The sequence below is a fragment of the Arachis stenosperma genome, chromosome 6 (genome assembly GCF_014773155.1).
Source record: "Arachis stenosperma cultivar V10309 chromosome 6, arast.V10309.gnm1.PFL2, whole genome shotgun sequence".
In the NCBI taxonomy this organism is placed as follows: domain Eukaryota; kingdom Viridiplantae; phylum Streptophyta; class Magnoliopsida; order Fabales; family Fabaceae; genus Arachis; species Arachis stenosperma.
Genome location: NC_080382.1, coordinates 2,921,324 through 2,986,709, shown reverse-complemented (window position 1 = coordinate 2,986,709; position 65,386 = coordinate 2,921,324). Strand labels below are relative to the sequence as shown.

The following is a 65,386-nucleotide window of genomic DNA, read 5'->3' as shown; positions in this document are numbered from 1 at the left end:
ATTCAAATTCATAAACACTAATTTTAGCAAAGAATGACGAAATTATTCATTATCACTTTATTCAATTGTATTCCATTCCATTCAATTCAAAATTGTTGAAGATTGAACCAAAATAATATCATAACAAGGCCATTGTATAATACTAAATGAATCGAAAATTGAACATTGATTTTATATATTACTTTATTCAATTGCATTCCATTCTATTCAATTCAAAATTGTTGATCAATAAAACTAAATAAAATGAAGAGCGATCCAAACTTTGTCCACTTGATTTGATTCAGAAGAATAATCTAAATCGTTCTTATTAAACTGATTTGAATTTGAATAATTTATTATTTTAATAATATATTATTCGATTCAGAAGAATAATATGCTATTTAAATATAGATTGAAATCTGAAGAGAAAAAGAAGAAATTAGAGGGAAAACACAATGAAAATAAACGAAAACTGAAGAAAAATCAGAAAAGAATGAAAAAATTTTATGTTAAAAAGAAAACTTTACGTTGAAGAAATTTACGTTAAAAATCTATTATGAAAATATGAAAGAAAAGGTGGCGTCACACATTAGAAAAAATAATATGATTGAACTTGGTTAAAAAAAATTACTTAAATACAGAATATTATTGTAAATTTTAATTATTTTTTAATTTTTTAATAAAAAATATTTATCTTCTGATATTTCGTTGTCAATATATACAGCGAAAATCACCAACAGCGAGTAGTAGCCCATGGCACTTAAAATTTTTTAAATTATGTCTGTAATGAAACAATAAAAAGAAGGTGCAAAATATTTTGTATTGTCATGAGATACGATACAGGTATTTTAGTATATGTTATTGGAGTATTGGTATGTTATATATAAAATGGTAGTTTAAAAAAATTTGTCTACACTCAAGTTGGCAATGACGATTGTATCCTTGAGATAAAAAAGAAAAAGACTGTAAAGGACGACTGAAAGATGGAAGAATATAAAAATAACAGAGTTGAACTATTTTTACAGGAATATATGCAAATCGGATTTAGTTAAACATTTCTACTAAATTTAATTAAGTTAATTTACATAACAAAAATTAATTATAACTAATATTATTTTAAATTTTATTGATTAGCTTAGTTGAACTTTGTTTTTAAAAAAATTTAGATGTGTACTCATAACAAAATATTGTAATCTAAAAAATATAATTAAAAAATTTATTTATTTGTGCTCTTAAAACACATATTAATTAAGATTATAAAATTAAAATTTTTATATTAAAAATATAAAAATTTAAATTTTTAATGTATTTATTTTATATTTATTAAATAAAAATATTTAAAATTTTTTACTAATAATAAATTTATCATGTGTCTTTATAACACGTATTAACTAAACCCATAAATAAAATATATTATTTTAGTACGTCTAACTTAGTAACTCCACTTCTTTTTTCATATCATTCTTTATTTTTAATAATTTTATTTTTTTTTCCATAATTTTTTAAATTAAAATTATTTGACATTTTTTTACAATCAATATATTTTTTTTAAATATTATTAATGTGAACTTGTTCTACTTATAGCCTCTTAGATATTATTATTTTAGTATGTCTAACTTAGTAACTCCACTCCTTTTTTCATATCATTCTCTATTTTTAATAATTTTATATTTTTTTATAATTTCTGAAATTAAAATTATTTGATATTATTTTTTTTACAATCAATATATTTTTCAAAAGAAAAATTATTATTACTCTGAACTTGTTCTATTTATAGTCTCTTAGATATTAGAATTAATATTTATTTTTCTCAATAAATACTATTTCTATTTTGAATTCATACTAGTAGAATCACTAAATTTTATAATTATTAATATTCATTCTATTATATTTATTTTTCTAATTTCTTATAAAAATATACAAAAAATAATTTTTTTTGTTCTTAATTACTGTATATTACAACAACATCACAAACAATGTTATACTTAAATATTAATATTTTTACCTCTAAAAAAATAATTTAACTGCCTTTTTTTAATTTTAGTCTATTTTGACAAAAAGAGTATAAACTAAAAACTTTAGTTGATCAATTAAACGACTGTTTTAAAAAAATATTCTCAAACTAATAATATATTTTATTGATCTCAACTTAGTTCGTAAAATAATTTTATTCTTATATCATATTTGTAAATTTTTACTATGATATAATAATTAATAATATATACCTGATGACCATCATAGACAATTTTACTGTTATTAGTAAACTTTTTTTGTTGATATTAAAATAAATAATTAATTTAAAATAATATTTTCAGTTTTTTTTCTTTGTATCGGCCAACAAAATACATTTTCAATCGACAATATTATTAGTTAGCTTACCCTTTTAAAGTCACACATGCACATTATACCAATCTATCAGACAAAAGATCACAGTGGTATGTTTATCTCTACAAAATCTGCTACATCACGCTGCAGTTGTAATTTTTTCATGTAACTTTTTTTTGTGCATATCCATATAATACATATTATTTTACATCTAAATTGATAATTTTTTTAAATATTAAATTTAAATTACACTAAATTATGGCATTTTAAACTTTAAAAAAAAGACAGGAATATACCTAAAATGCTTTCTCATGATATATATATATATATATATCTTTTCTTTTGAGTTGCTTTATGAGCAAATAGCTAAGATTCATTCCCAAGTCCCAACTGCAAACTTATTTCAGAAGAATTATTTCGCAGCCCCCGGATTACTTTCTCCAAAAGTAAGCAGTGGGTCATCCGAGGTTTAATTTTCAAAAGTAAATAGGTATAGCTAGGTGTCTAGATATATTCATTTTGATTTACTTTGTCTTTTGTTTTAATTAGGCTATTGTTATGGTGTTGAAAGATGGTATATAATTTATAAAATAATTAAAAATTAATATTTAATTTAAAAATATAAAAATAAATAATTTTTAATATTTAAAATTTATTATAAAAAACAAGTTAAAAAAATTTAAATACTAAATAATAGATACTATAAAATTAGCTTTTAATTTAACCTAATATTTTCAGCACGTGGCATGCATGAACCAATAATTCTAGGTCATGCATTATTCTTACTAGCAACGTAAATCTTCATTTATTATTACAAGATTAGCTACCCGAGTATTCTATAAACCATTTATATATCAAGTGTTGTTGTGAATGCCTCGGAAAAACTAGTTGACCATTTTAGGAACGATGAGTTAAAATTAATTAAGGTAATTAGTTTTAATTTAGAGAGTGTAAATTAAGTTGCATATAGGTGGATGAGGAGCATGATCATTCAGTTGATGAAGATAAGAAGATGAAAAGGGAGCTAGCTAGCTAGAGAGTGCACATGCATGCAGCTATTTTGGTCGGCACTACTAAATGAAACATGCAACCATATTAATTCTCCGGCCACACTCACGCACGCTCATGATGAATAGACAAAAAGTGATGATCCATCTTAGGATAAGGTCTTCTAAAGCTGAATTACTTGACTCGCATACATACAATGTTTATCACGTGCCTAAATATATGTATAATGCTACTACTTCAGCGTGTGGTCTTTTGTCCAACTCCACCACTCACTATGTGGCCAATTGCATTGGCAAGTAGTGTAACCACGCATATATAGTTACACGGAGCGAGGCACTTAAATAAAGATGTTTAAAACGTTTTTTTTTTAAAAAAATTTAATAACTAAAATTTAACATTTATAATCAATTAAATTGTGCTATTTTTATCAAAATTAGGCCAGACAAATTAATTTGACCAAAAAAATGGTAAATCAAATTTTGAACTGGTCTAAATTAATATTATTTTTTATAAAAAATGACCACAATATTTTTATTATAAAAAATAACTAAAATACTCTTATTTTATATATATATTTTTTATTTTGAAAACTATAAATCCTAACTCTATGAGAGCAAAGAAATAAAGGACTAAAATTTAGGATTCTTAAAATTAATATATATATAAAATAAGATTATTTTAATCATTTTCTATAATAAAGGCATCGTACTCATTTTCTATAAAAAAATAATATTAATTTAGATCAGTTCAAGATTTGATTTACTATTTTTTCTGTTAAATTAATTTGTCTAACTTAATTTTGATAAAAATAACACGGTTTAATTAATTATATGTATTAAATTTTAATTACTAAAAAATATTTAAAAAAATGTTTTAGACATTTTTATTTGAGGGACTCCCATATAATTATATACATGTGATCGAGAGAATTTTGATGCCAGCTATTTCTATTTTAAAAATATTTGAAAAAAAAGTTTAAATTAGTCTAAAATTATTTTATTTTATATTCATTAATTATCTCTAAAATAAATGTATAATATTAAATGTAATAAGTATATAATTTTAAATATTATATAAATAAAATTATAAATATTAAAATAAATAAAATAATTTTAAATTATTATTTCTTTAATATTATTGTTTTTATTTATACTGATTATTAACATTTTAGTATGCATTGTATTTATATTAGCACTATTCTTTTGAAGCAAATAGACTTTTTTTTTTACATTAATAAATTTATTAATTAATTATCGATAAAAATAATAAATTATAGTGAATATATAACACACCTTTTTAGTTTTATGTTTTGTCGTTATTACATCTTTACGTTTTTATTAGAGATATAATTATTAATATTATTTTTTTATTAGCTTAAATTTTTAGAATGAAGAATTCAAAATATAGTATCAGAATTTATCCTGATTTATGAGATCACGTCCACCTCCAAGTTCATTATGTCCTGATTCCAAGAATTACCATCCCAAATCTCTTGCCATCAGAATTTATTTTTTTAACCTCGTTATTCATATTATTCAACAATATTATTATCTATCTATACTTTTGCAATATTAATTATTTTTTTGCCAACAAGATAATGATGATCTTCTACTCACTCCATTATTGAACATAGTACGTAGTCAATGGTATTATTAAGAATTAAATTGACAAATTAAAATTGAGGTTGCAAACATATACATGACGTCATACATCTGCATTCGAAAACACGCAAAGAAGTTTTCAACGTATCAAATTATAGAACCTACTACCTTTTGAAGATGAAGAAAATATTCCTCTTTGGATTCATCTTTCTCTAACTATCAATGGCATGTACGTGAGTTTCACATATATATTTGATTTTGGTAGGAAAAGTTGAATTTCGGTTATAAATAACTTACTTTGTGTTAGAATTATATTACCATAACGTTACGTTTGAATTTGGAAGGCTGAAAATGGTAGTGAATGTAGTCATTTGTTCTCATCTTTCTATAAATTGTGATTTCTTGTTGTAGCTAGTGATGAAGTAGCATTCTCAATTTGACAAAACTCACAACCATAAAATAGATTTTTTTTTTCTCTTAGCTTATTATGTTACGTATTTTATTAAAAAGAACACGCAACAGATAGTTAGAATTTATATCTTTTATTTGTTGGAAAGGTTTACAGCTATAATTCTTTTCTAATGCCTATAATATAATGGCAGCAGGGATGACAATGCCTTAATAAGTTATCGCCACCATAATCAATAGTTTATGCCATCATTTTGTATTACAATATGAAATATTGAAGTTAGCTTATATAGCAACGGAAATGTTTGGTAACCAAAAAACATTGGCCAAAAACAGCCAGAACTTACTTTATTTAACATTCATTAATTGTCGCGACAATTAATGAATGTTAAATAAGGCAAGTTCTAACTGTTTTTTTGTCTACCTAGCATTATATAGCAAATACGACCCACGCCAATAGCCCCTGTATTCATTAACAAATGTTAAAAGATAACTCAATAAGTTTATTTATTTGCATGTGTTTTTAAAAGCATTTATGAAGATACTTTTAAAATTAAAAAATTAAAATAAATTTATATATTAATAAATATTTATATTTATTCTTACTCTTTATTATATTTATATTTTATTAAAGTCATTTTAAATACTGAAAGTAATTTTATTAAAAATAATTTGTATGACCTGTGTTTATTAAAAGTGATTTTTATTTTAATTTATTATTATATATAGTTGCTACAAGTTTTGAAAAACTGTCTTTTAAAAAATTAGGTTTAATAAGTTATTTTTGAAAATTCTAAACTTTACCAACTCAATTGTCTATTCATATTGTCACATTTTACATCAAAATCAGTCACAAAAGTCAGTTATTAGTATAAAATATATGTTAAAATATAAATACATATTGAAAATAAATTAAATCACATATATTTATACACAAATATATTAATAACTAATTTTAGTGGCTAATTTTAGTGTACAAATAGTATTTTTCTAATATATATTATGTCAAAAAGGTGTCAGGGTGTTAGAGAAGATGAAAGTCATCATATTTGAGTTGGGAAGTGAAGGAGCTAGCGACGCAATAAAAGATAGAAAGGAAAGAGTAAGAGGACTTTAAGTTGTGTCGCCGACACAGAAAATGGTGGAAGGAATGATATACTTGCAAAGGTGAAAAAAGATGAGGGAGAGAACAAGGGCCACTAAACTTTTTATTTTACGAAAAGCTACCAGTCCATTGCTTTTAGCAAATAATTTTGGTAAATAGAGTATTTGTACAATATGTACAATGGACTATTTATTTAGTCCAATATAAATTAAAAAATAAACATCTATGATAAAATATTACTAATTTCTCAAACACAATATATTTATATTATCCAGAATAACCATCCGAGTATTAGAAATAATAAACATCTGATATCCCAACATCTTTAAACTCCCACTGTATATATTGTATAAATACTCCATTAGCTTCCTATACTTTCTTTTTAAGAAAATGTCTTTCGTATTGGCCAAAATCACTATGAAGCACAATAAATATGCAAATGACGCATTAATATTTGAGTAGGGAGGAGAATAAGCTGGTGGCACAATAGAGGATGAACAGGAAGGAGGATTTCAAAAGTTGTCACTAACACAGAAAGTGGTGGACGAAGAAATGGTATGCTTGCAATGGTGAAGAAAGATGAGGAAGAGAACAAGCAAGAGGAGGGAGTAGAGTTAATAAGACCAAAGAGGGAAAGATTAGGGACAGAAATAATTACGTTATCATACAACATACAACATTATAGTACAATGCATTAAAAACAATGAAATAATAAAACATGAAGAAATATAATAAAAGTATAAATTAATTATTTTAAAAAGTAATAAAATTAAAAATAATTTAATAAATTAAATATAAAATAAAATTATACATAAAGATAAAGAATCTTTTTGAATATAATATTTATTTGAGGTTTTCTTTAAAATTATCAATTTAGTATTTAAATTATTTTTTAATTTTGTTTTTACATATGTTTTTAAATTATAATTCTTATATTTTTGTTCAATTCTATTCTATTCTATTCAAGAAAAATAACCCAACAAATATCTAATTTTATTTTTTGTTTATTATTTCAACTCTTAAACTTTATAATTATTTTTTTATTCTTTTGTAATTATTTATTGACTATTTTGATGTTTATACTTCTCTTTATATAATATTTTATATACATGTTAATTCACATAAGACTTTTAAATTTTTTTTAGTTATTTTTAAAGTGTTATTCACTTTTAAGTGTAACTAAAATTAATAATTTAACCTAAATTGATAAATTATTTTACTTTATTCATTAGAATAATTATGATGTTATCGTTATTATTTGTCCATTCAACAAACTATAAAAATAGGAAAAATTTTTATTTTTCTGAAATTTTAGAAAATATGGATGCAATGATTTTTTTAAGTTATATAGCTTAGGGTTTAAAGATAATTTTTTAAATAAATATTAATTGAAAATAAAAAAGTATTGTAAAAATATTGTATAAATAATAGAAAATAAGTTAATAACATACGTACTAATTTAGATAATCAAAATAAAAAGTCACCAAAAAAAATTTGTAAGTCACAAAAAAAATCAAAATAAAATAAAATAAGTAATAAAAGAAGATATAAAATTTTACCTTTTATTTTGTGGTACAAAGATAATATATAATAATATAATAAATCATAATGTTTTGATATAAAAAAAACATGAAACTTTTAAAATAAAATAAAAAGATGTGACATTTTATGCATTAAATAATTTAAAAAAATATTTATTATAGAAGAAATTAAAAATATTCTGACCTAAAAAAATTATTTAATAAAATTAAGAGAAAGAAAAAGAGAAATATGAAATTTTTTAATAAATAAAAAAGAATCACCACCATCAACCTAATAAATTTGAGTATATCAAGTGAGAATTAAGAAACAAATCAGGATGATAGTTCAAAAGTTTTCTATCTCTCTTTATATAGTGTTTTACTTTAGGTAATTATTTTTTATGGATACTATTTAAATGACAAACAAAATAGCAAAAGAATTCAGATTAATTATGAAACTAATGTCATTCTTAACATGGTCTCATTATTTCAAAACATACAAAATAAAATAATAAAATATAATTTAATTAATGTGCACAATAAAACAAACTTGAAACTTATATAATAGCAGTCAAATATAAAAAGCAATGACAACCTTATGTTCTAAGGTATTATATTAAATTGCATTATAACTTAAATTTATAATTATTAGTTAAAAATTTACAATAATATACTATTTTTGTTATATTAGTTACAAAAATATTTTTGATATTATTTTTTAGGAATATTAACATTAAAATTTGATAATTTGAACAAAAAAATTTAATATTTTATGTCTTAATTTTTTTTAAAAGAACAATAAAATTACTTAACACGCACATTAAAAAAATTTATTATTTTTATATATCTAGATATTTAAAAGACACAAAAATAAATTCTTTTAATAACACTTTAACAACTCATAATTAAAAGTTAACAGAATATATGGTTATAGATCAAAGTGATAGATAAGATTAAAAATTGTGATATTGACATTTGGTGATAATTAATTACGATTGAGTGAAGAGAATGTGGAAGGAGAAAAAGAAAATGATCAAAAAGGAGAATAAGACAATATAACAATTGGAGCGAGGCAATGACAAATATGTGTATAGAGAATAATAATAAGAAAAAATAATAATGTGTGATACAATGAAGGAATATAATAAAAATATAAATTAATAATATTAAAAAATAATAAAATTAAATATAATTTAATAAATTGAATATAAAATTTAGAATTATGCATAAAAATAAAGAATGCTTTGAATATAATGTTTTATCTTTATTTTAAATTAAATACTATTGAAAAAATAAATGAATAAATTTATATAATATTTATAAATAATTACTGTATAAATACAATATGAAATAATAAAACATACGACATGAAATAATAAAATATAGTTCGTTTAATTAATATGCATAGTAAAATAAACATGAAACTTATATAATAGCAGTCAAATATAGAAAATAATGACAATTTTCTGTTTTAAGGTACTATATTAAATTGTAATTTAAATTTATAATTATTAATTAAAAATTTACAGTAATATATTATTTTTTATTATATTAGTTAAAAATAATATATTTTGATATTATTTTTAGGGTTACTAATATTAAATTTTGATAATTTGAATAAAAAATTTTAATGTTTTATGTCTTTTTTTTAATAGAACAATAAAATTACTTAACATGCACATCAAGAAAAAATGATTGTTTTTATACATCTAGATATTTAAAAGATACAAAAACGAATTTTTTTAATAACACTTTAACAACTCATAAAAATTAACAAAACAAATAATTATAGATCAAAGTGATAGACAACATATAAAATTGTGATAATAGTACTTGGTGATAATTAAAGAGAAGGTGAAAAGATAAAAAGAAAATGTGCCAAATTTATATTCTTAATTATTTTGAGTTTAATAAGCTTTTCCTTTATTAAATTTGTATATGCTTAATTTGTATTTGCTTAAAAATTCTCCATGCACCATCAGTGTTAAACGGAGACGACGGCTCGAAAATAATGGCCATATTCAACCAAAGTTTATGATGGATTACTCCCATAGTCAACTATCTTAAATTTAATATTGTTCCTGAAGATGAAAAAGAGGCACGAAGACTCGTAAGGAAAGCACAAAATTACATCCTAGTCCACAATATTCTCTACAAAAGAGAGGGATATATATGCCTCTATTAAAGTGTGTCCCAACATCTAACACCAAAGAGGTCTTAGAGGACGTACATAATGGCATATGTGGGAACTACTTAGGAGCATGATCACTAGCCAAGAAAGTGATTTGAGCCGGCTTTTTTTCGCCGACCTTACAAAGGGAAGCCACCAAGTTCGTCAAAAATGCCCGCCTTGTCAGAAGCATGCCACTTCCATATTGCACCTCCCGAGGAGCTCATCAGCGTCATCTCATGGCCCAACGAAGTTGAAATTTTGTTTATAAGAATATTGTCACAAGGTTTGGTGTCCTCCACTCCATTACCGTAGATAATGAAACTCAATTCACTGACTAAACCTTTAGGAACTTAGTGGCTATTAGCCTTAAGATCAAGCACCAATTCACATCGGTAGAATACCCTCAAGCCAACATACAAGCTGAAGCAGCAAATAGAGTAATATTGGCTGGGTTAAAGCGCTGACTACAAGACGCAAAGGGAGTTTCGGCAGGCGAGCTTCCTCAAGTTTTGTGGGCATATCGGACAACTCTTCATTCAACAATAAAGGAGTCACCTTTTCGACTTGCTTATGGCATAGAAGCCATGATTCTTGTAGTGATCACTAAAGAATCTCTAAGAGTTAGATTCTATGATGAAGTAATCAATATCCAAACACAAAAGGAAGTACTCAACCTCCTTCCAGAAATCTGAGAACAAGCTCGGATAAAAAAAGAAGTATTGAAGCAAAGGATGGCCTTAAAGTACAACCAGAAGGTAATCAAGAGAAGCTTTGCCATAAACGACCTTATACTAATCCAAAATAATACCGAAATTCAGAAGTCGGGCGAGGAAAAGTTGACAGTAAATTTGAAAGGGCCTTACAAGGTCACCAAGGTCTTAGGAAATAGTTACTATAAGGTATCCAACTTAAAAGGGAACGAGCTCCCGAGGTCATGGCACACATGTAACTTAAAAAGGTATTACAGTTAGAGAAGCACACCTTGCTCTCTGGTGTGCTCTTTTTTCCGACTTCATGATTTTCTCCCAAAAAGAATTTTTCTTGAAAAGGGTTTTAATGAGGCATCATAGCAAGGGTTAGGAAATATAAGAAAATCTTTAGTAGCTGTTCTTGTATGGATACCTGAAGGGAGAGCTCAGTTCCTGGGAGTCGACGCCGAGTTGTTATCTTCGGTGCCGACCTTTGAGCTTTTGTGGAAGTCCGAGCTTTTCTCCAAAGAGATGTCCAATTGCGCAGAGCGTGAGCAAGAAACAAGGGGGAGTGTACCTGCAAAGGCACTCCGAAGATTAAGTCAGTATTGAGAATTGAATGTCCCCTTTGAAGATAAAATATCATACCTTTATAGGTGAGATAAAATAGGTCGGTTACGTTTCTATTGATCATCTGAATTGAAGAGCAATTAATAGGTTTTAACAAGTGATAATGTCTGATTGTAACGTATAACGCCGAGTTATAACGTAAAGTGCCGAGTTATGGTGCATAATGCCGAGTTATTGTATATAATGCCGAATTATGACATCGGATTTGTAACAGCCGTATCATAGCCCCCAAGCTTAGCCTGGCTATATTTGATAAAGCAGGTTGAGCTTTTTTAGTTATAACTTGGCGATTTGAGTTATAGGTATGGAGCCCCCAGATCAACTTACTTTATTAAAATAATGAATAATTTGAATTTTTAGACGTAATTTGAAGTTAACGTGCATTGAAAAGTGTAGTAGTCTTGTCATTGATTGTGCCTTTGATTTTTCCAATGAAATTTTGAACCGTTGATTTAATAGATGCAACGGTTAGGTTTTTTCATGGAACCGAGTAGTTAATTTGAATAGTTGCTGAGACGATGTTGATAAAAGTGAATTGGTTGGGCGAGAATATTGAGTTAGTTCACCGTTGTTTGGTGATTTGATTGAGTTTGATTGCGCATGTGTAAACGATGCGACTTTGAATTGAAGAGTTGTCGCGAATGGATAAGTGTTTGTACTTGTATGATATGTGATCGAGTTTGTTGACTGTTTATAGTCATAGTTCGGAATTGAAGACTGAGTTTGATTGCGCATGTGTAAACGATGCGACTTTGAATTGAAGAATTATCGCGAATGGATAATTGATTGAAGATTGTGTTTGATTGCGCATGTGTAAACGATGCGACTTTGAATTGAAGATTTATCGCGAATGGATAATTGATTGAAGATCGTTGATAGTCATAGTTCAGAAGATAGTTGATATAGATCTGATGATAGTTGATATAGATTTAACAAAGAGTGATAATGATTGATATAGAAATGATCATGATTGATATAGCTCGGATAATTATTGATATAAATCTGAAAATAAAGATAATAGATATAGATTTGAAAATAGAAAAACAGATATAGGTCAGCGAATAGGGATAACAGATATAGGTCGACAAATAGAGATGACAGATATAGGTCGGCAAATAGAGATGACAGATATAGATCGAAAAATAGAGATAACAGATGTTGATAGACAATTAGAGATAACAGATATGCAAATAGAGATGATAGATATGGATCGAAAAATTGATATAACAGATATAGATTGGCAAATAGAGATAACAGATATAAATCGGCAAATAGAGATGACAGATTTAGATCGGCAAATAGATATAACAGATATAGATCGAAAAATCAGATTTAGATCGGCAGATAGAGATATCAGACATAATTTGGCAAATAGAGATATCAGATATAAATTGACAACTAGAGATAACTGATAAAGATCGGCAAATAGAGATAACAGATATAAATCGGAAGGTAGAGATGACATAAATAGATCGGCAAATAGATATAACAGATGTAGATCGGAAAATCAAATATAGATCGGCAAATAGAGAGATCAGATATAAATTGGCAAATAGATATAAGAGATGTAGATCGGAAAATCAGATATAGATCGGCAAATAGAGAGATCAGATATAAATTGGCAAATAGAGATATCATATATAAATTGGCAACTAGAGATAGCTGATAAAGATCGGCAAATACAGATAACATATATAAATTGGAAAGTAGAAATGACATATAGATCAGAAAATCAAATAACAGATATAGATCGGCAAATAGGGATAACGAATATAAATCGAAAAATAGAGATGACATATAGATCAGAAAAATAGAGATAACAGATATAGATCGGCAAATAGATATATCAGATACAAATTGAAAAATAGAGACGACAGATATAGAATTAAAAAATAGAGATAATAGATATAAGTTGAAAAATAGAGATGACAGATATATATTAGAAAAACATATATAGATCGACAAATAGATATGACTGATATAAATGGGCAAATAGGGATAACAGATATAAATCGGAAAATAGAGATGATTGATATAAATCGGAAAATAGAGATGACCGATATAAATCGGATAATAGAGTGACTGTTATAGATCGGCAAATAGAGATTTTTAATATAAATCGGCAATTAGAGATGATTGATATAAATTGGACAATAGATATAACAGATATAAGTTGGCAAATAGGGATAATAGATATAAATTGGAATATAGAAATGATTGATAAATCGAAAAATAGAGATGACTAATATAAATCGGATAATAGAGATGACTGTTATAGATCGGCAAATAGAGATTTTTGATATAAATTGGCAAATAAAGATGATTGATATAAATCAGACAATAGATATAGATCGGCAAAAAGAGATGACTGATATATAAATTGAAAAATAGAGATGACTGATATAAATCGGTAAATAGAGATGACTGATATAAATTAAAAAATAAAGATGACAGATATAGATCAGAAAACAGATATAGATCGGCAAAATAAATATAGAACGGCAAATAGATAAACCAGAGATGAATTGAAAAATAGAGAGATGATAGATAATGATCGGAAAAATAGATATAGATCGTAAAAACAGATAAAGATCGGCAAATAGATATACCATAGATGAATCAAAAAATAAAGATGACAGATATTGATCGAAAAAGCAGATATAAATCGGCAAATAAATATATCAAATGATTTGAAAAATACAGAGATGACAGATAATGATCGAAAAAGCAGATATAGATCGGCAAAACAGATATAGATCGACAAAACAGATATAGATCGGCAAATAGATAAATCAGAGATGAATTGAAAAATAGAGAGATGACAGATAATGATCAGAAAAACAGATATAGACCGAAAAAACATATATAGATCGGCAAATAGATATACCATAGATGAATTGAAAAATAAAGATGACAGATATTGATCGGAAAAGCAGATATAGATCGGCAAATAAATATATCAGATGATTTGAAAAATACAGATATGACAGATAATGATCGAAAAAGCAGATATAGATCAGAAAAACAGATAAAGATCGGCAAATAGATATACCATAGATGAATCGAAAAATAAAGATGACAGATATTGATCGAAAAAGCAGATATAGATCGGCAAATAAATATATCAGATGATTTGAAAAATATAGAGATGACAGATGATGATCGAAAAAGCAGATATAGATCGGAAAAACAGATATAGATCGACAAAACAGATATAGATCAGCAAAATAGATATAGATCGGCAAATAGATAAATCATAGAAGAATTAAAAAATAGAGAGATGACAGATAATGATCGAAAAAATAGATATAGATCGGCAAAACAGATATAGATCGGCAAAACAAATATAGATCGGCAAATAGATAAACCAGAGATGAATTGAAAAATAGAGAGATGATAGATAATGATCGGAAAAATAGATATAGATCGTAAAAACAGATAAAGATCGGCAAATAGATATACCATAGATGAATCAAAAAATAAAGATGACAGATATTGATCGAAAAAGCAGATATAAATCGGCAAATAAATTTATCAAATGATTTGAAAAATACAGAGATGACAGATAATGATCAAAAAAGCAGATATAGATCGGCAAAACAGATATAGATCAACAAGACAGATATAGACCGGCAAATAGATAAACCCGAGATGAATTGAAAAATAGAGAGATGACATATAATGATCGGAAAAACAGATATAGACCGAAAAAACAGATATAGATCGGCAAATAGATATACCATAGATGAATTGAAAAATAAAAGATGACATATATTGATCGGAAAAGCAAATATAGATCGGCAAATAAATATATCAGATGATTTGAAAAATACAGAGATGATAGATAATGATCAAAAAAGCAGATATAGATCGGCAAATAGATAAACCAGAGATGAATTGAAAAATAGAGAGATGACAGATAATGATCGGAAAAACAGATATAGATCGACCTTTTTCGGGCCTTAATGATTTACTATATGACCTTTGTTTACAAAGGTGCAGGTAAGTTTGAAGCCATTGGAAGGAAATGGGGCCTATAGAAAGAATGGTGTTTATTTCGAGGCCCCACGGTGGGCGCCAATTGTTCTTGTATGGATACCTGAAGGGAGAGCTCAGTTCCTGGGAGTCGACGCCGAGTTGTTATCTTCGGTGCCGACCTTTGAGCTTTTGTGGAAGTCCGAGCTTTTCTCCAAAGAGATGTCCAATTGCGCAGAGCGTGAGCAAGAAACAAGGGGGAGTGTACCTGCAAAGGCACTCCGAAGATTAAGTCAGTATTGAGAATTGAATGTCCCCTTTGAAGATAAAATATCATACCTTTATAGGTGAGATAAAATAGGTCGGTTACGTTTCTATTGATCATCTGAATTGAAGAGCAATTAATAGGTTTTAACAAGTGATAATGTCTGATTGTAACGTATAACGCCGAGTTATAACGTAAAGTGCCGAGTTATGGTGCATAATGCCGAGTTATTGTATATAATGCCGAATTATGACATCGGATTTGTAACGGCCGTATCAGTAGCAAACTTACCCTTTTTCATTATCCATAATAAGATATTTCTTCTACCAGATCTTCCATTCTCAAACGCAATATTTTAAACTCGAAAAATCACAAAAATCGTTGACCGACCTATGTGGTCCGCAAGATGAAGCAGCGAGGTACAAATTAATGTAAAAAGTTAGCAGTTCGTAAACCGACCTAAAAAATGAGTCAGACAATAAATGAAATGTAAAAGTAACTTGACAAAAGTTCGATTACACAAAGTCAAAACTTACAAAGAAAAACATAATATTTGTATATGAAAAGTCCAGAAAGAACCAATCTACTTCACCGACATCATTTCAAACTTAGCAAAAAATAACATCAAAAGTTGTAAAAATAAAAATTTTCAACTAAACAGCGGTACAAACTAAGATATATTTCAAATGAGGCAATCACTTATACCAAAAATCACTATTAAAGTATTAAAGAAAGGTTTTTTAATAAGATCATAACTACAACTAAGACAAAATAGAAATTGTTCAAGCCAAAACTATTACAAAGATTAAAGACCAATAGGTCGGGCCATTCAAACTACAAAAGTTGCAAAGAATTGAGTTATTCTCCTGTGACAGCATCCTCGGCTTGAGGGAAAGTGGTCGGGGGGTATTCAAATACTGTCACCACGAGAATTGGATGACTTGGAGAAAGAAGGGGCTTGCCACCATATTAAGGATTGAGAATCTGAGAAGTTTGTCCCAGATGTGCTCCCAAGGTCTTTGGATCAGGTGTAGGGATGTCATCCTCATCATCTGGAGCAGGGACGATTTTGTCGTCCACCACTATATTGTCTGGGATGATGAGGCAGAGGTCTGTCTCGGGAGTAATAACTGAAAATTTTAGCCTTTTAGGTTTTCAACCATCTCATCCATACCCTCAGCCACAGACTTCTCAAGCTCCGCATATCTGTCCTGAGCTTTAGTAACCTCATCAACCAAATCAAGCTTTTCCTGAATACCCAGATATAATTTTCCTCGGCCTTCTTCTTCAAACCCTTTGATATGGCCAAAGCAGCCTCCGCTTGTTTGACTTTGGCCCGAGCTTTGCAAAGTTCGGAGAGTAGTGCGTCCCTCTCTTCTTCTAACTCATTCTTAGACTCCTTCAAGGAGGCCACTTCAGCCTGAGAGGCAGCCAAGAAGCTAATAGTGGCATTAAGAAGAGTCTTCTCTAACTCCCTGGCCAAGGCTGTGCAAATGCCAGCCGTCCGAACTCCACCTCAGACCAGGAGCTGAGGTGACTTCTGATAGCAACATCTTCCATGCTGATATAACTATGAGAAAGAATGTGCTTTTCACTCCAAGTAAGGCCGTCAAAGTCCTACTCATATATACTCCCCGACTCTGAGGTCTTGCGCCTCTTAGGATTCAGTTCAACAATAGAGGGTGGAGGACAAGTTGCTTGTTTGGCCGAGCCAGGAGGAAGAGTAGATTGAGAGGTCGGGTTGGGAATAATCTTCAGAGAAGCTGGCGCGCCCAAGTCTGACTTCAAGGGCGAGGATAGGTCGGCGGTTTCACCAGCTTCTTTTAACTGTATGGTCCGCGCAATAACGTTTTTCCTGGTGGAACGGAGCGTTTTTGTGGTAGCTAACTTATGAGTCATCCTTTCTGCAACACTCAAATGAGGGAACATTAGTCATCGATACAATTTTACAAACAAAATCCATAAAAGGAAAAGAAAATTACCTAGCTCGGACTAAAGCTGGCTCGGATTTTCTAAATACCTCTTTGTGTCCAAATAAGGAGCTTGGTCCCAGAACTTTTGAAACACTCTGACTACACTCTCTTCTACCTTGTCTAAGTCATCTGAGTTATACTTAACTATCACAGGATTATTTTCCCAATACAAAGATAAAATAGGCTTATCCTCATCATTCAGGAAAAAAGGTCGGACACGCTCTACAGCTCAGACCTTAAAGAAATAATTTTTAAAATCGTGGAAGGACTCAAAAAATAGCGAACACTTTCCTACCCTGAATAGTGCAGAAAGAGATTCAACCTTGTTTTTCAGAACTAAAAGGTTTGGTGAGAATGAAGAGGTAAAAGAAGACTTTAACAGAAGGTCGGACATCTAGTTCCCGACAAACAAGTTGGTATATTTTTAAGAAGCCCCAAGAAGTGGGATGCAATTAGGCAGGGGAAACGTTGCAGAACTTAAGGACCTCGGATTCAAACTCAGAAAAAGAAAAAGTAATCCCTAACTTTGTGAAAAAATAATCATATGCATATATGAAATGCCGTTCTGACCTATCAAGTCGGGGGAAGCACACTCTCTCCTCAAGGTCAGCAACGACAATCTCATAGCTTCTCTCATCCTCTAGACTTAAACATAGCTTATGATGTCTACGAAAGACTTTGGCATATTTGTTATCTATCACAGGGACAGGGATAAGAGCAATTAAATCTACCCATTTTAAGTCGGACGAGACCTTAGACGACATATTATGAACTACTGAATGAGACATACATGCTACACCTACAATGCAATAAAACAGAAAACCATCACTACAAATCATAAAAATAAGGCAAGCAATTCGTCAGTTCAATTTCACAAATCGACACTAACATCCCAGACGTAAAACAAAAGTAACACAGACATTCACAAAATTTAAAAGGGGTAAGGTCAACAACGCAAATCCCAAGGTCAAAGGGATAATCACAAGCAACATTTTATAACTACCATTCATTTACACATGCATACAACCTAGCATACAGAAAAACAAGAAAAGATAGATAAAAGCACCAACCTTGAAGAAACACGAAAACAGAAGGGCACGTCAAAACTGTAAAAACAAAAATGGTCCTCTCCCAAGCGCAAACAAAATCCTCTAAAAGTTTCAAGATGGAGAAATCTTGAATGCTGGAACAAAGGGCAAGGAAGTGAAGGAAAGGAAGGAAAGGGAGCAAACGTTTCAGAAACGAAAAAAGAAGAAAGAAAAAAAATAAGGTATTTATAAAACACTAGAAGCAAAAATGTCCTTTCTTATCCCTCATTAATGACATGCGCGAATACCAAAGTAACTGAAAAAAGGGCGTGCGTGACAATTACAAAAAAGCGTAACGTTTTCAAAACACGTTGAGAATCCGACCTATTTCAAAAGGACAGCCTACCAGACATACAGTCACAAATGTTTGAACTCGACCTCATAAAAGTTCGGACTTAAGGAGGGGTACTGATTATACTCTAACCCAAAATGAAGTCAGGCTAAAAAAGGTTAAAGTCCCAACCCACAAAAAGGGCCTCTTCTTCTCCTACTCGACCTCGTAGAGGTCAGGCATGACAACATTATCTTAACTTTACTTATCTGAATGAGTAACTAACTCCTGAGATATCTATCACTTATCTAGAAAGGAGATTTCAACAACTTTTCAAAGTAAAGAGAACAGTTATCTACCAATAAAAGTGGAACCACTCAAAAGATGGTTATCTTTCTATTATAAATACACTAATATTCTCAGGTATATTCAGAACCCAATCTACTAAAACCTACCTAAAAGTTTTGCTAACTTAAATATCGAAGTTTCTTGTAAGTACGACTTCCCATCTGTTCACGAGAAATTCGGATGACGACACCTTGGCATCAGCATAAGTCGAATGCTACCTTAAAAAGAATATGAAATTTACATTCAAATCCAAATTGCCGTTTCTGATAACTTCCAGAACAAGCGTCATGTTAAAATTTTACCAATTAAATGAACAATAACAAGAATCATAAGAAAACGACGTGATGATAGCATTTGAAAATAATTAAATTGAAATTTAGCTTGATAAAAACAAAACTACTAGAAAAACACGTTTCAAATGTTAAAGTATTATTTAGCCTAATTTCAATTCAAACTTCAACCGCTTTAATTTAATAACATAACTATGCTATCTTAATTCTGACGTGAAAATGGACAACAAAAATATTATATTTTCTAACATTGAGGTCAGTGCTATTGTCCTAATTCCTAGTGCGCCTTCAGAATTTCATTTGGCAGGACTTTTTATATATTATTATCTTGGTTAACTATTAATTATTATTTATTAATTAAGACACTGCCACAACCTCTTCTCTTGTAGCTTCGTGTATAGCCATGTATGCTAATGCAAAGAACCAACAATTCCATAGAGCAAATATCATAGACCATATATACTTTGAAGAAGGAAGAAGCTATATATGTCAGATGAAAAATCCACCAATAACGGCACATTGCATTATCTTTGTGTATATTATTTTTTTTTATATCTTTTCGTTTTTAATATTAAAAATAATAAATAAAAATAAAAACATTGTCTTTTTATATAATTAAAAGAAGAATGATGCTCTATAACCAAATTATTTTAGTAACTAAATTCAACTAAATTAATGTAATAGTTTAAAAATTGATAACAAAAAATTTTAATCAAAAGAAAGATGAAAAAGAAAAGAGGCATAACAAGAAGAAAAAAAACTTGTTTAAACTTAATTATAACTTGTTTATCTAGTATTTTTCTAAAAAGATGTATAAAACATATAAAGTAGTATTAAACAAATAATTTTTTTTAGAATCAAATCATACTAAATTGTTCCATAATTTATTGATCTAACAAAAACTATTTATAAACAATTTGTATATGAATTACACACTTCTTTTGTATGTTATTGTTGTTTGGTTGTATTTTTTTTTAATTTCTTCCCCATCACACTTTTTCTTTTTTTTCCTTCTTCTTCATCACATCCATTTGTATATCTTTTTTTCTTCTCCTCTTAAAGTGAAAAAAAATAAAAGAAGAAAAATAATGAAGTGTTGTTGGAGAAAGAATAAGATAGAAAAATGCAAAATTTTTGTCCACAAATTTATGTGTATTGTTTATATTTTTGTATTGTTTCAAAAAATTTTGTGTTTGTTATAAAAAATTACAAACAATACTTAAATTTTAATTGCATATATAAAAATTATTTTGAATTGTATAATTTTTTAGTTAAATAGCAAAAAAAAATACAAATTTTACTTGAAAACACTGAAATTTTAATTGCATAATACATAAATTATTTTAAATTATGTAAATCTTTTAATTAAATATTAAAAAATAAAAAGACATAAATTTTATTGAAAAATATTAATTATTTTAGATTACACATATTTTTTAGTTGACAAAAAAACATAAAAATTTTAGGTGAAAAACACAAAAGTTTTTCCTTTCTTTCTTTCTTTCTTTCTTTCTTTCTTTCTTTCTTTCTTTCTTTCTTTCTTCACATATTATATTTATCATTATTATTACAAATATTCATCACTAATAAAAAATTCAAATAAAATAAAAACCAAAATAAATTGAAAAAAAAGAAGACATAGAAACAAAAAAAAGAAAAATAATGAGACTGAAATAAGCTATTTGTACAAAATACATGATAAAAATTAAAATATAAAATATACATTAAAAATAAAATAAATAACATATATTTTTGTTTTTGTGGAGGTTAACCAGTGTATAGTTCGTCCGTCGGTGAATATCTGCAAGCTTTCCGTCGAGATGAGTTATACGTTAGCAATGAGAGAATAAGAGGTGGATACCTATAAAAGGCACTTCGACACTCAAGTCAGTAAGTAAATAATAGGCTTTGTAAACTGCAATGATCTTAACAATTTTCTTACCTTTTCCTTTATATCTGAAAATGAAGAGTAATGATTTTGTCTCCGAGTAATGATGTTTTAAACGGAGAGTAATAATATATTTGACGTTTTGGTGCTTGTTTCGCACATGCGCCATTTACCATTATGTTTCTTTACCATGACAACATTGGCTAACCATGTTATGAATATGAGCTGTCAGATGAAGTTGGCATCGATGAGCTTTTTGGTCTCTTCCAAGGACGCTTGTTTCTTTTCCAATCTCAGGTTGCGTTTTTTCTATGCTATAGGTCCATTTGACGGGTTTATCACCAGCTTATGAGATATTATTGAGAGATTGATGCTTGGCATATCTGCAGGTGTCCATGCGAATAGATCGACATTTTGATAGAGAAACCGGACAAGCTTCTCCTTTTCGGCACCATACAATATTGAACCTACAAAAGTGAGCTTGTTTGGATTATTAGTTAAGGAAACTTTTTGTAATTCTTCATTTGGGGTAGGTTGGTCTTGAAACTCGGCCGATGGATCTAACTCAGCTAACGGGGGTAGCTGGAGTGAGTTATGGATGGCGTTTACTTGTACACCTATAGCTCAATTAGAGATAGACATTTTGAAGCTGATATTATAACAATGTCAAATTTTGCGGTGGTCACTGTGAATTATTGCAATAAAATTGTCCTGCACATGAAACTTAACACAGAGATAAATTATAGATACAATTGCTCGAACTTATTCAAAAAAGGTTGGCCAAGTATTAAGTTATAAGGACTGAAATAATCAACCACAAGGTATTAAACATCTAAAATTTTGGTTAAAATACTCTCACCAAGTGTGGTTTGTAACCACACTGATCCCAACACCGCTATTCGTTCACCTGAAAATCCTACCAAGACTATAGTGAATGGCTACAGTATGTTATCACTCAACTTCATTTTTTGAAATGTGGAATAAAATAGGACATCGGTACTACTTTCTGGATCTAGCAAGACTTTTTGAACTATTAGGCCTTCCAACTGAATAGAGATGACAATTGGGTCGTCTAAATTAAGTTCAGTTGAATTGAAATCGGACGGTCGGAACGTCATTTCAGGAAAAGTGGGCAAAGTTTGATGATTGTTGATGGTACTTTCTACAGCAAGCATAGCTCAGTAAGTGCGTTTGCGAGCTGAGTTTGATGCTCCACCTCCGGCGAAGCCCATTGATATGCAATTAATCACACTTCGGGGTTGATTGGGCTGAGCTGTGTGTGCTTTGTCCTCATGCCAAGAAGATTGGCCTGCAGAAGTTAAGTCAGATTGATATGTGTTGCACTTTTGAATGTGGCCACCGATATATTTGTCCAGATGTTCTTGCCGAACTAAGCACTCGAGCAAGTCTTTGGCTAAGACACACTCATTAATAGTGTGCCCATGCTTTTTGGTAAAAAACACAGTACTTTGTCTTATCCACATTCTTAGTATCTTGGTAGGTTCCGACCTTTCGAGGAGGTTTGATTAGCTTCAAATTTAGTATTTCCTTTATGATTTTCTCCCTTTTGGTGTTGAACTGGGTATAAGAATCATAACGTGGTGCCAACCAGAAAGTTTCTTGTTGTCCCGAGCTTTATCGTCATCCTTATTGGTTTTATTCTTTTCGAATCTCCAAGCTTGGCGCAGCTCTTGAATTTTTTTTCGAAACTCGGCCAATGTTTTGGGTTTGGCCACTGTGATGGCTTTTCGAAACTTTCCGGGGTGGAGTTCACTTTTTATAGCATGCAAATGTACTTCGGGGTGAAAGTTTGGGATGTTCATCGCTACTTTGGTGAAGCGGGTGACATACTCCCTTAAACTCTCGTGTTGTCCTTGCTTGATAGTGTTTAGATAGTTGAAATCATGTAGATAGATGGAAGATGCAGTGAACTGATCTTCGAATTGCTGAGCGAGCTCCTGAAAGCGTAAAATGGAACCTGCAGGCAAAGATGAAAACCAATCAAGTGCAGTATCGTCTAAAAAAGTAGGAAAACAACGACATAAAATAGGATCAGAAGTACCATTCACTATCATCATATATTGGAACTTCTTGACGTGCTTTTTCAGATCTCCCACGCCATCATAGGGAGTCAGAGTTATTGGTAATGCGAAATTCCTGGGTAGTTTGAAATTCATGATGTCGCCCGTGAATGGCCCAACAGCATTGTCGAATCCGTCATTGTCATCTTTTTGTTGTTGGTCTCCTTCTGGATGTTGAGTTTTCGAGATATGTGTTGGATCAAAATGTTCTTCATCGTCTTGTGGTTGCTTATTGTGGTCATTATTATTTTCAATTCGAGCATTGGTTAACTCGACTATTTAATTTGTCATTCGTTGGTTTTCCTCTACTATACGCTGATTAGCTTGTTGTAACTTCGTTACCATCTGAAGAAGCTTGGATGGTGTGGGAGGAGGCAGGTCAGCCATATGCAGGCATGGGAGTTTTGCAACCTGTAGAAAGAAGAGTTTTTATTTCTAAGCCCACGATAGGCGCCAATTGTTCTTGTGAAGGTTGGCTGGTGTATAGCTCGTCCGCCGATAAATGTCTACAAACTTTCCGTCGAAATGAGTTAATGTCGACAATGAAAGAATAAGGGAATGGGTACCTGCAAAAAACACTCTGACACTTAAGTCAGTAAATAAATAATAGGCTTTGTAAATTGCAATGATCTTAACCGTTTTTTTATTTTTTTTTCTTTATATCTGAAAATAAAAAATAATTATTATATCTCCGAATAATAAAGTTTAAATAAAGAGTAATAATATATCTGACATTTTGATACTTATTTAAATGACCATTATTAACAATTGATCTATAATATTTGTGATCAAGTTATAACATATAATCGATATATAACGATATCAATTTTCAAATACATAATAATTAATTCAATAGTTGATTTTTAGTATACATTCTGTAATTTTTTTTATCAAAATCTATTATACTGCCTGGTTAACGCAGTCATCATCAGTCACTGGATCGCATCTGTGCGGTGGTCGGGGACCAGCGATGACATGACATATTTTGTCTGCCGACGATGAAAAGCAGCTCAGATTTTCTTCCCTCGTAATTTCCCAAAACACGAGGGGCCTTTTGGGCACTCCGACCACATTTCCATCGTCATCAGCAATGCGAGCTCAAACTACGAGGGGCAAAAGAGTCAATACACGAATACACACACGAGGCCCTATATATATTGTTGATTTGTTGTTTTTCCGAAACAAGAATCTTCAAGGCAGTGAGCGATCAGTTGAGTCTTGAACTTGATTGTGCCAAGTCAGAAACACAATATATAATAACTTCTTCCTAATCTTTTAATCTTCAGCTTTGCTCTCTCTCTCTCTCTCTCTTCTCCACTGCATTGAAGTTAGAGAAAACCGAACCTTCCTTGTTTCTTCAGATCCAACCTCCTCCCTCTCTATTTCATTCTTCCAGGTATTCAATTTCTTTCACTTGCTTCCTTCACAATTATATAACAAACTAATATAATAAATAAACATATACACTATAGCTTCTGGATTTGTTCGTGAATTATGCTTGAGCTCTGGTAAATTTTATTTTCTTTCATTTTCTACTGTTCCTTTTCGGGAATTAGAGTAGCTAGGCTTGGTTGTCCGAACAATTGGTGTTTTTCTTTTATCAGCTTGAGTTCGGGGTTCCCAGCCTCATTCTTTTTTCTCTTTCACAACCAATTCGATTGGTTTACTCCGCAAAAGGATATGATATCTCGTCTTTTACGAGCGAGGACAAACTTTCTGTTCTCGTCCATTTTTTTCCGCAGTGGATGACTTTTTCATTCCTTTGACTTTTCCCCTTCGGTGTGTTTTTTACAGTTTCGGTAATTCAATTTTTACTCTTCAATTTCCATGCCTTTGCGTGTGAACTTGATTTCATTTCTAAATAGGAGACCGATAGAGATAGAGATACAGATTGAGATTCTGTTGTATTGAAAAGTTAGGTTGACTTACTTGACTTTCGCCGTAGCAAGTGGAAGAAAAATTAAACTACTAATACTAAATGTTTTTATGTTTCTATGTTTGTATGTTTGTAAAGGTTCAAAGTATATGCGTAAATATAAAATATGCATTTGTTCTCTGTTCTTTGAACACGTTGATAATGGAAACATGTATTTCTGTTAAATAAAATTCAGCTGGGTCCTTTACCAAGAAAAACAAAAGGAGGTCTGGTCTGGTACACAAATTAATTAAATGAAATAGTAATACCGTGTTTGTCCTTTTTCTGAATTGAGATAAACAGAAACACGTTCTCACCCTTTGTCTCTCCCATTTTCTGCATATATATGACATCATAGCGTGTTGTGAAGAACATGTTGGAGAAAGTGGAAGAGTTCAACATGGAGAAGGTGATCCAAGAGTTTGAGACACTTACAAAAGATGCCGGAAGGGTTCAGAGGGAAACCCTCAAGAGGATTCTGGAGGATAATGCTTCAGCTGAGTATTTGCAGAATTTGGGTCTCAACGGAAGAACTGACCCTGAAAGTTTCAAGGCTTGTGTACCACTTGTTACCCACAAAGAATTGGAGCCTTATATACATAGAATCATTGATGGAGACACTTCTTCTATTCTCACTGGAAAACCTATCACTACTCTGTCATTAAGGTTCTTCTAATAATCTCTTCATTTCTTTTTTTAATTCCTTTTTCATCTTAGGAGAAGTTGAATTCTTAAGGTTCTAATCAAGTTAAATACCTTCTTGCAGCTCTGGCACTACTCAGGGGAAGCCAAAATATCTGCCATGGAATGATGAATTGTTTGAAACCACTATGCAGATATATCAGACCTCTTTTGCCTATAGGAATAGGTATGTATCTGTGTATGTATGTTTGTGTTTAAAGCTTGCAACTATTTATGCTAATCCACGCAAAATTTGCAACATCTTATTATATACAATTGCTTAATTATTCTGCAGAGAGTTCCCTATCAAGAATGGGAAGGCTTTGAGCTTCATATACAGCAGCAAACAGTTCAAAACAAAAGGGGGTGTGGCAGCCGGAACTGCCACAACCAATGTGTTCCGCAATTCGCGGTACAAGCGGGAGATGAAGGCACTCCAATCCCAATGTTGCAGCCCAGATGAAGTGATATTCGGCCCTGACTTCTTTCAATCACTCTACTGCCACCTCTTGTGTGGACTAATCTTCCATGAAGAAGTTCAGCTTGTTTCGTCCGTATTTGCACACAGCATTGTCCATGCATTTAGAACATTCGAACAGGTATGGGAAGAGCTTTGCACTGATATCAAACAAGGTGTCCTCAGCAGCCGGATCACGGTTCCGTCGATCCGAGCAGTCATGTCCAAGCTCCTAAAACCGAACCCAGAGCTTGCCAACCTGATCCATGCAAAATGTGTGGGATTGAGCAACTGGTATGGCCTAATACCAGAGCTTTTTCCTAATGCAAAGTATGTGTACGGAATAATGACAGGGTCAATGGAGCCATATTTGAAAAAGATGAGGCATTATGCTGGGGAGCTGCCATTGTTGACCGCTGACTATGGATCCTCTGAAGGGTGGATTGCTGCAAATGTGAACCCAAGACTTGCACCTGAATTTGCTACTTATGCTGTGCTTCCTCAAATTGGTTACTTTGAATTCATTCCACTTACACAGCTTGAAAATAATGATGCTTCTTCTTCTTTCCTCTCTATTGATCTCAACCCAGTGGGCCTCTCTGAGGTCAAGGTTGGTGAGGAGTACGAAATTGTCATCACCAATCCAGCAGGTACTTTATTTAACTACCGCCAGATACTATTTGAGTTCTGTTTCATACGTAGATGAGGTATGTAAATAATTAGTTTGGTGAATAATTACTATAACTAATGTAGTAATATTAATGGCAAAGGTGTCCACCACAAGTCCACTGGGGCCAAGGGCCAAAATGGAAAATACTATATATGCATTCATCATTAAGTGCTTATAATATTATAGACAAGGACGTACAGGTTCTTTATTCTTTTTTCTCTTCCTTGAAAATGTTATTTATTTACTTTATTTAGACACTTTTTAAATTTAAAAATACGAAAGGAAATGAATAAATAATATTTCAACAATTTTTTGTGTTCAAATATCATAGGGTTAGTCTAAGGAGAAGAAATGAAAAAGGGTGCTTTTTACACACTGTTATTTGACCTTTATGGGACCTAACTTGAAAGAAATTTCTTGCTACTGAATTCTAAAGGTACATCACACCTAATCAGATCAAGAAAATATATATATTCTAATGTTCTTGCAAGTAAAGACCCTATTCTTAGGTTATTATTGGCAACTAATCTTGGATTTGTAAATTCAAGAAAATTGCATATTAACAATGTTTTTCACATGTGGGGGAAAATTCCATGGCAGGTTTATACAGGTATAGGCTAGGGGACGTTGTGAAGGTTATGGGATTCCATAACTCAACTCCAGAACTGAAATTCGTTCGTCGGAGCAGTCTTCTTCTTACCATCAACATTGACAAGAACACGGAGGCGGATTTGCAGTTGGCGGTGGAAGCGGCGGGGAAAGTGTTGGCAGAGGAGAAACTAGAAGTAGTTGACTTCACCAGCCATGTTGACTTGTCAAAGGAGCCAGGGCATTATGTTATATTCTGGGAAATCAATGGAGAAGCTAGTGAACAAGTTCTTGGTGAATGCTGCAACTGTTTGGACAAGTCCTTTGTTGATGCAGGGTACACTAGCTCCCGCAAGGTCAACTGCATTGGTCCCCTCGAACTCCGGCTTGTTAGGAGGGGAACATTCCAGAAGATTCTAGAACATTACCTTGGACTTGGAGCTACTGTTAGTCAGTATAAGACTCCAAGATGTGTAGGCCCTACAAACTCCACTGTCTTGCAAATCTTGACTGATAATGTTGTCAAAACCTATCTCAGTACTGCTTTCAATTGAAATTAATAATAATAATAATTGGCAATTTGCAAGCTAACTAGCTAGTATTTAAATTGCCTCTTAGTTTAGACAGAAATATATATAATTTTACAATCTCAATCTATAAAAATTACCTTAGTTTTACAATCTTGTGCAGTTCTCTCTCTCTCTCTCTCTCTTGACTCTTTATCTAAAAGGTTCGAGACAAAACTTGGTTATTTAGTCTAAATTTGGCTCCTCTTTTGCGCGTGCAAATATTTAATTGCGGCTAATTCATAAGATTAATAATGCAGTAATCAATGGCTGGCGATGTATTAAAGCAAGGATATAGTAGCTACGTTAACGTCATAAGGAAGCGTCGCTTTCCCGTGTTGGAAGGGCAAAATCAGAAAAGCTAGAGGATTATATTAGTGGCCAAAACTAAAAAGCGGTTTAGTGGATCTTATAAAATAGAAATAAAATACTAAAATTGACTTTCAAAATTTAAGCGTTGATGAATTTGACCATGAAATAAAGAAAACTAATTTATAATTTTGAATGATTCATTCTATTTGTCGAAACTAACTAAACGTCAATAGGAGATAGATGACAATAGTGATTTAGCTTGTGTCACGTTATTGAATACATGTGTCATCATCTCTAACGTGGATATTCAAATTTAAAACTAAATCAAAACTAATGAAAATGGTGATTTAAGCAAAGACTTTGAATGTGACTCTTCATTTCGAGCTATTTATCTCATGAAATCTTTATCCTAACAAAATCTTCTGTAACTTGATCACCATTAAAATTGTAATGAGAAGAGAATAATGTGGATAATATTAGCATTCTGGTGGTGCTCAATCTAACAGAACATGTGAAGGGCTGTCTCTTAGATTCAGCGCCAAAACGACGACACATACACGAGTAAGTTCGTGAATGGTTCTAGTTTTTTAATTTGGGAAGTTACAAAAATTTAATTTTTTTCTTATGTTAGCATTTGGATAACACTGAAATGCTTGTCGAGGGAAAAAAAAGTAGAACCATTCACGAACATACCCGTGTGTGTATATATATATATATATATATCGTTTTGGCACTAGGAGTGAATCTCCTTCCTTAAATTTAGTTTTTAAAAATATTTTTATTAATTTTTTATATAAAATTTACAAATTTGTATATATTAATTTTATATTAAAGTTGTTCCAATTTACTTCAGAGCAATTTAGAGTTGGGTCAAAGCCTAATTAAACCCGGCTGGGCTCATTTTATGTACACTCCTATACAAAATGGTTAAAATAAAGCATGAAATGGAAAGACATATTCATCATTATTTGTTGGTAATTATGGTATTGGAGAAATAGAAAAATTCATGATGATAATTATAGAAGACCAAATAAGTCACATATAGAGACCATCAAATAAGTAATGGAGAAAGCTTACCTGAAGGAGCAATCGAATAAGTGGAGAGAAGCACACATTCGGTGAGAACCACTTCCGATGGGTTGGACAAAAATTAACACCGATGGAACTCAGCAAGGACTCAACGACAGGACGAGATGTGGCGGTCTCATTCGGAATAATGAGAAGAAGTGGGTGGCGAGGTTCACTCACAACATTGGATGCGGAACAGCTTTTAAGGCAGAATTATGGGGGATCGTCCAAGGCTTGAACTTAGCGTGGGAGTTAGGTTGAAACAAGTGATTTTGGAGAGTGATTCTAGTGTTGTCATTAACCTGGTAAATAGAGAGAAATGTCATGAGAAACATCCCAACTCTCTAATAAAAAAAATTTTTGAGATGAAAAGAAAAAATTGAAGAATCCTTTTTGTACATACATATAGAGAAGATAATAGGAATGCTGATTTCTTAACAAAAATGAGTATACGGTTGGAAGAGGATTTTTTATTTTGGGATAATCCTCCTGTTTTAGTTGCTATTCTTTTGGAGGATGTTAGAGGAGCTACCTTATCCGGCTTTATTTGTAATTAGTTTTCTCTTATTTAGAATTTAGTCTCGGTTCACTACCAAAGAAAAAAAAACACGGTTCTCAAAATCGGTTAAATAAAAATTGGTCACTAGATTTGTTTGGTTCAAGGTAAAAAAACTGTTAAAAAAATTTGGTTAATTAGTTGAATGAATATAAACTTTTTATTAATTATTTAATTTAAAATAATAAATCACAAAATAAGTCAATTTTTTTAAAAATATCTATTTTATATATATTAATACATTATTTTATTATATTCGATTCAACTTTAGTGAAACTTTAGTTCAATTTTAAAATTATTAAATCTTTAGTTCTACCAATTTGATGAACGATTCAACTTTTAGAATTTTGGTTAAAAGAAATATATTCTAAAATATCTAAGTGTAAACTAAAGGTGAATGCGAATCGGATTGAATCGGATATGGCCGAAATTTCGATCTGATTCGCACTAAACTTATCGTATTGGATCCCGTATCAACGATTTTTAAGTTTGGATCCGATCCGCAAATGTGCGGATCGGATCTCAGATATATCCAGAAAATATTTAAATCATTTAAAAAGTTTATTTTTTTTTTAAAATTAATAAAATATTATTTTTCTACTCTTTTAAACATACTTTTCATAAATAATAAAAAAATACAACATATATAATAAATATTAGTTGAAGTAAAACATAAAAAGAATATTTACTTATTTATTTATTTATTTTTGCGGATCCGCAGATATGTAGATACCAACATGAAATCTGCAATCCAATCCGATAATTTTGCGGATCCGATCCAATAACCTTATGAATCGGATCGATATCTGTAATTTTCTGATCAGATTCGAATAAATACCACGAATATGCAGATCGAATTCGATTCATGAACATGATATTTGTAAGGTATAATAAGCTTTTGATTCATATTTCCAATCCTATTTAATAGTATATAAGACTTTGTTATTGTGTTCCCATGTCACATATTTTAAATATGATATTTTTTGACATTTGTTTGGTAGGAATGTCTTTTGTATTTAATTGTTTTAATTAAAAATAAAAATTTTTTTTGAATATATTTAGACATACATAAATACCGTTACATGTTAATATATCTAATCTTATTCTTAACATGTATTCTTGAAATAAATTTAAAAATAGTATATATTATTAATTATTACAAAAAAAATATTAAAAATACTTAAAAAATTAATTTATATTTTAATATTAATAAAATATTAAAATATCATTATAATTTATTTAAAAAATAATTTATATTTTATATATATGTTGTGTACTCGTGTTTCTTATTTTATAAAATTTTAAATTTATGTGTTGGTGTGTTTCGTATGGTGTTCTGGTGTTCATTTCATTGGTGTTTTGATTAGGAAATAAAGATATGAAGAAAAACGTTCAACAACTTTCCATACAGACAACAACAATTATGCTATACCAAATCAAATTAATAAAAAACTGAAATTACAGATCAAGAATCCTTCCTGAAATGCTAAGTGCATTTTGAGTTGATGCCATCATAAATGCATTTCCATATCCATATCCATATCCATACAAATTCATTCATGCACTTCACACATTATTGCATGCTATGATATGCTAGGTAGGGTATGAGAATCTCGTGCATTTAAACTTGCACAGCAATTAATACCGTTTCCAAAAGTAGCTTTGAACACAACACAATATATAAAGGAAGAAAACTTGGATGAATCTGTGCACTTGCAGAGATTTTCTCTGGAAGGAAGACACCATGGATCTTCCTATGATGATTGGAACGTGTTCCAAGGAAGAAGAAGGAGGAGGTCTTCCAATATGGGATTGTGGAAGCTCATTGTATGACTCATATGAGTTGGTGTCTCTTGCTTACACAATTGATAGGCATATGATGCTGCATCCATATCTCACTGAACCAAACTTGATATTCTGTCATTCACCGGAGCCTGGGTTGACCGCTACCAGAGGCGGCGCTTCCCTTTTAGCCACCTTGAATAAAGTCTTGGTCAAGGGCACCTTGAAGAATAAGAAGAATAGGAAGAACAAATTCAATCAACAGAGGAAGAAAATGACAAGCACCAGAAAACAGAACAAGCTGATGAAAAAGTGCATATCTTTTTCTTCTTATGAATCGTGTTAGCTGCACTGAGTTGAGCTTGATGTTATATATTATAAACAAGGTAATTTAATGGTACAAGTTTAAATGATGAGAGAATAGGAAGTTCTATCATGATTCAGATTTATGTATTGTACCATTGGACTTTGTTCCTTTATGCAATAATAATATGCTTATACTCTCTTGAGGACTATACTTAAGAGACACCATTTAATTTCTTTTGCACTCATGATTTTCTATTAGTTCTGAACCATAAACTGTATGGTACCAAAAAAATATATATAGATCTTTACAAGGCATTCAAAGAAGAGCTCAACTATAACTTATAGTCATGTCAATTTGAATTTGGCATGTGATATGTGATATAAGATGTTTGTTTGTTAGAAGTGAAGTTAGATTGGACAAACTAGTCGCAATGATGTCTCGTTTGGAATCTGAATTTTCCATTTGGAAGCCACCATATGAATAGTGGGAATCCAATTGGATTGAGATAGATATATGTACCTCTCCCACTTCTTGGTGGAGCACTCTGACTTTGGGATAGAAAGGAATAGGAAGGATTAGGCTTGTCATAACAAATTTTGGATACCGCCATGGCATTGGGATTATGTGGCCCACTAACATTAAATATGGAGATGGCCCATCATATCAAGCTATGATGTCATCTGCTCCTTTTTTGCCAACTACTCACGTTTTAAATCTGGACCTATTTCTGGCTATAAAAATATCTAGGGCCGAAAACCCTTATGGCATTTTTGACAACCCAAAAGAAATATTAATCAATTCCACTAAAAAACAATGTCTTCGTCATTTTTCTTCTTTTTTTATTATTTTTTTATTTTTTACATTTATATTTACAATCTTCATCTTCACATTTTTTTTTTCTTCCCTTCAACTCTACTTTTAACATAACAACTTCCTTCATCACTACTGAGTACTCTGACCAATCGTGCCATCGACCATCCTATATTCTCCAAAGGACTAGGGTTAAAAAAGTAATTTTAATAGTAAATGAAAAAAATTATTAACATTAGCTAATCTAAATTTGGTTCCTTATATATTTTCTAAAATAATCATAGTAAATGTATATTAAAATCAGTTATTAAAGACGAATATAATATATATTAAAATACAAAATACATATTAATATATATATAATAATTTATTTTAATGTGTAAATAATATTTTTTTTCTAAAATTACAAATTCAAGATAAGGTGGTCCTCTATTCTCTTCCTCTTTATTTCCAGTATTTGTTGTTTTGCTGTTTTAGCTTCTGGTTTCGTTAATTTTCAATAATTTTTTTATGGTGTTATTTCTCCTTTTTTGTAGCTTTTTTTGCGGTTGATATTCTTTTGTTGTAGATCTTTCAAATTAAATATTGGAGAGATTAAAGTATACATTAAGAAAAAAGTTATCATCCATTGAAGAACTTTCAATGGAAAATGAGTTCAATTTTTTTTTTCCCAAACAGGACAATATCTCAGTGTTGCAAAATTTTCTATCTAATTTGGAAATTAAAAAAGCTTGAATTTTCTATTGTTATTTGTTAAAATTCATTTCAATTGAAATTAGTACTCACTCTTAAATCATAGTTCAACACTGGTCACCAAAAAAAAAAATCATAGTTCAACACTTAAACATAAAAAATATCTCTTTTTTTAGATTTAAATTTAATATATTTCTACAAATTGTTTGTCTTTTGACTAATTTTATGAATGAAACTTTTTTTTATGTCAAAAAAAAAAAACACGCAGTATATATCTTGTGCAAAATGGCTGGTGTGTTTTCACTTTCTGACCTAATCAGATATGTTGAAGTGCTGTTGCCTTTGATCTCAAGCATTTGGCAACTCTGAAAGGTTGTTTTTTTTTTTTTTTTCAATATATGTAAGGAATTGGTCACCATCTTAGCCTCATCGATTGCTTTTGACTTTCTCATTTGAAGAACTACAGCAATTAAAATAGAATTAGTTGCTTTCTAAACTTCTTGTGTATCGTTGGAATTCAGAATTGACCAAGGCTCCACGAAGAAATCCAACTGTCTACGACACTTCGTATGATTGGACTAAACATGTTTGATATATTGAAGTTTTTTAATTGGTTACATTAGACATTATGTATATTATATATTAAAAAGTGTACGAAGTCACCAAAAAAAATATTAAAAAGTGTACGCGGATACTAAAAATTAATTATTAAACTATGTATATGTTAATTCACTTTTCCATCACCCATCACTCAAGAGATTCAAATTGGTTCAAATTAGAATTATATTAATATTTTATTCGTAATAATATTATAAAAATATAAATTTTTTAAAATTATATTAATTTTGTCATTATATATTATGATACAAAAAATTTATAACACTATAATATTTATAAAAGATTCAGAAAGAACAAAAGTTTTCGTCTACTAAAAAAATAGTTTTTGTAGATAAAAAAGTTAAATAATAAATTTTTTTAATTATTATTTTCATATGAAAAAATTTAATATTTTCTCAATAATTACTTTTAACATTCGTTATGAAAGAATTTAATGTATATACTTTTATATTTGATTAGGTATTAAGTCTGTTACATAAATAAAAATAATTAATTTTTCGACTTGTTATTTAAAAATAATATTTTTTTTCTATATATATAAAAATATAATTAAATATTAGCATACAAAAATTTATATTGATAGTAAAATTAACTCAAATTTATTATTTTTTAAAAATAATTGAATTTTGATTCTAACTTTTAATCACAATATTAATATTTTCTCTAAATTATATACAATAAAAATTTGAAGAAAAAGAAGTGAAAATATAAATTAGAAAGATAAGCAATAAAAATTTAAAATTAAATAAAAAATATGTATATAATAATATTTTTATTTAAATTATATTATGTTATTAATTTTATTTTTTGTAGAATATAAAGGTAGAGAAAAATAGAGAATGAGAGAAAAGAGAGAGAAAGATAAAAAAGAAAAATGAGAAAGGGAGTTTGTTAAAATAAAAATTTTAATTATAAAAAAAAATATCTGGTAACACATTTTAATTTGTTAAATTACTAATATAAAATAAATTATAAATTATATGTAAAGTGGGAAGGATAGAGAGAAATAGAAAAAAGAGGAGAGGTAGATAAGAAAATATAAGAAGGAGGTTTACTAATTTTGGAGTGAAATATTTTTTCTAAATTTTAATAAGAGAGTGTTACGTGATACATTTTAGTTATTAAATTAGTTAATAATATATAATATAGCTATATTTTAATTTTAATTTTAATTTAATTTGAATGCAATTAAAGAATACTATGTATTTTTTTATTGTCAAATTTGTAATTAGTCATTAATAATGATATAAAAAAGATAAAGTGAGTGAAAAATTGAGAGAGATAGAGAAAGAGAAAGAGAGGAGGTGATAACTCTTTATTTTTTGAGAAAAAGATTTGATTTCAATTGCAATGAGGAAGTGACATGTGGCACATCTTGCTTGTAAAATTAGTAATATATAATAGAATAATAGATAATAGATATAATAAATATGAATTAGGATTAATAGTCAAATTGGTCTCCAAAAAATTGCTCGATCATCATTTTTGTCTCCTAATGATTTTTTAATTAAATTAGTCTTCGAAAGATTTAACATCAATTTCCTTTATCCTTCTATTTTCGGACTAACAGTTTTTATCACTAGATGTCCACGTGGGGCGTTAACTGACAACTCAATAGTAACCAAAACGATGCCATTTTGTACAAATACCCTATTAATGAAATAACTCTCCCATTAATCTACCACTCTTCGCTTTTTCACTATCACGTTTTTTCTTTTCACCCAAAACCAACGGAAATCATCTAAAACAAAGTGAAAAGACGAAGCTGCTCCGATTGGCTGCGGAAGCAATAACCATCAACGCTGTTCGTAATGCGACTAATCCTTCTCGTCGCGGTCTAAAGGACACCATTCTTCTGCGGTGGTAGGTGTCGTCTCGGGTGAAAGGTAAGAATCCTTGCGCTGCAAGTTCCTTCTCCTTTTTGTATGAATGTGTGGTATGATATTCATTGATTTTGAATGTTGATTGATTTTGAGTTAAGATTTTTGTATTGGGGTAGTTGCTGCTTGGGTTTTATAATGGTTTACACGTTTTGTATGTTGAAAAATCTGAATGCTTTGTTTTCATATGGCTGAATGCAATGTGTGTGGATATATGAATTTTCTTGTTTTGTTTAGTTCTTGTAATAGATAAGGTTTGGTGAGATGGTATTCTTTTTAGGTTAAAGTAATGATTGTAGTTTTGTTGTTGAAATATAAATAAATTATATACAAAAATAAAGTAAGGAAAAACAAAATGCATTGTATGATTTACTGTTACTCTTTTTAATTTGTAGAAAAAAATCATCTAGTGATATTTGTTTTCTATCATGGTGAAAAATTTAAAAATGATAAAAGTGGATAAAAAAATTATGAACCAGACAATATAAAAGTATTAACGGAGTTGAAGGGGATACTCTACTATAAGGAATTAGGATATTCAGAGATGAATAGTTATTGCTGAAAAATATTCGAAATGTCGCTTGAAGTTGGATTGAGAAAATTAGAAGTAGATGCATCGATTTATTGAAAATAGTGAAAAATTATAGAAAGAATCACAATTCGATCAACATTTACTTTGTGCATAGAGTGTTAGAGCCACACATGTTGAAGTGTATGAGTAAGGATGATGATGAGTTAGTTATATTAGTCATTAGAGGCCAACAGCATTTGTAAACCCAAGGTCTCAAATACCCCGGATTGAATAAGAGATACTGTTTAAGGTCCGATTCATAGTTACTGTTTAGAAGTTTTATGCATTATAGACATATTGTTAATGAGTATTTTGTACAACTTTATTTATTTTTTGGTATAGTCCAAAATTAGGTAACTTATGTTTGATATTATGAAAACTTGGTTAATAAGATTGGTATTATTATGAAGATTATGTCATGCTTATATAGACATGAAAATATTTCGATTTTAATGTATATGATTAGACTTAATTTATCTTATGAGTAATTAACTGTTTATTTTTATTTACTTGTTTCTAGAGTTATATAAAAATTGGTTAAAATAATGTAAAAAAATGAAGGTTGCTGTTTTGTTAATGGAAAGAAAAAAAATGTCCAATCTCATTTGCTAAATTTTACCAATATTCTTAACAAGATCCAATAAAATAACAAGATCACCAATACTTTTATAAATTTTTTACTTTCTTACAGATGACATACGTGCTCCAATCACTAACATAAAAATTATTACTAGGGTAAATATTAAAATAATCAATATTTTAACTATTTTTACTTTAGCTTTCAAACTATTTATTCTTCAACGTAGTTTCACTTTTCAATTTTTACAGTCACTCTCAACTTCAAATTCTGCTTCTGTCCCACCATTTGCAACTTTAAAAATTTTACATTCTTTATCATCTATCCAACTAAAGTTGTTACAGTGGTTGCCTTTCTGCACATGTCAAGCGAAAAAAGTGAATCTCACATTAATGGTGAAAGGAGTTAAAAAAAACTGTAGTTCATATCAATCTAAACTCACCCGATATCTTGGACAAATGTGAAATAACTTTTCTGAATTTTTTGGTGTTCCAGATTTCTTAATCATAGTTTTCAGCCCATAAATACAGGTTATGTCCATGTTCATTTTTCTTCTCCGCATGGAGAAGCTAGAAACGAAGCTACTCAGCGATTACACTGACAACCCAGCACTTCGTCTTCCATCAGCGCTTTGCATCGTGGCTTCTAAACTTGGGTAATGGCTCTACACCACAGCATCACCACTTAGTAAGATGGATTAATGTCTCCGTAGATTTTGTGGATTAGAGTTTATAAAATGGGGTTAGAGACTATTTTGACATAATATAGTGAACATATCTTATCAGTTTTCATTTGGACACACAGTTTTTAACACACGTGTCAATTAATGCCTCATGTGCACTGCTGTTGATAAAAACTGTTAGCCTAAAAATGGAAGGACAAACGAGATTGTTGTTAAATCTTTTGGGGACTAATTTAATTAAAAAAATCATTCGAAAACAAAAATGACGATCAAACATTCTTTTCGGAGACCAATTTGACCATTAACTCATATAAATTGTGTTATATTTTTATGAATAATGTTAGAACTTTTTTCAGTTAACATCAACTAATTTATTTAAAATTATTTTATTTATCTTAAATTATAAATTATTATAAATTTTTTATTTTAAATTTTGAATTATAAAATTAAATTTTAAAATTAATTAAAAGTTTGTTTTTTTATATTTTTTAATTATATATACATCCCTCATTTACACACACAATATATATTATATATTATATAGATTTAATTATTTTACCGATCTCTATAGTTTTATTGAATTTTTAATTATATTTCTATATTTATTTTTTTTAATTAGGTCTTTATACCATATCAGATTTTGTAATTAAGTTTCTATCATGATAAAAATATTAGAAGTAATAAAATATTCTGTTAAAATTAAACAAAACAAATATATCTAATATGTAACTGAATATTCTATTTTATTTAACAGAATATTCTATTAATTTTAACATTTTTTTATTATAATATAGACTTCATTATAAAATTTAATATAATATAAAAATCTAATTAAAAATTTAATAAATTATAAAATCAACCAAATAATTAAACATATTATATAAAGCAAACATATCATCTCGTTCCTTGTTAACCTACTATAATTTATTGAATATCCAATAACTTTGCTGGGTTTTTAGACACTTAGAAGTTAGAACAATTCAACTAGATTTTCAAGCGACCTGCTTTGCCAAATGCCAATTTAACATGAACACGTGGATCGAGTTACAATAGAAATAAGCAATATGACTCATGTCTGTTGTGATAAGAACAACAACGTGGATGCCCATTCCCATGCAAAACTCACTTTTTTAAAGAAGGAATGACATTAAATGTATGTTGAAATTAAGCTCCCAATATGTGTATAAATAGAGACCTTTGCCTCCGAGAAAAACACAAGCAAGTAATAATAAAATCACTTCTCTCTTTATGTTACAATCAAATACCCTTCTCCTTATATTACTATTACAATTCTTTCTCTTCTTTTATTTTATAAGTATTTTAAATTCTATTTTCTATTACTCTTTACATATAATATTAATAGCAATATTAACCACCTTTATTATATTGAGATAGTCTCAAATGCAAATTTCTCTCTCTTTATTTTTAATACTTTTTCTTATCTTTGTATATATATACACAATACAACATATAATATTATTATATATATATAATAATTATTGAGCTAATTATATTAATAATAAAGTCTTCTATTTATACATCTCTATTTTATATCTTTTATTTATTTTACAACACGTTATCAGCACGAGACTCTGATCAAATCTTTAGGAAGACTCAGGTAATATTTTCATTATGTCGAAGCTCTCTCATCTTGAATTCAATGCTCTTGATATATCTGGAAACAATTATTTATCATGGATACTAGATGCTGAAATCCATCTTGATTCAATGGATCTTGGAGATACCATTAAGATTGAAAATAATGCATCCCAGAAGGATAAAGCTAAAGCCATGATTTTTCTCCGTCGTCATCTTGACGAAGGATTGAAAAATGAATATCTCACATTAAAAGATCCTGCAGATCTTTGGAAAGACCTTGAAGAAAGGTACAATCATCAGAAAACGGTGATACTTTCTCAAGCCCGGTATGAATGGACGCATTTGCGTTTACAAGATTTTAAATCTATAAATGAATATAATTCTGCAATGTTTCGAATCACCTCACGAATGAAATTGTGTGGGGAAAAAATAACTGATCATGATATGTTGGAGAAAACTTTCTCAACCTTCCATGCCTCGAATGTGCTCCTGCAGCAGCAGTATCGAGAGAAAGGGTTTAAAAAATATTCTGAGTTAATTTATTGCCTTCTTGTTGCCGAACGCAACAATGAGTTGTTATTAAAAAATCATGAAGCGCGCCCAGCTGGCGCCGCCCCATTTCCTGAAGTAAATGCGGCAAATCATTACTCCAGAAGAGGTAAATGGCAAGCTTTTAATAACAAGAAAAATTATGGAAGGAAAAAGAATTATGTTCAAAAGAGAGGATCTCACCAGAAGTGGGACAAAGAAAGGAATATCGGGCAGAATAAATCAACGGAGGAGAAGTGTTTCCGCTGTGGTGGAAAGGGCCATTGGTCACGTACCTGTCGTACCCCAAGGCACCTAGTCGATCTTTACCAGGCATCTTTGAAAAAGAACGACAAAGGAAAGGAAACAAATTTTGTTTCAAATGATGCTAAGAACTCCACCACTCATTATGATGTATCTGATTTCTTTGAGGACCCTGAAGGAAATATTGGCCATTTGATCAATGATGGAATAGTTTAATATGTGAAATTGTGAAGTATCTATGTAAATAAATAATGTAAAAAAAAAAATTATTGTTAAGTTTTATTTTCTGTGTATTTAAGTTTCAAATGTGATGTACATAAATAATGAAATATTAATATGAATTTTAAAATTATTAAATGTGTCAAATTTTAAAATAAAATTTTAGTATATGACATTATTTTATGTACAGTGTTTCTTAGAAAAATAATTCTGATCAAGTATTCAATTTAACTGTGCATATTACTCATTTTATTATTTGTTTTTGAAGAATGGCAAGGATATGTAATGAAGATGTATGCCTTGCGGATAGTGCAAGTTCGCACACTATCCTCAAAAGTGATATATATTTTACCCATCTTGTGCCAAAAGAGGAATATGTTAACACTATTATTGGCTCAGGCAATGTGATAGAAGGCTCCGGAAGAGCTATAATTTTGTTTCCTGGAGGAACAAAATTTATAATAAACAATGCACTATTATCTACCAAGTCTCTGAGAAACTTGTTGAGTTTCAAAGATATTCGCCGAAATGGATATCATATTGAGACGATGAATGAGGGAAATCATGAGTATTTATGTATCACAACTCATGATTCAAATAAGAAAGTTATATTAGAAAAATTACCCTCACTTTCATCTGGGTTGTATTATACCAAGATTAGTGCAATTGAATCACATGCCACTGTAAACCAGAAGTTTACTAGCCCAAATGAATTCATAACTTGGCACGATCGATTGGGTCATCCGGGAACAACCATGATGAGAAGAATTATTGAAAACTCTCATGGACATTCACTAAAGAACCAGAAGATTCTTAAAACTAGTGAATTTTGTTGTGCTGCATGTTCTCAGGGAAAGCTAATTTTAAAACCATCACCAGTAAAGATTGGATTTGAATCCCCTGAATTCCTAGAAAGGATTCAAGGTGATATATGTGGACCTATTCATCCACCATGTGGATCTTTTAGATATTTTATGGTCCTAATAGACGCATCTTCGAGATGGTCACATGTGTGCTTATTATCTTCTTGCAACTTGGCGTTTGCGAGATTACTGGCTCAAATTATTCGATTAAAAGTACAATTTCCAGAAAATCCAATTAAAGCAATTCGTCTTGATAATGCTGGTGAATTTACTTCCCAAGCTTTTGATGCTTATTGTATGGCTAATGGAATAAGTGTTGAACATCCAGTAGCTTATGTTCACACACAAAATGGGTTAGCAGAATCACTTATTAAGCGCCTCCAATTAATCGCTAGACCCTTGCTTATGAGAACAAATCTCCCAACCTCGGTTTGGGGGCATGCTATTTTACATGCCGCAACACTTATTCGTTTGAGGCCAACAAGTTATCATCAATTCTCTCCTATGCAATTAGCTTTTGGCCAGCAGCCAAATGTTTCCCATTTAAGAATATTTGGGTGTGCAATATATGTTTCCATTGCACCACCTAATCGCACCAAAATGGGACCCCAAAGAAAATTGGGGATATATGTTGGATATGATTCTCCCTCTATAGTGAGGTATCTTGAGATACAAACTGGTGATGTGTTTAAAGCCCGGTTTGCGGATTGTCATTTTGATGAATCAAAATTTCCAACATTAGGGGGAGAGAATAAGCTTCCTGAAAAGGAACTTAATTGGAATGCATCATCGTTGATGCATTTGGATCCTCGATCAGGGCAATGTGAACTAGAAGTTCAAAAGATTATACATTTGCAAAGAATAGCAAATGAATTGCCTGATGCATTTTCCGATACAAAGAGGATAACCAAATCTTATATACCAGCGGAAAATGCCTCAATTCGAATTGATGTCCCAGTAGGACAAATAGCCACGGAAGCAAATACACGCCAGAAGCGTGGCAGGCCTGTCGGTTCCAAAGACAAAAATCCTCGAAAGAGAAAAGAGGTAAATAATATTCCTGTTGAAAAAGACATCGTAGAGACACCTGCAGTTGTCCAAAATTCTGATATAACGCCAGAAGACGTTCAGGTACCTGAAAATTGTGAAAATGACGAGATCTCGATAAATTATGTCTTTACAGGAGAGAAATGGGACCGGAATAAGACAATTGTCAATGAAATATTTGCATATAATGTGGCAGTAGATATCATGCATGAAAGTAAGGATCTTGAGCCAAGATCAGTCGAAGAATGTCGACAAAGAAATGATTGGCCAAAATGGGAAGCAGTCATGAAGGCTGAATTAGACTCACTTGCAAAACGTGAAGTCTTTGGACCTATAGTCCGTACACCTGAAGATGTAAAACCTGTTGGATATAAGTGGGTATTTGTGAGAAAACGTAATGAGAAAAATGAAGTCGTGCGCTACAAAGCCCGACTTGTGGCACAAGGTTTTTCACAAAGGCCCGGTATAGATTATGAAGAAACGTATTCCCCTGTAGTGGATGCGATAACTTTGCGTTATTTGGTCAGCTTATCTGCATATCATAAACTGCATATGCACTTAATGGATGTGGTAACAGCCTATTTATACGGCTCATTAGATCGGGATATCTATATGAAAGTCCCTGAAGGATTAAAGATATCTAAACCATCCAATGAATATTTGCAAGGGTTATACTCAGTCAAATTGCAAAGATCTTTATATGGTCTAAAGCAATCTGGACGAATGTGGTATAATCGTCTTACTGAGTATCTGGCCAAAAACGGATTCAAGAATGATGATATCTGCCCATGTGTTTTCATAAAGAAATCTGCATCTGGATTCGTTATAATTGCTGTATACGTTGATGATTTAAATATCATTGAGACTCCTGAAGAGATTCCAACAATTATAAAAACTCTAAAAGAAGAGTTTGAGATGAAAGATCTTGGAAAGACTAAATTTTGTCTCGGCCTGCAGATCGAGCATATAAAAGACGGGATCTTTATTCATCAAACAACATACACAGAAAAGATCTTGAAGAGATTTTATATGGATAAGTCACATCCATTAAGTACACCAATGATCGTAAGATCTTTGGATGTGAAAAAGGATCAATTCCGTCCTAAAGAAGAAAATGAAGATATTATTGGTCCTGAAGTACCATATCTTAGTGCCATTGGAGCACTAATGTATCTTGCTAATAATACGCGACCTGACATATCATTCGCGGTGAATTTACTAGCAAGGTATAGTTCCTCTCCAACCAAAAGACATTGGAGTGGAATCAAACAAATTTTTCGATATCTTCATGGAACGGTTGATATGGGATTGTTTTATCCCTATGGATCCAAATCACAACTAGTTGGCTATGCAGATGCCGGATACTTGTCTGATCCACATAAAGGGAGATCTCAAACAGGATATCTGTTTACATATGGTGGTACAGCTATATCTTGGAGGTCCACGAAACAGACAATTGCTGCAACATCCTCTAATCATGCTGAAATACTGGCGATTCATGAAGCTAGTCGCGAGTGTTTTTGGCTAAGGAGTCTGATTCAATATATTATGTCATCATGTGGACTGATTGATCATAAGATAGCTCCAACTGTCCTGTTTGAAGATAATACAGCATGCATTGCTCAACTTAAAGGCGGATACATTAAAGGCGATAGAACAAAGCACATTTCTCCCAAATTCTTCTTCACTCATGATCTTCAAAATCAAGGGACAATTGATGTCCAACAGATCCGTTCAAGTGACAATCTGGCAGATTTATTCACAAAGTCACTCCCGAAATCCTCCTTTGAAAGATTGGTACATGAGATTGGGATGCGCCGATTTCGAGACATTAAATGATGTCGGCAATAGGGGGAGACTGTACTCTTTTTTCTTTGGTCAGGTTTTTTTCCCATTGGGTTTTTCTTGACAAGGTTTTTAATGAGGCAGTCCCCATCACAAAGGATATTGTACTCTTTTCCCTTCACTAAGGTTTTTCCCACAGGGTTTTCCTTTAGTAAGGTTTTAATGAGGCAATAATCCTAAATGGGCATCCAAGGGGGAGTGTTGTGATAAGAACAACAACGTGGATGCCCATTCCCATGCAAAACTCACTTTTTCAAAGAAGGAATGACATTAAATGCATGTTGAAATTAAGCTCCCAATATGTGTATAAATAGAGGCCTTTGCCTCCGAGAGAAACACAAGCAAGTAATAATAAAATCACTTCTCTCTTTATGTTACAATCAAATACCCTTCTCCTTATATTACTATTACAATTCTTTATCTTCTTTTATTTTATAAGTATTTTAAATTCTATTTTCTATTACTCTTTACATATAATATTAATAGCAATATTAACCACCTTTATTATATTGAGATAGTCTCAAATGCAAATCTCTCTCTCTTTATTTTTAATGCTTTTTCTTATCTTTGTATATATATACACAATACAACATATAATATTATTATATATATATAATAATTATTGAACTAATTATATTAATAATAAAGTCTTCTATTTATACATCTCTATTTTATATCTTTTATTTATTTTACAACAATATCGGTATTATACCACTAATAATATAACAGTAAACTAATTTTCGTATATTGTATGTGTTAAAAACCCAAATGGACAGTTTTTGTTTAATACTAGCAACTAATTTCTTAATAGAGTAACAATGTAGAGTACTATCTATAACATTTTTTAAGTCTATAGATACTAAAATCAATACTACCGAGGACACGTGAAGATTAAAAAAAAAAAAAAGAAAATTGTTCTACAATTATATTCTTATATAATCAACAGATTATTCTATAGATATTTTAAATTAAGTATTAATTTATTGCGTCACGATCACATACATTGCTATTTGAGTATTCAATAGAAACATATGGATCTAGTCAGAGAGATATCTCAGTGAGAAGTTGTCTATCATATTCATATCGCATCGCATGAATAAAGGAAGAAAAGGTCCAAAGTTAAAGGTCGTGTTGCTACACACGGCGTGAAAAATCTTCTATTGTCAAGGGAAAAAACATAAAGAAAAAACAGGAAACGTAATTTTCATGCTATCAAGGTTTCGTGAAAAACCTTTTATTGTTCGTATCTTTGTTTTTATATTCTCTTATCTTGTCCTTTCAATTTTTTTTTTTTTCTTTGGATATGTAACATCATTTTTAGTTAAATGGCTATTTTATCGAACTCATTTGGACTTGGTTCTCAACAGTTTCTCATGTTCGTAAACTAATATATATATATATATATATATCATTTTGTTAGTAAATTAACTCTAAATTGTGTCTTAATAAAAATATACAGAGATGATTACTATTTAAAATTTAATAATACATATTTTTATTTTCTACTAATATAGATTTATTCATAGCTTTTAAATCTGACCTGATAATTAACCATATAAAAATACTCAGTCAATAATACAACTAATTAATTATTAATTTAAACTGCATGGTCCAATTGTATATATAACGTGAAGTATTAGAGTTATTTTATTTTGTAAATTAATTTCCTCTCAAATTTAAATGGTGGAAACTTAGGTGAAGTCGACTTCACTTGAGTTTCCACCGATTTAAATTATTTCTTTAATAATGTTTTGATATTTTTATTGGTAAAATTTCAACATTTTTTTTTCTAAGGCCGGTTGATGACCCGTAGTAATCCATTGTGTAATTATTTTTGTCGTCAATAAACTTTTGTATTTTGACGAAAAATATTCTAATAACAAAAAGTCAAGGATATTCAAACTAATAGACGAGACCGTATCCTTCTTCTATTGTTGTGGGGCCAGGCATTACATGACATATTAACTTGCAACTTGCATTTCGGAATCGAGTTCACAGTTCACACTTCACACTCGCATCTTTGTCTCCCTCTTCCACATCACATTTTAGTGTGTGAATTTTTTAGTTACACTCAATGTACAACAATAAAATTAGAGATACTAGTTTTTTTTTAAATTAAGTCTTCAATTAAGTTATAGTATTTTTTTATTTTTTTATTATCATCATCATTAATTTTTTATATATTCAATAAAATATTGAACACAACAATTTTAATACATAACATAAAAATTAAGTGCACAATATAAAAAATAAATTTAATTTTAATGTACTAATAATTTAAAATAATTTTTTTTACATGCATTTAATTACATAATATTACATCAATAAAAATAACTATCTTTCGTATTGACGGCGTGAATGATTATCCAAAAGAACATATGTGATTTACAAAAAAATTAGTGCATACATTTTTGTATTATATGCAAAAATTTTTATGTTATATTCATAAAATTTATATGTTATTTGTAAAACTTTTATGTATGTAAACAATTTTATGCTAAAGCGTAAAGACAAAAAATTACTTAATAGATGTATATACTTTTTTGTCAAATTTATATTTAAATTGGTTGAACTTAATTATTAAAAACACGTGTACATATAATATTATTGAATTTAAAAAGTAAATAAATGACTAAAAGTTTATTGAAAAAAATGTAATGAAGGATACCCAATGTATATGAAGAAATTGATATTATAGAACAATAGTAACAATATCTATTTTTTGGATTTTAAAACGACTCTACAATTAAGATGAAACTGAAACCCTAAACAATAATGAGAGAACAAAAAAAAACCTTACTACTTCACCTCACCCCCTAAAAAAATTCACACTAGTTTAGTTTCACGAAAACTTTACTATTAAATAAATAAAGCGCATTTTTTTTTCTGTATCAAAATTCAAAAAGCAAGAAAACAAAGCGCACTTGATCAAAGAAAGTATATAAAAACAAGTAAACTAGCAAAAGAAAATATATATCATCATGGCATGTTGACCGCAGACGCAACAAGCCACATAAGTGATGAGCAGCCAAGCAAGTAGGGGCCGAATCAAGGGATAATAAAATTTTGGAATGGCGCTATCAAATACTTCTTACTTGGTGCATTACTAATTAGTAATTACTATTTACAATAAATAATTGAATTGGCCAACTTTGAACTAATCTAATAACATCCATTAAAAAATGATAAAAATCTATGTAATCAAATTAGTATTATGTTAGATGTATACTAATATTAACTTCTAAAAGTAATTATTAGAAATAAAATTGTTTATATTGGTCTAACACTATGGTCTAAGTTTAAATAAGTCAAAAAAATCCAATTCAAAAGTTGGCCTTAACACCTAACCAATCTCTTTGAGAGGTCGGTTAGACATAAGCTCCTCTCCAAAGAGGTTGCGCTTGAGATGAACGGACAAATAACACTTATTCAAATAGTCCTCTAAAATTTCTCATTCACTTTTAGAAGCAATATCTCAACAGTTTTAAGATAAATGGACGGTTATCCTTCAGAAAGTAGAACTACTTCAATGGTAATTATTGGATCACCATTATAAATATACTGATATTCTTTAGATATTTCTAAATTTCAATACTTTTTTAAACCTGCATACCTCCCTTATTAACTTAAACATCGGAGTGTTTTTGAAGATATTACCCTCATTCCTCAAAACATACAACTCAATCAGAGGGTTCTAAACATAAACAAGTTGAAGACCCTTTCCAATTGACGTTTGAGTTAATCTTTTCAACCTAATCTATCCAACATAACAAAAATATATATTAAAAATAAATTAAAATATTTATATATTTACATATAAATATATCATAACTAATTTTAATATATAAATAATATTTTTGTAATATTTTTGAATTAGTATTTACGATTGGAAAAGAAAAAACGATTCCAAGTAGCAATGAAAAAAGCCACCTATTAGAAGCCCTTCTCTCTGCTTTGTGCTTTTCAGTTCCAGAAATCAGGACCGTTGTCCATTCCCAATGCACTCACATTACAATTACATAAAACAACAAACACATCAGTCTCCACTACGTCGTCGTTTCACTGCTCCCATCCCTTCAATTTTTGGACTCAATTATTTGGCTCTTCTCCTTGGCCCCCAGTACTACTCAGTACTACCACTACCCTATTACTATTACTATAAATAAATTAATTAAATAAAAGTAATTCTCATTCTGCGTTGGAATTTCAGAGTTTAATCATCTCACAAAATTCAAAGATTCCCGCAAGAAAACTTGTCCCCACTGTGTTCTTAGTTAGAAAAATAGCCTAAAGAAGAAGCAGCTGAAGCAAAAGAAAAAGAGAAAAAAGGAACTGTGTTTGGCTTTCGCTTTCTCTCATTAAGGCTTGCTTATTGTTATTGGTGTTGAAAACGAAAGCTTTGAATAACAACCACTCTCTTCGTCCCTTCCCTTTCTCTAACGTTGTTCTTTCCAACAAGCCAAGTTTTCGCTTTTTCTTTCCACAAAACGCACTCTTTTTCCCTTTTATTCCTCATGTGATTCTACCTTCACAGCAATGGCGGACTCCACCAAGGTGCGCTTGGTGCGCTGCCCCAAGTGTGAAAATCTCCTTCCTGAGCTTGCTGATTACTCTCTTTATCAATGCGGTGGTTGCGGTGCTGTTCTTCGAGGTACTCTTCTTCTTCTTCCTCTCACTTTTGCTAAGCTTCGGAGATTTCATGTTCAATAAAATTAAGGTAGCTCTGTTACGATAATCATGTTGAGTGCCCCAGTTGATTCTGATTCTGATTGTGGTTGAACTTTGATTTTGATTTGCAGCGAAGCTTAAAGGTTATGTAAGTGGCAGCTTGTCAGAGAAGTCTGATGAGGGAAAGGTTGGAGGAGATTCTGGAAAACTAGAAAATTCTTTGGAGAAAAGCATAGTTGCTCCCAGTTATACTTCAAATGTTGATACTAAGCCAGATAATGGATATGAGAGTTTGCCGACTCAATCGAACGAGAATGGGGTTTCTGAGAATGGTGTTGATGTCAGTGGCAGCAAAGATCAAGTGGTAAAAGCAATAGGAAGGGAAGGGGAGGAGCCCGAGTCTCGGGCTGGTTTCGATGAAGGATCATCGAAATTCTCTGGGAGAATGTTTAGCCGGCGAAATGGAGACAAGCCTAGAGCTGATATGGAAAGTGTGAGATTTTCCACTTCAAATCATCCTGATGAGGGCACTTCAAATAGCTATTCATGGAGGAAGCAGAATGATGAGCAAGATCGAAGCGAGCTTCTAAGGAAGTTGGATGAGTTAAAGGGCCAGCTAGGTAAATCTTCTGAAGCAGTTAGTGACTCAAAAGAGAAGGTTCGTCCCGATGAAAGGATGATTCCTCCAGATCCTTGGTTTCCGGATGGATCATCAAGGCTAAACAGGAATTCAAGACAATTTTTTGGCACTGACAAACATGTTGCAGGTCCCCCATACTTCAATTATTGCCATGATCCATATGCTTATACTAGCAGTCATGAAATGGCTATGCCCAACTTCCATCCTGCAATGCATAATCTGAATCACATTCCTGGATATGGAGATCCTTATGCATCTCAAATGCTGAGGAGAGGTCCACATCAATTCCTACAACAATCAATGCATCCTTACTTTCCCGGACGTTATGTTGATAGTAGTACAGATTATGAACCATACACACATAATGCAATGCTTCACCCATCTTCTTGTTCTTGTTTTCATTGCTATGACAACAAACGCAGAGGTCCAGTGCCTAATAGCAGATTTCCTGATACCCCAAATGATCCTATGTTATACAATCACGACATACCAGGTGCATTTGGTCCACATGCTAGAACTGCCATTCCTCCAAAGCAGTTGCATAATAGATGGCCTAGTGAGATGAGTGGTTTTGTGCGAAGCCGTCCCCGAAAAGTAATGTTAGCTAGTGGCAGACAGCATTGCCGTCCCATAGCCGGTGGTTCTCCCTTCATTACATGTCATAATTGCTTTGAGCTATTGCAGCTGCCTAAAAGGGTGCTGGTTATGTTAAAGGGTCATCGGCAGAAAGTGAGATGTGGAGCTTGCTCCACAGACATAATTTTCACTGTCATCAACAGCAAGCTAGTTGTTTCTCCTCATCCGGAAAGGGCTGATGATGGCTCTAATGAGGTTGTAAGTAGGCGGATGTTTCATCCACGTGGTCACATGAACAGGAGTGGTGTTAACTTCTCTTCTGATGATTATTCTGGTTATGAGTTCCACTCAGTAGACAGAGTTGCAGGCCCAAGTTCAAATTCTAACAAGTCCCAGGATATGCAAAGCTTTCATTCTTCATCTCCCAGCACCTCTGAAGACGAAAATAGTCTAGAAATGATGACTGCTCCAAGTGATGCAACTAAGGCCATTAACAAAGGCTCTTCCTCTCCTCCTGCTGGCTCACCTTTGCAAGAGTATTTCGATTACTCTAACAATAACTATGCAGTAAATCGGTTTGGAAAAGGCAACCGAAGTAGTCGCTCAGAACAAGAGAAGGCCAAAGTTGACAAGGTTACATCACGGCAGAATTCTCTAAAGGAGGCAGCAGTTGCAACTGAGATGGATGTCCATGACTATTCTAACACTGCTGTCTCCCTGGATTCTAGAGATGATCATCCTAAATCCAACAAAGGGACTGACTCATTCTTGGCAAATATTATCAAGAAAAGCTTCCGAGATTTCTCTCGATCTGCTCAAACGGATGATCGAAGCAAAATCAATGTTACTGTAAATGGGCACCCCATTTCGGATCGTGTACTTAAGAAGGCCGAGAAGCTAGCTGGACCAATCCAGCCTGGAAATTATTGGTAAGTATGTTTTTGCAGTCAACTATAGATATAAATCTTGTGCTTATTACTTATATTGTGTACTAATGGATTTGCCTTCATACAATTGCTTATTAGGTATGATTTTCGAGCTGGATTTTGGGGTGTCATGGGTGGACCTTGTCTTGGAATAATTCCTGTAAGTTCTACCACTTTGTTTTCTCTGGTGAGTGTATAATATTCCTAGTGCAATAATTGTAACCAGTATCTTGAATTCGCTGGCAGCCATTTATAGATGAGTTCAATTATCCTTTGTCGGACAAATGTTCCGGTGGAAACACTGGTGTTTTTGTAAACGGTAGGGAGCTTCACCTAAAAGATTTGGATTTGCTTGCTGGAAGGGGACTTCCCACTGAAAGAGATAGATCTTATATCATTGAAATTTCTGGGAGAGTCCTGGATGAAGACACAGGAGAAGAGCTAGAGAGCCTTGGAAAGCTTGCGCCAACGTAAGTGCTTTGTTTCTGCTGATTCTGTCCTTGTATTATGTAGTAACTTATCTCTTTGTATCTAATGTTACTTAGGATTGTTTTATTAACTATAAGATCTCTCTGGTTTATTAAGGGATGTTGTGCAATGCTTGCTTTCCAGTATGCTTTTTTGTCTTCTCTCTTCACTACTTTATCTATCATATTTTAAGTTTGATTGCTGTTTGAAGGTGGTAGAAGAGATTTATCTGTCTTCATTCTTCACCAGAACTAAGTCTTACTTCCTTTTCTTTTTAATTTAAAAAAAAAGTGCATAATTTCAGTTTTGTTTGCTTATTGCTCAAATTGTCCTGGTGTTTGATTCCTTATATGATTGTTTACACCACAATTTTATTTTTTTTCAGAGTTGAGAAAGTGAAGCATGGATTTGGCATGAAAGTACCTAGACCAGCTGCATAATCAAATGTAGAAACAAATACTGTTGTAGGTTTGGGAAGATGAATTTTGTGCCTTCCTTGTGAACACTCCACAACGTTATTTGGTATCAGAACATTCAACTAGTCTGGAAATGCTTACAAGATTACTTGAAATCGAAATCCTCCTTTTTGTAGTGATTTGGTTCATGCTCATGAAGTGGATTTAGATTACATATTTATGTTTATTAGAAAAACTGCATGAGGAGTTCTGAGATTGATAATGTCAAGAAGTTTCAGTAGTTCTTGATTGAGCAGCAAGGCTGGCATCTAGTGTAGAATTTGATGTGTAAAAATTTAATTTATTCCTTTGAGTTTATAATAGTAAATTTGTAGTGAACCATGGAAGTTATATTTTAATATGATCTAGAATTTTTGAAAGATTATTGTGAATTATTTTATCACAAGTGCATGCATTGGTGACATATGATTTTGAAGTGTCATGTGAATTGCAGTGTTAGAGGGGACATAACAGTATAACACATATTCCCTTTGTTGTAACTTTTAAAGGACATTATAAGCTGATTATTGATGTAGGAAACAATGCGAATTTTTGTTTTCTAAGTTTTCTTATAATCACAGTATTTTATACTAACTTCAATTCATAACCTTATTTTCCATCCTCTGAGGATGAGTTGGAAAATAGAGTCCTTTTGTTATGGAACCTTATTTCCAACTAGAAAGTAGGGAAAGAAAGGGAGAAAATAAAGAAATCAAAAGGGCTTGTTTCTTGTTAGTGTAATCCAACCAGATGGATGTATATCAGGATGCCTCCCCCATCTTTTTTTTTTTAATTTCTTTTATCTAATACAGTATTATATATGTATGTGACTATGCATGCATGCAGCATCATATGAAGAATTAAATATTATGAAAAGAAGGATGCATGATGAGATGGCATTGAGCTTTGGTGGTTCACTTTATTTTATTGATTCCACTGCAAGGCACATCAGAGTCAAATGGCAAAGTATTTATATATTATAATGAAGATGAGATCTCTTGGGACATGAAGGTTGTCTACATAATTAACTCATCATAGCTCTATAATTCTCTTAATTCATAGCAACATTTGGTCCCCCACCATAGCTAAAACATAAGCTTTTTCCATGCTAATTAGTAATTACAGCTTCATGAGTGTGATTACTATTAATCTATTATATCTGTTACCTTCTTAATCTTGTCTTGTGGTGACTTTCACGGTGTTCCCCACTTAGTATTTTGACATAGTATTAGCATCGTTGTAAACCTTGATGAATTAAAATTATGAACCTTATTAAAGGCATATGGGATCATGTCTAACAAGAAGGGAGATTATGCTGAAATTGCATGCATTATAAGTTAATTGACGTGCATAAAAAAGAGAAGGAATTGGAATAAAGTTCGGAGAATAAAGGCATCAACGATAGTTTAATGTAAACGTTAATTAAAGAACTTCTTGATCTGATTAGCACTGACATCCATATAACAACCCCATAAAATCTTTTTACTGCAAAAGCATGTAAAGGAAAAGACACGGAATCAAATATCCATAAAATCTAAAATCCGTAATTAATATAGCTTTGATGAATTGATGTTAATAAACTAAAAGACACGCATAAACCAAACGAATAAAGAGAGTACAAGTAGCCAGCCACATCAACAGCAAGATTATTCAATGGCATATATATGCCATATATGTGGAAAGAATATATTCTGAAAAAGCAAAAGTTGATTGAATATCATGTAATGGCTAATGTCAGCTGTGCTGTGGATACATCAAATATCAATCCACTAACCTTATGATATGAGCTCTATTGAAATATACATTTTTCAAGATTTTTAAGATAGGAACATAGGAGAGGAGAGGGGAGCACATGGCACGTGACATGACATCGATCCATGAAGAGTTAGGACTTAGTACTAACGCCAAATATATAAAAAAAAAAATTCACCAACCCATATAGTGTGTGTTTTATTATGGATAATATATATACACAAAATGACACACATTCTTTCTCCTCTTCCTCTGCATCTGAAACTGGCAGGGTATTACAAATGTCCTTGGAACGTTTCACCATTGGCCTTAGCTTTTTCCCTTTTCTATTTCATTTATGGTATATAGTTTTAGAAATGAATTATTTGTACAAATTTCTACTACACAAATATATACCTTGTTTTACACATTTTTAATAGATTTTACCAAGCGATAATTTTCAAATTCAGAAAATTTTTGGAATTAACAATAGATAATTCTGAGCTAAATCCCGTTTTCAAAAAGAAAATAAACATTAAGAAAGAAAGAATAAAAAAGTAATAGATGCAGAGACTCAATTGAAGTTGTTTTAACAAATGAAGTTGACAATCTTTTTTTTGAGTGAGAAAAGGAATCATTTTGTACAAAAAAAATTCTCGAAAGATTATATAAAAATATGTATAAAGATTTGTTTACGTATTTATACTGAAATACTATTTCAATTAATTAATGAATACACTATTCAAAATTCCTATTTTTGAATCCTTATTTTGTTTTACACATTTTTAATAGATATTTTATTTATTTTAATATATATTCTATATTTACAACGGCTTTGGTGTCTAATTTTTTATTATACGTATTATAGTCGTTTAAAAATTACATCTACCTTTAATATATTTAGCTTTTTTAACTACTTAAAATATTAACCATGTATTCTCTTTGAATAGTTAAAGCGAAATTTAAATCTTAAGCATCTAGGACTCTCTGGTGGGTGGGTCTCAATATATAGATTTACTTTGTTTAACAGTAGTATCTATGATTAGTTATTAATGTGTCTTAACAAAGAAGTGATCAAGTTTCTCTTCTTGTAAAAACTAAAAACAGAAGTGAGGAGGAAGTAATATTATGCAGAAAAAAAAGGTACTATGCATCATATATATTACATAATAATAATTAAAAAATGGGCACCAGTTGAATGTTGAGTCTACTTTAGCAGAGTAAGTTTGTGTCTTGTGTTTGTTTTATTGTGAAGCGTGCTGCTGTTTTTAGCTGCAGTGTGTTGGGAAATGGTGAAATCAGAGTTGAAAAAGCCGAGCAACAACAAGCATGTGAATGTGATTGTGATTGTGTTGATGAAGCTTGCACTGTCATGCCTCTTGTTGGGTCTAGCCATCCACCTCCTCTTCTTCTTCTCTGATTCATCCCACAATGAGCTTCTCTGTGCTTCAACCAACGAAACACAAACCGCCGCTAACAATAATGCGGATGAACAAGAAGAAGAAGAAGAAGAAAAGTGTGATCTTTTTGTGGGAGATTGGGTGGCTGACCCATCTCCCCCACTCTATACTAATGAAAGCTGCCTTCTCATTGAAGATCACCAGAACTGCATGAGGAATGGACGCCCTGATTCTGAGTTCCTCTACTGGAAGTGGGCCCCACGGGCCTGTGGGCTACCCAGGTTCAGCCCAACCAAGTTCCTTCATATCATGAGGGATAAATCATGGGCCTTCATTGGTGACTCCATCTCCCGTAACCACGTTCAGTCTCTACTCTGCATTCTCTCCCAGGTACCCTATGCATAGTTGCATACAATATGGTTTTGCTTTTTGCTTTGGAGTTAACCATGAGTGTTAAAATAGCGAAAATGCTTAGTAACAAAAAAAAAAAAAAGCCAAAAACAGTCCAAATTTGTGTTATTTAGCATTCCTTCATTAATTGTCGCGACAATTAGTGAATACTAAATAAGTTGGCTTTTTTTTTTTTTCCTAGTATTACCGAAGAGTTCTCCAAATACTGATTACACCGATTACATTGCTAAGATTCGCAAAAGTGCATTGCATTAGGTTCTAGAGACTAACATGGTTAGTGGCTTAGTGCGATAAGAATCCCGATCTTTTATTTTGTTGTCGCAAAATAGTTCATTTGGATAGCTAGCCATGGTACTCACAAAATGTTGGTTGCATGGGACAGATAGAAGCAGCCCAAGAGGTGTACCATGATGAGGAATTCAAATCAAAGATATGGAAGTTCCCTTCTTACAACTTCACACTCTCAGTAATATGGACCCCGTTCCTTATCAAAGCAGATATATTCGAAGACTCAAACGGACTTTCGTCCTCTGAAATCCAGCTTCATCTCGACACCCTGGATCACAAATGGACCAACCAATACCACAATTTCGATTACGTCGTCATAGCCGGAGGCAAATGGTTCCTCAAGACCGCAATCTACCACGAAAACGGAACCGTCAGGGGATGCCATTATTGCCCTGGAAAGAATCTGACGGAGCTAGGATTCGACTACGCATACCGCAAGGCGTTGCGGCAGGTCTTCCATTTTCTAACAAACTCTAACCATAAAGCAACCGTTTTCTTCAGAACTACCACACCGGATCACTTTGAGAATGGAGAATGGTTCAGTGGTGGTTATTGCAATAGAACAGTACCTTTCGAAGAGGATCAAGTGAGGCTAAGTGACGTGGATTCCATGATGCGAGGGATTGAACTCCAAGAGCTTGAGAAGGCGGCAGCGTGGGAACATGGCGCCAGGCTGAAACTTTTGGACACAACAAGATTGGCTTTGTTGAGGCCTGATGGACATCCAGGACCGTACAGACAGTTTCATCCCTTTGCAAATGATATGAATGCGAAAATTCAGAATGATTGTTTGCATTGGTGTTTGCCGGGACCAATTGATTCATGGAATGATACTGTACTACAAATGTTGCTCAATGGCAGATCATAGTTTCACACAAGGGACAGACTCATCCAACCAAATTGTTCTCATCTTGCACTTCAAAAAGAAAAACAATTATATAGTGTATTCATGTACAATTGTAGGCTAAAATTTCTAGATATGGATAATTTTAATGTGAAATACAACAATAATTGTTCATTTTGGCATTTTACACTGTTATGATAGTGACGTTTTGTAAAAAAAATATTTTTTTAAATATAAAAAGACAAAATGTCAGTTAAAAAAAATATTATTTTAGTTATAAAATGAGAAAACATCATTTGACGTTTTGTAAAAAAATATTATTTTAGTTATATAAAGAGAAAACGTTACTGACGTTTCGTAAACACCCACAACAATGTTTAACATCTAGTTTAGATCATCTTTAAAGGCTTCACCACTCATAATTCAATATAAAAAATAGAAGTTCTACCATTGTACACTATTGACATCAAAAAATTACCAAATTTAACTAGTGAATTTCTGTGTTCCTTTAAAAAAATGAGTTCACTTCAGTCCTTTTTTTTTTTTGTTTCCCACGATATTCCCCAATCCGACAGATCAAGGACTAATCCGTCGCGGTACTGAGCTCCATTTAAGGGTTTGCCGCTGGCCAATGGGTTGCTGCATACACAAGGCAGGATTCGAACCCCCGACACTTGCTTAAGCGGACTAGTGAATTAACCACTAGACCAACCCAACTTGGTTCACTTTAGTCCTTTTTATTGTAGCCAAACTTCAAACCTTGAAAGAGGTAATTGTTGGGAGAACTTCTTTTTTTGGTTCAAAATCCAACCCAGCAATATGGATGACCAACAATATGGTTTTAGTCCATTTAAGAAGTGATGGTCTCCAATGGCCCACTTCTTGTATGACCAAAACCCCTTATTGGTTATGATTCATTTTTGTATCTGACAGTGGTTACTAAGTTCCGTTGACTCGTGACAAAAAAAAGGACCCGTTGCCTGAAAAGCTAAACAAAACAGAGACTTAAACCGTTAAATGAGCCGAAGACCCTTAGCTCAGTGGCACTTCATCCCCCCTCCCCCATCATTAAAGTTTAGAGTTCAAACTCTAAAGAGTGTATTCGTGAAAAAAAATGTGATAAATATGTAAAGAGCGTGTAAATGTGTTATGTACTTAAGATTGGGGTTGTCCAATCCATTGAGATACCGAAGATTGGGGGTTGTCCAATCTATTGACCAATAAAAAAAAAAAAACCGTTAAATGAAAATCAAGTTGGATTTATTAGTCTGTTTAAGCAAGTGTTGGGAGTTTGAATCTCGTCTTGTGTATGCAACAATCCACAAATTAATTCTTGACTTGTTGGACTTGAAAATACTGTGGAAAACCAAAAAAATAAAAACCGTTAAATAAAACATTTTGAAAATAATAAAAGCTACAAGGATAAAAAAGAAATTCTGCAACATTTTCAGGGACAAGAAATACAATTTTTTTTAAATCAGTCTAAATTAACTTAAAATTATTTTATTTTATATTTCTTAATTATTACTACTGAATATTAGATAATATTATATATCATAAGTGTATAATTTAATTACATGCATGAAATTATATAGATTAAGTGAAATAAAATAATTTCAGATTATTATCTCCTTACTATTACTGCAAAAAATATATCTACGTATTTTTAACTAATTTAGTACGAACTAAATCAATTAACTATAGGAAAGAACTACAATGATCAAATATGAGAAGAAGTGACAAAGCTGGTGATCTTATTATGAGTTCGTTTTATAACATGCATGTAGTTGTTTGTATTTTCTAGACTCGACACGTTTATAATGATAGTTTGACTAATTAACAAGCTGACAATGACCCAATATCTATAATTCTAATCCAATCCACTGGATGCCTTCATAAATCATAATTATTGGCAATTATGATTTGTCGTCTCTTGAAACATCATAATCCAATTATTACTTATATAAATCGGCCACCTTTAATGGAGAACCTACTCATGACACAGAATTAGCATCATCTTCTTGGGAATTCGTTCAGCATAAACTTTTTTACATCATTCTTTCATCATTATAACGTGGCTCTTTTGCAATGTTATTAACTCTGAAAACATTATCATCAAGCCGTACTTACTTAATAATACTCCTATTTTATATAGTATAGAAAATTTTTTAAGTATATTAGTATATTGGTGTTTCAGTAATTTTTAATCATTGATCTTAATTATATATATTATATATATTTTTTATAGTTAAAATCAATCCTTAAAAGTCACTGGTATATCAATATACTTAAAAAATTTTCTATAATATATACTGCATACATGGGAAGAGTAGGAGGAAATTTTCAAAACTCATGTATTTCTAAATTATATTTATATTCTTGTAGGACTTTGTTTTCATGTCTTGTTCAAATACAAGAGTGTTGGTACTTTTAGTTAGTGTAACCTCAATTTTTTTATTAATAAATTTTAAAAATAACTAATTTTTAGATTTGTATAATTGACTAAATTTCTACTTTTGAAACATATACAAAAACTCAAGGTAACATTTTGGGATGATCCTCCAGCAAATTATGTCAACGTTTTCTGTTGTGTTCTCATTTCTCTTTTGACTTTTCTCAGCTAAAATATTATGAGAAATGATAATATGAATTCTTGTATTAGGAGGAGACAGCTCACATTAGAAAGAAAAGGTAGTTTCGGCTTCAATAATTTTATTAACTTTTTCGAGAAAAGTAAATCTTAAAGTTAAAACAGCCACAAGACAAACGAGGTAGTCCTCAACCTATATAAACAGGAACATGTCATTATATTAAAAATAAGAAAGTGATGAAGCCAAAAGCTGAAAAGGTGGTGTCACTTGCCTAAAAGGTGTTTTACATTATCCTTAAGTTCCAATTGTCATTCTTGATTAATTGATTTTATTCTTCCCATTTTCACAGCTTCTTATCCATATATAACGCATGTATATGTTATTATCTTTATCGTTATTTTTTTTCACAATATTCTCCAATTCAAAAATATAAGAATTAATTAATTAATCATAAATGTAAAATTTTAATTAAAAATTTATTGTTAATCAATAAATTATGAATATTAACAAATTAAAATCATAATTAACAATGTTTAGTATGATTACCACAAAAATTAACATGCTAATTTGCGAGATTTTTTTTTATTTAATTTGCGGCGATTTTTAATCCCCACAAGTTGCGTTACGGCAGTTTGATAAGAGGAACTCTCGCAATCCTTTTGATTTAATAAGAGGTTGAGGAATGAAAGATTGGCTGAAGTTATCTTATTCATTAACATTTCTGACACGATTTTTATTATAGGAGATGTTTAGAAAGACTATCACTAGTAGTACTTAAGTAATTTGTATACTATGCTTTCTGAGATTCTTCAATATGATTTATTGTCTTTCCATCTTAGTCACGAAAGGAAGAGCAATTTGAATAGTTTTGGATCAATAACAATTCTAAGGCTTACACGGCAAGAAATGAATATGAGTAATTAACTAAGAGAAAGCACGTGTGGAACATGAATGAGCAATGGTTGTGGTTATGGCACTTTAAGGTGCCTAAAAAAAAATCAAATGTTTTTGTAGCTTTGCCTTGATAATATTATTTCAACTAGGGTCTTCAGATGCTGAGATGGACTTGTAACCTTTAATTTTTATGAGTTTATACTCATTTTAGTCCTCAAAGAATTTTAAACCAGATATTTTAGTACTCAACTAAAAATTAATTACTTGATTGATTCCTAACAATTAATTATTGTCACTTAGGTCCTTTGTTCCGTTAACTCTAATGGAGGACAAAATGGTCATTGACAACTCTAACACAGGACAAAATAGTCCCTGATAACCTCTGTGCAAAAACAACACTATTCTCTGATTCTCTCCCAATTTTCATCATATCTCACATAACCCTAATAGTCTAATATTGCAACTTCAAGTTACATGTGCATATTCTGCAACTTCAATGTTCAAAAGAAGAAAAATTCTCAACTTGTTTTCAACTAATTCATACTTATAACAGTCCAGACCACCCGCTAGTACTATATTATCCACTTTGGCACACAAGCCCTCACGGTTTTGCCTTTGACGATAGGGATGCTAGCCGAAATCCCACACACTCACTCGTCAAAACGCGTCATGTGTTAGGGAGAGGTATCCACACCCTTATAAGGCATGCTTCGTTCCACTTAATAATGCTTTCTCCAAGACCCAACATCAAAGCTGTGATTCTCAATTGAAGATTAAAGAAGATTCTGTCATAATTAAATTTGAATTTGATTTAATTATGTTTTAATTCTAGGATTTAAATTATTAGGAGCTATCTTAATTATTCTGATTAAGATAAGATTTAGTTTTTGAATTTGAATTAGAAGAAAACCCTAGGTATAAATAAGTGAATTACATTCACAGAGAGACACCTAGTTTCTTTGGCACAGTTTTATTGTTGTTTTTCCATCCACCATGAGCAACTAATTCTTCTGTCACAGGGTTAAGAGCTCTATTTATGATTCTATGAATTATTAATCTAAGTTTTCTTCTATTTTAAAGTATTGCATTAATCTGTCTTATGATTGAGTGTTTCGTTCTTCATCCCTAAAGGATTAGTAATGTCGACAAGCATGCTAATTCCGTTTTGAATTTGTTTATTGCTTTGACAGAACTAATATCCGAATTATGCTTTAAAATTCTTTCACATGACTTTTTGAATCGACTAGACATAATGGTTTTTAAAGTGTGCGACATAATACATAATTTTCAATCACCCTAGTTTTGAATATGTGAGATATAATTCGGATTATAACAACTTTTGAAAATTATGTTTTCTCATAAAATTCAATTGGACAGGACTAACTTGAATACGTGATATATAATCTGACCTAAGGACTATGTTTGAATCTTATGAGGAATTGAATCGGATTTTACACTTAACCTCTTCGATTAATTGATTGACCAAAACAATGGCAGTTGGTTAATTAAAGAGAAACTGATGAGTCAAGACATTGAAAATCGGTTAATTAAAATTCATCGTGAAAAGATCTCTGCATGCTTTAGAATAGAGAAACAAAGTTTGGTTTTTCTAAGGACTTTAACATTTCCGAAACCCTTGACTTCTCCATTATATATTCTTTTTCAATCAACTACACGTTCACTGCCGTCAAGCAATCCAACATTCAAGCCTTTCAAGTTTTCAGCAAGTTTCAACATTCATCAATTCAGGCAGGTTTCGTTGATCTAGTTAGTTATTTAACTCGATATTTGTGTGCTCAATCCTTACATCCTTGTGGGAACGATATCCACTCATGGTAATATTATTTGAACGATCCAGTGCACTTGTCGGTATCCGTGAGCTTTAATTTTTGCTCATCACAAAATGAGGTGAGTTTTTGTCGTCTTATCCGACCTTGTCCTGCCCTGGCCTCCTTTAACTTCTCTACTACCTGCCCCATCTCTATATGTGAGTAGTAGACTACTCTACTCTAACCCACTTCTGTGGGTACTCGCTTTTACTCTACTCGTCTTTATAATAATTAAATAATACTTTAAAATTTATATATTTATGTATAAATTAATATGAAAATTTAAAATTTATACATAAATTAAAATATAAACATAAATTCATACTATGTTAAATAACATAAAATTATATAAATGTACTAAAACTCTAATGTTTTAATTTTTTACTGAAACATTTTAAAAATATTCGAAATATTGCTAATCTTAGTTAGATGTTTCCATTGATCTTCCATTGATTCAAATTTAGTTTATTAATAGTCAAGTGTTTCTGACCTATAACTTGTAATGTCCCACCAAGAATTTATCCACAGCAAGCGTTAGCATCTAACCGTCCAATAGATTAATAGAATCTTTGTTTAGACCACAAATCCAATGAGAAAAATAGCAATAGAGGAAATAAATACTAAATAACAAAATAAAAGCCACAGCCGAATAGAAATGCAAAAATTACAATATATGAAATTGCATCCCAACTATATGCTATTACTAGATCAATCGCCTGTATATTACAATATTCACAAAAATAAAAAGAAAATAACGTTTTACATATGATAGAATATTTAGAGAATTTTCTATGTACCTCTGTTAGAATTCAAATTGAGCCTTGATAGAAGTTGAATATGCTACTGACACCAATCAGGCAAAGATAGCAAGCAACAGCTGCATAACATTATAAGAAGAGTTTTAAGTATATCGAAAATACCAGTGTTCTAATTATTTTAATTATTATTTTAAATTATAAAAAATATATATAATATATATTAATTAAAATCAATGGTTAAAACAATTGAACTGATGTTCTCAATACATTTAAAATTTTTCCAACATTATATATAGCTCCTAATGGCTATAGTTCTTACTATGGAACAGCCGCATTTAGAACCCAAATGATCTTGCACACTTCATTGCAACATCACCAAAGACCCATTGTACTTGCACATATATACCAAGCAAAATCACAAATTCTCAATCAAGCAATTAGAATCCAAATTAGGACATGCACATTTCATTTCAACTTCAAGCAATTGATATATTTATTTTCATATAAAATAATCTTAAAAATAAAAAATAAAAAATATCAGTATATAATGTGAACAAAAATTAGTAAAATGCATATTAGACCCATTACGTATATAAATAAAATTATAGCACAAATTCACAACCACTAAGTACAGATTTAAAAAAATACATATTAAGTTATTCATAATGAGAGAGAGAAGAATTTATCTGCAAACAAAGAGATAGAAGAAAAAGATAGCAACGCGCTCAGAGAAAAAGAGTTCGATGACAGACTCACACAAAACTACAATGGCCACGTCTGACCTCACAGTGACGACAACCAAATGATGAGTTTTTGAAAGAAGAAGAGAAGAACTTAACAAATTCACAATGCGATGGAAAGAGAGAGAGAGAGAAACTTATTTAAAGGAAAGGGGCTCAACAGTAAGAAGACCGTGACGGACTCAACTGTGAAGGTAGACAACAAGAGACTCAGTAGCGACGACGATGATAGAAGTTGTGACAACAATGGGAGCTATGATGTTTTTTGTAAAAAAAAAATGAGAAGAAGAAGACTCGAGAGTTAGGTTGTGAATCACTGAATCTGTGTTCTGTGATGTGAGAGAGACAAATTTTATTCCTAAAACGTGTTTATATATATACACTCCGGGACGAGTACACTCTAAACACGATTCCGCTCTAGTCAAATATCATCATAAATAAAATCTGTTTTATCTCAAGTCAGATTATTACCTGTCTTTAATCGAGTAAAGACAGATCAAATATCTACATATTCGGATACTCCTACCAATTTTATGTATTATAAACAATTTTAATAAGGATTGACTGATTGGTTGTTCGGATAGATTTCTTACTAATGTTATCTTTAGAAGGAAGTCATTCTTGTTTAAAAGCGTGGTTAAAGTAAACTTTTTTGTAAAATTGATAATTTAAAAGCTTTTTTACTCATCAAAAACCACTCGGAAGCGAATTAATTACACTACTAAATATGGGGATTTAATTACCAAAATCATAGAGGTCCTCTCTAATAGAATTGGATTACTCAGATTATTTTGATACAACGGATAAGTAATGTTGCTGCTGATTTGATGACCAAAAATACAATTTACCATCGTTAGAGCTTTGTTGTGTGAGTCTAGTCATGTCTTGAATTAGATATTATTATTAGACAGAATTTGTTAGGTTCTGTTTAGTGTTCTCTTATCCTATTATTTTTTTTTGTTAATTGTCAATCAAAAAAAAAATTGAATTTGTAATATTTGTGAATAATTTATAATTTTAATTTCAAGAATTTGTAACGTCTTTAATCTATGTTATGAAGATTCGACTAAGTTTTTATGTTGGTTGTCGAAAACCTAACATAACTCTCTTTCTTCTTTTTGTAAATTTTTAAAAAAATTTATAACTATTAAAAATTAGAAATAAAACAGATCTACAATATATTACAAAGATTATTCTCACAAATTACTCCGTCGTCTATTTTAAAATAATTTAATAGAAAAGGAACATAATAAGAAAATAAAAAATGAAGATGTTTAAAATTGTACAACTAGACAAAATTATTCTTAAATGAAATAATATAGAATTAATGATTATTTTACTATTAAAATTAAACTAAAAGTAGTATCACTAGAAAACTAGTACATTAATTCACCATTTCATTTACTAAATGTATAAAATAATAAAAAGTTTGGTATTAATTTAGATGGTAAA

At 31.0% G+C, this 65,386-nt stretch overlaps 3 protein-coding genes across 4 annotated transcripts; all 3 read left to right on the top strand.

Moving 5' to 3' along the window:
- Window positions 1-24,788: 24,788 nt before the first annotated feature.
- Window positions 24,789-28,599, top strand: LOC130935123 (jasmonoyl--L-amino acid synthetase JAR4-like). 2 transcript variants are annotated; one of them, XM_057864698.1, is made up of 5 exons: window positions 24,789-25,013; window positions 25,891-26,198; window positions 26,299-26,400; window positions 26,509-27,320; window positions 27,941-28,599. In XM_057864698.1, exons 2-5 carry the CDS (start codon window positions 25,906-25,908, stop codon window positions 28,480-28,482), a joined length of 1,749 nt encoding a protein of 582 aa, XP_057720681.1. In that variant the 5' UTR covers window positions 24,789-25,013; window positions 25,891-25,905; the 3' UTR covers window positions 28,483-28,599. The 2 variants fall into 2 exon arrangements, with proteins under 2 accessions (XP_057720681.1, XP_057720682.1); XM_057864699.1 differs by having other exon boundaries at window positions 24,798-25,125.
- Window positions 28,600-48,977: 20,378 nt separating this feature from the next.
- LOC130932480 (uncharacterized) lies at window positions 48,978-52,812 on the top strand. Its single transcript, XM_057861811.1, has 5 exons — window positions 48,978-49,366; window positions 49,515-51,528; window positions 51,625-51,685; window positions 51,772-51,995; window positions 52,379-52,812. The coding sequence occupies exons 1-5, from the start codon at window positions 49,252-49,254 to the stop codon at window positions 52,431-52,433; spliced, it is 2,469 nt and encodes an 822-aa protein (XP_057717794.1). The 5' UTR covers window positions 48,978-49,251; the 3' UTR covers window positions 52,434-52,812.
- Window positions 52,813-55,468: 2,656 nt separating this feature from the next.
- On the top strand, window positions 55,469-57,146 carry LOC130932770 (protein trichome birefringence-like 26). Its single transcript, XM_057862185.1, has 2 exons — window positions 55,469-55,969; window positions 56,373-57,146. Exons 1-2 carry the CDS (start codon window positions 55,469-55,471, stop codon window positions 57,144-57,146), a joined length of 1,275 nt encoding a protein of 424 aa, XP_057718168.1.
- The last annotated feature ends 8,240 nt before the right edge of the window (window positions 57,147-65,386 follow it).

Excerpts from the sequence above, each read along its gene's own strand:
- LOC130932770 (XM_057862185.1), top strand. The coding sequence starts at position 55,469 with ATGGTGAAATCAGAGTTGAAAAAGCCGAGCAACAACAAGCATGTGAAT. Across the intron at positions 55,970-56,372 it reads TACTCTGCATTCTCTCCCAG|ATAGAAGCAGCCCAAGAGGT; the intron begins GTACCCTATGCA and ends TGCATGGGACAG.
- LOC130932480 (XM_057861811.1), top strand. The coding sequence starts at position 49,252 with ATGGCGGACTCCACCAAGGTGCGCTTGGTGCGCTGCCCCAAGTGTGAA. Across the intron at positions 49,367-49,514 it reads TTGCGGTGCTGTTCTTCGAG|CGAAGCTTAAAGGTTATGTA; the intron begins GTACTCTTCTTC and ends TTTGATTTGCAG. Across the intron at positions 51,529-51,624 it reads ATCCAGCCTGGAAATTATTG|GTATGATTTTCGAGCTGGAT; the intron begins GTAAGTATGTTT and ends ATTGCTTATTAG.
- LOC130935123 (XM_057864698.1), top strand. The coding sequence starts at position 25,906 with ATGTTGGAGAAAGTGGAAGAGTTCAACATGGAGAAGGTGATCCAAGAG. Across the intron at positions 26,199-26,298 it reads ATCACTACTCTGTCATTAAG|CTCTGGCACTACTCAGGGGA; the intron begins GTTCTTCTAATA and ends ACCTTCTTGCAG. Across the intron at positions 26,401-26,508 it reads TCTTTTGCCTATAGGAATAG|AGAGTTCCCTATCAAGAATG; the intron begins GTATGTATCTGT and ends ATTATTCTGCAG.